Raw genomic sequence first — 66,386 nt, 5'->3', positions numbered from 1 at the left:
TGTGGTGGACACGTAGCCTGCGATACTACGTACTATCATCCCGACTTCACACTCCAGCTTGGTCATTTTATTCGCATCGCATGTTGCATTGCATCCTCAGCACATAATAATTGGCTTACCATCTCCGCATTGCATAGCTGATCTACATTGCTTCCTTAGTATATGATATTAGTTTATTATATTTTTGCATCGCATCACCTGGATAAGGCTGATAGTATTTATGGGCCTATCAGCATATTTTCTCATTATTATGATATTGTATGATCATGGGCTTGTCAGTATTTTTACTTGCTCTGATTACTCCGATATTGCTTACTTGGCACTTACCTTGTGCACACACTTCCACCACCCACTAAGCTTTCTATAAGCTTATGCATGATAGATGCGTGCAGGTGGCGTTAGGTTGCAACAGAGTTGAGTTTGGAGCATGTAGTGGACCTCTGGAGCTTTGATTTTCGATATATGTATTTCCCTTTCAGCATTGTACTCAAATAATTATATTAGTGGATATGTGATGATAATGTTGCCTTTATGTTTTGGGTATACTTGTGGTTATGCTTCTTATGAGACACATGTATGTTGGAAAATCCTCCTTATAGAATCCCAGGATCGGAACCTGGTGTATGGACGCTGGGAACCGAGAATGGGGTACTACGGAAGCTGTCGGCACCGGGTTCGGCGATCGGGATTCCTGTGAATCTGATTTTCGGGTTTGGGGCGTGACAATGCTCAATAGATTTAACACTATGACCCTATTTCAAAGAACATTCACACTTCTGTACAAGGCAAAAAAAAAAAAAGTATGTTAACTTGTCATTCTGCTTGATGGTGGAGACATTCCATACTGATTTGTCATTAGTTTCCTAACACACGAGCATGTAATAATGTTAGTAGCTACAAGTTTATCCTGCCATCTGCAACATGCTCATAAAATAACAGGATATTGAGATCTATGACTCATCACGCTTTCTTGGTTAGTTGTCATTTTGTCCACTCTCAAATTCTCAAGGACAATTAGATGAATTATTCTTCTTTAACCCAAATTCATGCATACAGGACCCATGGTTATTGTGATTTTCGAACAACATACCTACATAGGACTTATGATCATTGTGATCTTCGAATCGCTAAAATCACACCCACAAACAAGTTCTACATTGATTTTTCAGGGCACAAACTCCAACAACATGCGCACATGCACATTTGATACACGTGTCTCAATATTTTAATACTTGAAAATTGATGATAGCAAGTATACATGTGTTGAATGCTTATATTGATCACACGTGTGGAACATTGAAACATGTCATGCAAGCACATGAATAAATATGATCTCCGCATACATCAAAATTATAAAAGTAGCATTGACCAGGGGTGTTAACAAGCCAGGTTAGGGCTTAGTTAAGCTCTATACAAGCCTGACCCATATTTTGCAACTTAAGCCCAAACCTAGCCTGGGCAATGACGGGATGAAATAGTCCAGCATGAGCCTAGCCCATAATACATATACATGGCTTGACCTAAGCCTGAAATGGTGACTAGAAGCAAATAGAGGGGGTGGAGGGTGTTACTGGTAGCTACAATAGGACGAAGCAGCGACGCCATAGTCGAAATCAAATGGGAGATGAAGAAACACAGATGAGAGGGACGGAGGGACAGAGGGAGGGAGCAGCTTGGCTGCTGCGGCTGTCAGTGGCGGCGGCCATGGCTGTTGTTGCCTTGTCCGCTGGCACCATGGCTGCTAAGTAGAGCTTATCGATGGTGGAGAGAGAGAGAGAGAGAGAGAGAGAGAGCCTTAGGGCGTGTTTGGCCCGCAGAATTTAGGGGGATTAGGAGGGATAGTATTGTAAAATCCCTCCTAACCCTATCTCTAGGTCGTTTGGATGACGGTGGATATCAGTCTGCATTAGGCAGTCAACGATTTCAGAGGGAAATGGAAGGATTGCAAAATTCCTTATTGGATTCGTTGCCCAGTCACTGGCCATCATTAAGCCCATCTCGCCATCTTCCTCAATCCAGCGTACGGAATGCGGGATAGGAGGTTTCAGGCAGCTACGGTCAGATTGGATGGCGGGGAATGAATTCTTTGGCACGAAAGATGGGTTATTTACAGGAGAGCTAAGTCTCCTTCTAGCAGTGCGGGATGATCATCATCGCCAGTTAGGTGGAGAAGAGATCGTCATCACCAGTTACAAGAGAAGTGATCACCATCGCCAGTTACGAGATATCTATAAGAGAGGTAAGTCTTATTCCTCGCGTTCGAAACGAAACTCCGGCACGTTCTTGAGGTTTTTTTTTCCCCCTTAAAGTGGGGGGTTTCGTGGCTTCATTTTCTTAATTTGTGAAAGTTCTATCGGATCCTAAAATAGTTGTTAAAGAAAATGTAATTTGAGATTGTCAAATTAATGTTTAATGCCATTTGATTCTAAATAAATAAGGGTATGAGATTTTTCCCCTCCAAATACATGTCTCAGGAACCTCTGTTCGTTCAGCTAAGAGAGAGAGATATAGTGAGGATGCCCTAATCACCCACAACTTTGTTGCATGTTAAATCATCTCATATAGCATTGTCTCAGGGTTGGCTTCCTTTGGTGTGACCCACTTGATGAGCGGGTCATTCATCCAAAGAGATATCGATCTTTGAGTAAGATCGAAACCGTGTGTCACATACTAAGATCTAGTGGACCCCACCACAGAAAATAGTGGGGGAAGAGTGACACCCTTGAAAAAGGCCTTGGGCCACAAAAATTTTCGATTATAAACATATGTGTGTTTCATCTTTTGTAATGTCTTTGTTAACTTAATATAGATAATAGGTTGGATTCGAAAAAAAAACAATTTGGTGGGCCTTAGTTGAAAATGTTAGGAGGCGATCATTATACGGTATGAACTCGAAAATGAGGCAGAACCAAGGCTTCAGTGGGCCACAGAGTAGGGATTGAAGGCCCATCATTAAAAACTTCTTCGGAGCTGCAGAAGTTTCGGATGAAGCTGATATTTGTGTTTTCACTTCATCCAAGTCTATATGACCTTATGAATAGGTTGCATGGTAAAATAACATAACAGTGGCCCTTAGAGAGGTTTCAATGGTGGGTATTATTATCACCACCGCTTCTTTTGGGGTGGTCCACTGGATATCTGGACAAGCTTCATTTTTTGGATAACGCCATAAAATAATTTGTTAATAGGTATGGACGGCGTGGATACTACGTTTACATCACGATGACCCCCCACAGAGCTCTGCCCGGACGAATTACCATCCGGGATGGCTTAGGATGCAATCCGCTTCCCTTTGACTCATGCCTTAAAATGATAGGCCCAAATGGATGGACGCTGTGGGTACAACACATGCATTGGTGTCCACAGGACTTTGTTGTTGAGCCATCACTAGCGAGCATTGCTACTCGAAACAACCGTTTTCAGCACACCATCGAGGAGTAGACCGTTTTCTTAGAAAATCCAGCGTGCCCTCAGGTTGAATTTTTATGGCCTGAAGCAAGAGTCCCAAGACAAACTTCTGCCATTCTAAACACTCCCCTCTGTTACACCTGTCAAATTACTGAATCCCATGCCCCATCCAAACACATTTGAAATCTTATCCCGGGATATTGCAACCCATCCAAACAGACATCCAAAATCGTCTCGGGATATTGCAATACGGTGGAACTCCATACCATCCATCAACAAATACATCATTACCTTAAATCCAGTTCCATCCCTTCTAATCTCACCTAATGCAACTGGCCAAATTGGCCCTTAAAAAACGTAAAGGTTGGGCTAGGTGATGGGCATCTAGTCCAAGCCCGACTTGATTATAAAACGGACCTAAAAGCCCAACCCTTGGGCTTGATACTCCAGTCGAAGTGCTCAGGGCTTGGCTGCTGCGACTGTCAGTGGCGGCGGCCATGACTATTGTCGCCTCGGGCACTAGCATCATGGCTGCTAGGTAGAGCTTATAGATGGTGGCGAGAGAGAGAGAGAGAGGTTGGAGGTGAGAAATGGAGATAACTATAAAAACCGTAAAAGTTGGGCCAGGTTGATGGGCATCTAGTCCAAGCCCGACTCGATTATAAAACAGACTTAAAGTTTAAGCCTGAGCCCAACCCCTAGGCTTGATACTCCAGTCGAAGGGTGCAGGGCCTGATAACCCGGTTCGGGCTCAAGCCTAAAAAATTAAAAATTTAAATAGGATTGGCCCAACAGCCCACCTAAACAATTTAAAATCCGGCCCAAACCTATCCTAAGCCCAGACCTACAAATAGTTTTACTTCCCAATCATATACACCCAATCCATAGATAAGATGATGCAAAAGAGGCATTGGCATGGACATACATAATTGTCCACAATAGGGATGGAAATGGGTGGGTAACCCAGCCCATCCCGAGTGACCTAACCCTCTAGGAGCAAGTTAGGGTCTCCAAACTCGGCCCAATGGCTGGGCCTGAGTTTAAAATCTAGGCCGATTGCTTGAGTGGGCCTGATCCAATCATCAAGTAGCCCTTGCTCACAAAGAAAGATCAATTTAAAGAATGTTTTCAATGGTCCACATCATTTAGGGCGTGTTTGGACGCGCGGATTAGGTCGGAGTGGGTTGCATACATCAAACTCATCAAGCCATGTGTGCCATCGAACAATGTAAACAAGGCCGAGCACTTCGAAGGTGGTCCCAGCCCAGCCTCGGTCAATCCAGCTGGCCGTAACTGACGCTGAGCATATGGGCCCCACCAAGCGCTCATACGACGACAGAAGATAATAAAAAAGGTCCCGATGGGTGCACAATAGCTCTCGTGTCCACTGCCTAAAAAATGCCCATTCAGAAATTAGGTGGGCCACCGTTTACGAAGAAGTGGATGGCTGAGAAAATAGAAGAAGTTTTTCTTAGCTGTCCATTTGTTTCTAACAAGTGGCTCTTGGGACAAGACATTTATACGGTGGGACCCTTAACATGGACGGTCTGGATCACATACTCGTGTGAAACACATCCAGATCTCAAGGGTGCGTGCAACACGTGCATGAGTCAGTATCTGGGCCATCACAAGCCATTTCATTGGGAACGGATTGGCTACTCCCCCTGACACCAGCCATTGGCTGGTGGTCGGTGCTCTGTGGGGCTGACCATGATGTATGTATGTCATCCATGCCGTCCATCTATTTTTATATATCATTTCATGATATGGTAGAAAAAACTAAGTATATCTCAATCTCAACTGGACCACATTACAGGAAACAGTGTTGAATGAGTTTTGACCATTAAAAACGTTTTGAGGGCCATAAAAGCTTTGGATAAAGCTGATATTTATTTATTCCCTTCATCTGAGTATTTATGACCAAATCAACATATTGGATGTCAAATAAAAAGTACAGTGAGCCTTAGGAGGATTTTAATTGTGAATATCTATTTATTATTTTTGTCCTATGGTGTGGCCTATCTAAGAAATATATCCCCATAATTTTTTTTATCAAGTACTAAAATGATATTTAAAATTAGATGAAACACGTTCATCATGATGGGGCCCACAGAGCACCGACCACCATCCACGGGGCTGGTGTCAGGGGGAGAAGCCAATCCTTTCCCCATTTCATTACGTAGTCCACAGCACGGAACAGGCTCGCATCGGGGGTGTTTTTGTTATTAAAGAGAACTTCGAGGGTGATAGTTAACTAACCATTTTCGTAATTTCATTGAAAGCCAGGGCCATTTAAAAACAATCGCCGATGTACCCGATTGCCTCGCACACAACGAGGAATTCTCCCTTCCACCCCCTTCTCAAAACAAACACAACGAGAACGAATCCCATCCGTAAAAACTATCCACGTCATCGATCCGCAACACAAGACTGGACGGCCGAGATTCCCTTCCACGTCAGAGAACAAAAACCACCTCCTCTCTTCAATCTCTCACATAAGACTTGGACCCCGCCCCAAACCGCGAAAAATCCCGAACCGGCCTCAGCCCTCGAACCCAAACCGTTACCGGTTCAAACCCTCTTCCCTAAAATTCCCATCAGACCATCAAAGCTTTCGAAAGCCCAAACACCGACGGATTGCATCTTTTTCTTCGCACCGCGAAGAAATCAGATCTTCCCTCTCAAATAAAACCTAGGGTTTCCGTACATTCTAGGGTTAGGGTTCCGTTTTCCATTTTCTTCCTCCTCGATCTTGAAATCCGAGGATTAGGGCTTCCGTTTCCGATTGCCGCCATGGACGGAATCGATCTTCGAGTTACAGAGACTGGATAGCTCCTTGCACGGTAAAAAGCGATCGGTATTTGTTGGTTATTTTGGTTTTTTTAATCTAAATCTAGGGTTTTCGAGGGTGTTTATTTTTTGGTGAAAGGAAATGGACGAGGTCTGGGAGAGAGCTGTTGAAACGGCGTTAGACGGCCAGTCTGACTGCTCTTCTGCTCGAACCCTAACCCTAGATGGCGTTGTTAAATGTCTCCATGGCCGTTTGCCGCCGCCTGGCTTGCTCGAGAAATTCCAAGCCCTTGAGCACCTCTCAATCGCCAACATCGGGGTGTCGTCGCTCGAGAAGTTCCCACGCCTTCCCAATCTCCAGAAGCTCATCCTTTCAGACAACCGCATCGCAGGTGGTCTCGAATTCCTGGTCGAGGCGGGCCTTGGAGCTCTCCGCGATCTGGACCTTTCCAACAACCGTATCCAGTTCATTGAGGATCTGGCCCCGCTTGCACAGCTGAAGCTTGTCTCACTTGATCTATATGAGTGCCCAGTTACTCGTGTCAAAGACTACAGGTCGCAGGTCTTTGGCATGATCAGATCTTTGAAGTATTTGGATAAGATGGATGCAGACGAGAACGAGCGGCCAGAGTCGGATGAAGAGGATGAAGATGAGGAGGAGGAGGAGGATGACGATCCGGGTAGTGGGGAGGTCGATGGTGAGGATCGGACGGGGAAGTTGATTAACGGCAGGGCTGATGAAGGGATTGTGGATGCTGATGATGATGAAGAGAGTGATGCAGATGAGGAGGAGACGGCAACAAATGGCTCAGACAGAGCAACCCATCATATGACGAATGGGTTTCGGGTGGCGGCTTCTATGAATGGCGTGAATGTAGATGAGGATGAGGAAGATGTGGAGGATGAAGAGGATGAAGATTTGGGGGAGGAGATTGATGAGGAAGAGGGAGAGGACGAGGATGTTGTTGAAGTTCATGAGATTGAGGATAGCGAGGAGGATGAAGATGGGGTTGAAGAGGATGAGGACGAGGATGATGAAGATGAGGATGAAGAGGATGTGGAAGATGAAGAGGATGATGGAGAAGAGCCAGGGAGCACAGGAAGGTTGACAAGCACAGAAGGGGAGATTGATGGGCACGACCAGGGAGAGGAAGATGAGAATGGTGAGATTGGGGAAGAGGACGGGCAGGGAGTTGAAGAAGATGGAGAGTACGAAGAAGATGATGGTGAGGGTGAGGATGAGGTGAGATTCTTATCTTTTTTAAAAAAAAGGGACTATCCTTTGATTAATGTTTTGTTGCTTATATATTTTCCTCATCACTTCAGTGATTTCTTTTACTCTTTCTTGTGATTTCATGGTTCTGTTTTTTGGTTTTGCTCATTATATATGATTAATCTGTTTCTATGAGGGTTCATTCTCTAGATACCTTATTCTTGAATTCCTTGGTTGGATAATATAATGTTTTTGCCACTTGTTCTGATGATAGAGGGCCCAAATGGTGAGTTTCACTGAAGATTCTTTGCAGGCTTGGAACATCAGGAAAAGATATGAATGTCAGATTTTTTGTTTAATTTTTTTCCATTTTGTTATTGTTTGGCTATGTACTGGGAGTGTCTGTCATCTGTTAATTTTGGCATCCATCATGTATTTTGTGGTGTTTTATCATCTAGTAATTAATTAACTATAGACACTTATTTATGCAAAAACCATTTTAGGAGTTAACAAGTAGGGTAAATTGTAAGTTAATTATATGAAGTTTGCCAATAATAATGTAGAGAATGCTTCTTCCATGCTTGTCTTTAAAATTTTTAGAACTAGTAGTTACAGCAGTCACATCATTTTCCTATGCAAGCTTTTATTTTGAATTTTGGCCTTTTGAAGATTTTAAGATTGAAATGTATCCTCCCTTAGATCTGACTGTGGTCTATAGGAGAGTAGGTAAAGGTGGTCTTCAATGGATCTGACAGGTGTGATCTTGGACCCATGGGATTTGGGGTGTTTTTTCTTCCATGATTTGGGAGTGGTCTGGTTTTCATGGGCTCTCTTAGAGAAATGAATTCTACTATTGTTATCAATAAGGTGCTTCAGCGGAAAGTGGGCTGTATTAGCTGATGGGTGGATCATTAAAGGATGCTTCATCAATATTGTTCACTGGGCCAACAATGGGATTATATCTGTTCTATGACACTTGGCTCCTTTGTTGAATTCAGGACATGATCAATGGTTTAGCTAGGATGTTCATGTGCAGACTTCTGTATGGTGACCCAAACCACTCACCATGATTATTGAGTCACCAAATCAGGTTGTAAGTAATGATCAAAATCGTTGACAGGTTATAGATTGATGGGTTAGGTTAAAATTGCTGATTGGATATAGAGTTGATGTGATAGAAATTTTTTTTTTATTGGATACTGGATGTTGGGTATTTTTTGCAATTTGTTTCAGGGGCTGTGTTTGCTTGTGTTTCTTTTACTGGTGCCCTAACCCTTCTAATAAAATTCTTCAGCATTCATAAAACTAGTAACCTCACCAGAGGTGTGTGATTCCAAGTAAATTATGTGTCATATTCTATACATGTATCTAGAGATTGGCTGCTGGAGCCCACCAGAGGAGTCCAGAGTCTGGTTTTTGTACATTTTTAAAATATAGACTCACATAAAAATTTTAAAAAAAAATCTGCTTTCTTGTTATGTTTTATAGTCAAATGTGCTCTAGCACTTGATGAATCAGCAAGATTATTTTCTTAGATTGTGACATGTCTCAGGTTTTATTGATGATATGTGAAGGAGGCAATATTAATAGCAGTCATGGTTTTATCTCATCCTACGAATAAAGTGAAGAAAACACAACACTTTTACATACTGTTCTTTATCTACTGCCATGAGTTTTTTGTTTGCGTTTATTTATTTATCCGATGTCATCTGCGTACTGTAGATATGTATTCATCTATTCCGTCCTCTTGGATAGGCATGAGCCACACGTGGATATTTGAAATCTACATGTCATGAGTTCACAAGATGCATCTTTGGTTAACATTTGGTTGTGATTACTGAATCAGGAGTTTGTCAAAAGGAAAAAAAAAAAAGCGAATCAGGTTTTGAGTTTGATCCAAGCTTGTGTCAAGAAGTTTTGCGTCATTAGTTAGGATGACAATGAACTTGGTATTCAAATTAATTTTCTTTTTCTTTTTCTTTTTAATAAGAACATTATTCTATGCATTGCCTATCCAACCTTCTTTTTAGCTGCTACTGTTTTCCCTGCAAGTGCATGTGTGGACTTGAAGACTCTGTATATATATATATATATATATATATATATATATATATATATATATATATTCTTTTATATGCTTGATTGTCCCCTTCTTTTCCTACTCCCTGTGAGATTTAATAATATAGCCATCTATGCCCTGTATGTAAATATATTATGTGATAAAGCAAAATACTTCACTTTTCTGGCCTGATCCCCAATGGGATGTGGAATTGCCTTGATTTCATAGTTTAAAAATTATATTCTATTCCTGTTTCTCTTACTATTGGTTTTTTCCATAAACTGCCTTTACAATTGTTACCTGCTCTTGTTGTCTATTTATCAGAATTGTTGAATTTTTTCCTTTTGTTTTGCATTTTCCTTCCCCTTTGTTTTTTTGCTTTGCATTTTTCCTATCTGAGCATCTTTCTTTCCAAATTTTTGGAGTGCCATTTCTGAGGTTTCAGGAAGTGATTTGTTTTTCATGTTTAATGAAAATTCCCAGATATGTTCATTTACTGATGTTGTTCTGTTCGTCTCTTTGATGGTTTTCTGCCACTGACCCACTTGCATGGTTCTTGGGTAAATTGCTAGGAAGAGGATTTTGGGATGGAGTACTTGGTGCAGCCCATTGCTCCTCCTCCGGAGGAGGCTGTAGGCAGCGATCTGGATGCTGGCAATGAAGAAGATGGGGAAGAAGAGGAAGTGGAAGATGAAGATGATCACTGCAGCGCTCAGCCACAGCCACAGCCACAACCACAGCCACAGCCACAGCAGCCTTCTTCATCTCAGGTCAAGAGAAAAAGAGGCGGTGATGATGGTGGTGATGATGATGATGATGATGACAGTGTGGAGGATGCAAAGTTGTCAAGGAACCATTGAGGCTCCACGTGTGTATATGGAATCTTGGTAGAGAGAGAAATGGGGGGGCCTTAGTTAGATTGTGTAGGTACACTTGTTAGCTCAAAAGACGTTAGAAAGAGTGGCTACTTTTGTTAGGAGAAGTAGAACGAGGGTTTGTGAGTAGTAGTATTTAGTTCAATTTCAAAAAGTCGTTAGTCTCTTGTCCTCACGTGCTTCTCCCCATTTAGTGGCCGTTATACTTTTTTCAAATGGCAGTTACCTTGGTTTGAGGTTCCCCCGCGAAAGGAAAACATTAAAAAAAAGAAAAAAAGGAAAAAAGACAGACCCCGCGGGTTTTGAATTTTATTCTTCTTTACCTCTCTTTTTTTCTTCTTCTTTTCTGTCATGTAAGACATGGGTATATGTGTAGAGTACTTTCATCTGTTTTATCCTGAAATCAAAGGTCAGTAAGCTTTGCTATACTTAATGTGAATGATTGTCAGATTCATGTTTTGGTAGGTGCAGAATCAATATTGGCAGGTGGAAGTAATACAGCTATGTTGAAGTGACCACCGAGGGAAACGGTACGATGATTCCAGTCCCTTTTTCTCCGTTTTAAGGTAGGATGCTTTTCACACCCCCATCTTTTGATGCATGCACCCTAATATCGTGGACGTTGGTATAATAGTAATAGTATATACTGCTTTTAGATGTAGAAAAAAGTAGGGGGTCATGCTTGAAAGATGGTGTATGACCATAAATAGAGCATTTGCCCTCTCTCTTTTCATCTCTATATAAAGAGCATGCAGCAGTTTATTGCCTGTTTGGCACTGCTTCTACCAACTGCTGAATTGATTATTAGGAAACAATTTCTCAGTAGAATTGATTTTCCGGGATTGTTTCTTGAGAAATGATTATGAAAAAAAAAAAAAGAATTTCCTTGCAAAGGTTGTAATGGTGAGCGTTGAATTCTTAGATTTCCTGTGGCTTGGCCAAGAGTCATTTTTGGTGTCACCCTAAAGTGATATTGCCAAGCAGGTGGATGGAGTGGATGTTGCACAAGCAGTGTGGTGGGCCACAGCGCTACAGGGCGTTTGTAAGTTGCATCCGTTGGCTTCTCCAGAGATGAGATGGTTTTGATAAGCCACACAGGTGCAATATAGCTCCGGTACACATCTCATGTTTGCCATCATGGCACGCAGATTCGAGATCTAATCCATCCATTAGAAAGGCACTACTATATTGGTGCCTTAGCTCAAGAATTAGGTTGATTTATTTGGTCCGGTGGGCCATAGTTTGGAAACCAAATGTTATGGCTTTAAAAATACTTTGGCCGAAGTTTTCTAATACATTCATCTGTTTTCAATATTGGGGCCCACATTTTTGAGGAGAAATTGTGGTTGGACCAGTTGGTGGAAGGATTTGATCACAGACTTACATGTCATGATGGCCTACGTGTCAGGCCTCTTTTTAAACCTTTGAACAAGAGAAATTAAAGTCTCAAATTGAAATTTTGTTTTTTGTTTTTTTAATTTAATTAATAAAGTGGCTAATCAAACATAGTCAGCCTTTTAAAAAATGATTTTCAGAATAAATAAGGAAGGGGAGAAAAAAAAAAACGCTTCCTTTAGCAAAGCAAAACGGGCACCTGAATTGAAGAAAATTACATGGATGCCATCACACCAAACGTGCTTGCCTATTCTCCAGAGCAAGAGAGCTGTTGCGAGGCATATACTCTGCTCCATCGTCTTTTAACACCTGCCGTCTGATCAAAATTCGACGGCAAAGATGAGTAGTGCCTCACGTGCTTATTTCTCTGTTCTTTTCTTTTTCGGGGGGGTTCTGGTGTTGTCAGTGGAGCCCACGTACCGTTGTTAGCTAATCACAATGTAGAAACAGATACGATTTTCATGATTTGAAGGAAATTCTCTGTAACAAAAAGGAAACAAAGAGAAGAAGAATGAAAGAAAACGGCGGAATGAAAAGCCGTGAGCGGGTTGAACCGTCGTCCTCTCCCCTGCACGTTTTTGTTCTCAGGGGTAATTGATGTGAATACCCCATTCTTTCAATTTTTGGTAATACAACTGGTACAACTTTGTATTAATCTACCACCAAAAGATGGATGGATGTATGGAGATTGTAGTAGTGGCTCACTTTTACTGGCCGTCCTTTTAAAATTTTAAAAAAAAAGAAAAGAAAATGTTTATGAATTATGATTGCTCGTGGAGATTCCCCACCCAATAACAGCATACTTGTACTACAGGATAAGTACTGCATAGATGTCAATCTGCCTGTCCAAATGACGGGCCACTAACACAAAATCACATGAGAAAAAGATCCCAAATCAAAAACTCAAAAAGGTTCCAATATTCATATGGTTGGACGAATATAAACAACCAAAAAAAGCAATGCTCCATTGAAATGGAGGGGTGGGATTTTAAAAGAGTTGGAAAAGTAGGCCCTACAATTTGAATGATCGTGGGATATTAGGAGTGGCCCTGCCCTCCTCCCCTATCATAATAATCCTATGATTTACCTTGTGCACGTACTTCTCAAGGACATACATGATCCAACCTGGATCGTGGATGACTTGTGAGCCGTGAATCAGGTGGGGGGGCTCAGTTCATATATGATCTAGCTAAATCTGGACTGTTACTTTAACAACTCAGCAATTGTATGAACGGTGAGGATATCTGAACATAAAAAGATTTTCTTCCCATGTCTTGAGAAGCTTGGACGGCCTTGTTGACCACATGGCGAGGAAGAACGGACCCCACCTCTACATCTTGGTTTTTCTGCATTTTCCTTGGCTGCCGCATTGGACGCCTATGACACCATCCTTTCTTAAACACATGGATGGTCGTTTGTCATGACATGTCACTATATTTCAGCATGTTGCACCGTTGGAGTCATGACACGTGGACTCATTTCTTCGACCCCTGTGACGTCAGCTCGACTGGGATCCATTTTGTGGGCCCTACCCAGATGGTGGACTTCAAACGGATAAACAAGCATGGTAAATAATCGTCAGTTTTGAATAGTGGGCTATCCATGATCAGAAACATCATCCACAAATGGGTGGTCCTGATTCATCTGCCCTACCGTTTAATGGGAAAGGTTGGCCGTTGTAAGGAAGGTCCGGCTGAGATGAACCGAAAAAAGAAAAAAACATCAACTAGGTGTCCTCATTCAATAAGATCGTTCATCTGGTGATCCCTACCGTAGAAACTGTAGCCTCTCACAAGTTCATTGATCAGATGACCATCGACAAGGGATTTTGTATAGTTGATGTGTAAGGCCGTTCATTTCGTTCCGAAAACTTCACATTCGATGCATAGAAGTGCGTCCCTCGCAGTGTACCCATCCACAGAATACAGCAGTACAATATACATTGCTGTGGCCGAGAGTGTGTACCGTGCACGCTTGTCAGATTGTACAAACGGTCCCATGTGTTAGTGATCCGAGCCGTTGATGTATATGGGCCTAATGTGTGGATGAGGTCTTTGTATTAGAAATCCCCCAGGTTCAAAGATCTTAGCCACAGAAACATTTGGTCTTATCTTGGCTGAATGTGAACCGTTGCTTTCTTAAATGCCTGTCATTGGCCGTGCAACAATAATCTGTGGGGCCTACCATAATGTTTGTGTGACATCTATCTGTTGAGATCGTGTAAAGGACGTGAGCCCAAAAATCCGGCAGATCCAAAACAAATTGGGGACGAGGACGCTCACCATTGCAACCTGAATGGGGCCCACCAGAGCATTGGATCGAGTCGAATTGAGTGATGATTGGTGAACCCCACATGGCATTTTGTTACTGGGCTTCCTACTGGAGGTGGTCATTGAGTCTAGTCGGACCGAGTTAGGTCCAATTCGACTCGATCCGGTTTTGCAAACTCCGTACTTTGTCCGACTCGGACCGGGTCCAACGGGTCTGACTCGATCTCAACCGAAGCTTGGCTGGGTTAACCTGAACTGAGTCCGACTCGGTCAGAGAAACCAAGTCAGATCGGGCCACCAGCGAGGTCGAGCCAGGGTAGGCCACCATGCCCTAAAACGATCTCTCCAAATGGATGGATGGTATGGATACAACACATACATCATAGTGGGGCCCAAAGAATATGATGATGTCACTTGAGTAGCTAATCCGCGTTCGTCCAAAGCTAGGGCGAGCCACAACCAAGGTCCTGATCTCGGCCGGACCACCAGAGGCTTGCGCCCAAGCTCCCGAGCCAGGGCGGGCCATCAGCGGCCTGCACCCGAAATCCCAAGGTTGAAAAAACACATAAAAAAAACTTAAAAAATAAACATACCTAACGGATAGACAAGGATGACCGATAAAGAACGGGTGCTGGGCTGCTAGCTGGCCTGGATTCTAATCAGGTTCGATGCGGCGCTGGCGCAAGTAAGGTTAGGGTAGATGAAATGGTAAAGATTAAATTTTTTTTAAAAAAGTTTAATTTATACTACCTGTTTTTGGTCCGAGTCGGGTTTCAGATCGGATCGGATCCAACCGAATCGAATTTTGGATTGGGCCAGATCAGGTAACTACGTGACCTGAACTCAACTCGGCCGGGATTCGGATTAGGGTAGGTTTATTCGATCCGAACCTTACCCTGGCATTCGGTTCGGATTGAGTTGGATCCAACCAAGTCGGATCCGCCGAATCGAGTCGGGTCCTTCCCCAGCTCTACTTCCTACAAGGGACCCAAATTACTGTGGGCCCACATTTTTTCTTTTTTTGAGAAATCCAATCCGTTCATCAGTTTTTGCTCACAATAGGATGTTTTTCCAAAAATCAAGCAGACCCAGAACTCAGATGGGCCACACGGCAGGAAACAGTAAGTATGGAAACGCCCACTGTTGAAACCTTCCTCGAGCTGAACATGATGCTTATATCCAATCCAAACCGTTCATAAGGTTGTCACCACTAGACAAACAGTAAGCACAAACATTATCCTGATCCAAGACTTCTGTAGCCCCCACGAAATTTCCGTCATCTGGCCCACCAGAGTTTTGGATCTGCTTTATCCTCTTGTGATCTTGAAAAACTGATGGACGTATTCGATTCTCACAGAAATCTCTGTGGGCCCCACATACGGCTCAGGCAATTCGCCCAGTCCTACAGTATAAAGTCATCATGGTGAGCCCCACATTGCTTTTTACTGCATGGGGCTTCCTACAATAAGTATTGCAGGGAATTCATATCCTCTCTTTTTAGTCCACATGAAATAGATAAGATGGAAAGCTGCTTTCTATCAACAATAGCAATAAAAACAAGCCCCTCTGCTGCTACTCTCTCTACATCTGCCTCTAACCATGGCCACAGCCAAAACACTGCTGCTGTCACCCACAGCAGTTCTACCACTACGACGACCAGCAACGGTTCATAATACTGCTACACTGAAAAGAAGATCATGCTATGTAACGTTGAAGGTGTGTAACATGGCAAAGGAGAGTGATGACACTGTTGGCAATGGCATTGTAGAGATTGGAGCTGCAGTAGGAGGATTGGTATCAAACCCGGTGATCGGGTGGTCTCTATATACGCTCAAGACGACCGGATGTGGCCTGCCGCCTGGGCCCGGTGGCTCAATCGGGGCTCTTGAAGGTGTGAGCTACCTAGTAGTCATTGGCATCATTGCTTGGTCCTTGTACACTAAGGCGAAAACAGGCTCGGGCCTTCCAAATGGGCCGTTCGCACTTTTGGGTGCAGTCGAAGGCCTGTCCTACTTATCGCTGCTCGCCATCTTGGTTGTGTTTGGGTTGCAATTCTTGGAGCGGGGCTACCTGCCCGGGCCACTGCCCAGCGACCAGTGTTTTGGCTGAGCTTATTGGATAAGAAAATGGTGCTTGTTCTTGGTGGCGATCGATGAACAGAATGGATTTTACACACGTCCCGTGCTCACACGTGTCTTGAAGAGAATTCCTCTCTACCCCAATATCATCCCATCTCTCAAAATTTCAACTTATGGAATTATTCTCTTCTATTGTGACAGCTTTTAGGTTATCCTCTTCTTTGGGCCATGTTTCTGTATCATGTTGACTTTAAAATTCAAGGAAAAAAGAAAAGTCATTGTTTGTTGCAATGCAATGGATTGGATTTTGTAAGGTTTGTGAAATGTGTTTTTTTTTTTTTTCACCACTATACAAATAAATCATTCAACAGGTGGTGTTGATTCTAGTTCGTTTTTATGCGGTAGGTGTGGCTCGATAATTTTGCGGGGCCCAGCTGAATCAACATGAACATACAACCTTTTAATTCACATCAATAGGTGGTGTGCTCCCACCCTTCTTGAAAGAAAGAAAAAAAAAATAAAAAATCATTCCCCACCCATGTAGGCCTAGAAATGGGACATTTTTCTTACTGATACAATATATTTGTGTAGGTATATACCTACATACACAGAATAGAAATTATCAGATTAGTAACTATCTTAGATTACATTAGTTGGATATATACGAATTCTACGCACAATGCTCTTGTATCTAATTTATGATGCAGGACATGAAATGATGTCCCCATCAATTTAGGTATCTCAATGAAATATAAGAAAACACAAGTTTCCGCAATGTAATTCCTGAACTAATCGAATAAGAACCTTTGTGATTTTTCTTGCTTCCCAAGAGCATAAACTCCTAAAATGGCTCATGCAATTAGATAAAATATTTGATATTTCCCAATAAGATTCGCCAAAGACATTAAGTTCATTAATTAATTGGGGAGACCCATTCTAGTAACAAGTTCAAGAACATTTCATAAATGGAAATCTAAAGGGAGGAAACCCAAGTGCAGAAGCCCCCTTGATAATTCCTAGTAACTCTTAAAAGTACTGCCCATAGCCATGAGATAGAACTTGGCAAAGATATCCAATCTTGAATAACACACTGCAACTATGGTCTTTTGAACCTGATTTTGATTTCTCGTTCTTGTTCTGGTTTACTACGGTGCGGGGGTAAATATAATCTCTACCGGCCATACATAACGCTTTAGATGGTAGATGAGTGTATCGAGATTCTTCTATATATTAATAGCTGCATGCATTGCGCGATGGATGTAAAGAAATAGGCCATTGTCTTTGCAATAATTCTAGGAGATAGAGTTCACAATAAATTCCCCTGTTGAGCATTATTATGATTGGAACTCTTTCAATATCCTAGCAAATATGGTTGTGTTAGTCATATCTTTGTATGTGACTACATTAGCATTCAAGTAAGGTGTGTTTGGATTGGGGGTAAACTAGAGGAAGTAAAAATGTAAAATAGGCAACTATTAAACTAATGTTTAGCAGTGAGGAATGGAAACACTTTGCACTTGTTTGTTTTGTTATAGAAGAACTTTTGAAAAACGGTTTTCCTCTGAATTTTTTAGTGTTTGGTTTTAGAATGGATTCTTTTTTCATTTTTTCCCCTCCAATGCGAGTCTACCAATAGCCATGTTGATTTTTGATGAGTTTGGGTTGGGATCTACCAATTTCTTTTTTCTTTATGTTTCGAGTGAGGTTATATTTAGGATTTGATTTGCTGGTTTTTTTTTTTTGTTTAAATAATCTCTTGTTCATGTTTTGTACGTGCTCGATATGATAGCTTAGTTTTGCAATATTGGGCTTTTGATCATATGAGATTTGAGATCCTCTTCTTTTGAATGTTAGGGTGTGTTTGGATTTGTGGAATTATAAGATAAATTCAAAGACGAAAACCATGGTAAAAGAATCTTAATAAGTCATTTCTTCTAGTAAATGTGATTTTCATTGAAAGTCAAAAGTTCAATCCTCAAAAGGTGAGCACAGCCATTTGTCTCTCCAGAATAGGGACTCAAATTGCAAGCAAAGATATCAAAATCTCTCAAAACTTGACATGGCCTAGTGAAAAAACACTGTATTGTTGGAAATCCGCGGAAGCAAACTCCGAATTCGGATCACATGAGATTAAGCAACATAAATCAAGCAATCACAAAACACAAAATTTTACGTATAAAAATTCTTGCAAGAAAAAACTATGGCACAAAATAATAGCTAATCACTATGAAAACAAAAAGTACAAGAGATAGAATTACTTACAATAATCCGAAAATTCTCGTTTTCACATTCCCCGAGCCCCTCAAAACATTTAGCCCTCCTTAGAATAGCTTAGGATTACCCTAATCCCACAATTACACTCATATATAGTGTCACACTTGGAATAGGAAATAATTGCCACAATTTAGCAAAACCTCGCGCTTCTGTCGATGGAATCGATAACCATCGAAGGCTCTTCGATGCGATTGAAGCCACCTTCGATAAGATCGATTTGGACTAAAAAATAGTCTAACGAGCAGTTAGAATAAATTGAAATTTTCTCAATGGGATTGAGTTGCCTGTTGATGCCATCGATAGACCCAATTACAGACAAATTTAAGACATCCATGTACGTGGGAAGAGGTGGGACCTACAGTAAAAAGCAAAGATTCCTTCAAATGAAAGGACATTTTTGCCCTTTTATGGAAAGAGGATTATTAAGTGTCTGGGAGGAAAGGAAAGTGCATTTTAGAGAAAACGGGCCTCTTCTATTCAGTTGTGCAAGTTGGCTGCGTTTGGATGCACGAGATTGCAAACACTCGTTTCGATCACAATGGGTGATGACGTTTCCTAGCATTCATCACGAGGAAGTAGCCATCAAACTTGAGAGCAAGATCATTGCAAGTGAGTCCATTTTGCATACGGCCAACACAAAGAATACCATGGCTCCCCTGTGGAGCCCACATACTGAGATGACATCCGCGGTCCAACCACATTCTCAGTACTTTCATGAACTAGAAATGACCAATAATCACATATTGATGATGATAATCTACATTCATCTACACAGTGACGGTAAGAATAATCCGTTAACCAGTGGTTTCTTACAAATGACCAATCTATAGTATCCAGTGCATGGACAGTTTTGAAGATGGGTCCTTAGTTATTACAGGCAATGGATTTGAGAGCCAAGACATATATAATCATACTAATTGCAATTAAATTCAAATGAGGGAACCAAATAGTCTTAGGATCTGAGCAGAAGGCTGATTCGTTAGGACCGTAGGGTAGGGTACCGTGTGTTCTAGTACATTCAATTTTGCTTATATCAATGATCACTACACCATATTTAGGCCTTCTGCTTGCAATCTCTCGGATAGGAAAATCTTCGCCCTTCCATATGCTACCAGCAGATTTTGTTTAAGGGTGTGTTTGGTTGCACCAAATTATACAAATCACAAAATTTCATGATATTTGGTGAAACCAAACACACCCTACCCGAACGATCTGCATTCAACCCAAAAAAGAACAACAATTTCATTGCACATGATCTTCAAACTGGGCTATTTTGGTGCATGAGCCGTCTTCCACAGTGAGGCTGTTATATATATATATAAGGAACCCTGAGCTCTGGGAATCCAAGCATGCTGGAAAAATATCCTTCCAGCCATTCATAGGGCATGTTTGTTTGCCACTTAAAAATGAGTTCGTCTCATTTTAGCTAATATCAATTATGAATTAGAGATCATACTTTATAAAAGTTGGTGGTCTGATCCCTACCCAAAAATAACTAACTAAAGATCCCTAAACACATGACTAAATATAAATGAGAAAAAGTTGTTTTTAAGGCAACCAAACAGACCCTCCTTATATTTTACTTGGGACTGACAAGGTACATTCCATCTGCCACCAAAAGCAGCAACACCCGGAAGTACCTTGCACGAGTACTCAAACCCAAAAGCCAAAGAATGTCTTGGTCTGGTGAACAGCAGCAACTTGCTCTTCACATTTATTTTATTTTTTTTAAAGGAAAGGGATGAAGATAAATCCAAAAAACAGCACAAGCTTCATAGAGATGGTTACCAATTCCCTGGAATTTAATCTTGGGCTTTTCTATAAATAAACGAGATCACAAGTGACCTATCATTCAAAAAGTACTTCCACAAAACCGCTTGAGCTGATATAACTCAGTACTGTGCTACTGCTGTTCTCTATAGAGGGGCAGAAAAGGTATACAATAAAGGACATTTACAGACTATCAGATAAATGTATGTACCCTGCCTCCTAATCTTCGAGGTTCTGGATTTCACCCATCATAATGCGGTTACTGACAACGTTAAACCCTAAAACCGCTGGACTCACCTTCTTCCCCTTCTTTCCCTTCTTCTTCCCGCCTCCCTTGGCGGTTCCATCCAGGTTTGCCGCTGCATCAGGGTCAAAATCCCCGCCTCCTGTCCTGTCAATATTTACATCCTCAATGCCAAACCCTGTTAGCCGCCTGTCATTCCGAGCTTGGAAGGCTATGTCGATCACATCCGCCGACAACAACTCTTTGTAATTGAGGAACTTGTCGATGAACTCGTGGTTGGGATCGAACGAGCCGAGATTTTCTATCAGAAGTGTTTGGGCTTCCGAAGTTGATTGCTTCAAGCAGAATTCCAGGATACTTGTATCTACAAACACGAGGATTAAGAAAACACAGAAACAGGCGATCAGAGTACAAGAAACAGATCATTTTTTTTCCCCATAAAGTGCCTGGGTTATGATTTCCAAAATGCAAAACTACTAGAGAGCATCTAGGATCCTACTCTCCTGGAGGTGCAATTGTGATGACACTTGAAATATGTGCCATCCACTCTCCATGTATGTACCGAGGCCTGACAATAAGGTCTGTACTGTCATTAGGTGGGCCGTGTACCAAAAATAGGCATGTAAAAATAATTAACAAATGTTCCACATTCAATTAATGCATCTCGCTCACCAAAAGACCAGTACAGCCTGCTTTTCGAACCATGGACATAGTATGCATAATAATCTCTTGACAGCCATGGTAATACTCCATAATGAGAGTGAGCGTGAGAGACTAGTGTGTGTGCACACACGCGTCTATGTGTTGTAGTGGTTATCTAAAAGTTTACCCTTCATCCCTGTAAGCCTAACTGACTCGCTCTCGCACCAATCTCTGAAGTCCATGGCCTCTGCAAAAAAAAAGAAATGAATCCAAAAAGATAAATAGAAACCCTAAAGAGAAAAGCTGCAGCATATGGTGGTCTTACCTGTATGTTTAGTCATGGCATCTCTTTTCCCTTTAAAGGATGAAAGAAAGTGCTCAGGGAGCCTACCGCTAGAGGATTTCTGTCGACTCAATGACCCACTAGATGTTCCTTTTGCAGGGGTGCCTTTCGACCCCCAACTGCTAGGATTTGCAAGGGATGGGAAATCTGGCCTGCTTACAAAAAATAAAACTTAATCCAATCAACTTGGGAATGTTATATAAGCTACAACAAGATTCAGGGGATCTGAACAGAACAATGTCAAGGACCAAAGTCTTCTGCTGTTAATTTCTTATGGCAAAACCGTTTCCCTTAGAAACAACAGGTACAAGTGATTGCAGAAACAAACACATGATGGATGCTACATGTTCCAAGTTGGAAAGAAGTTATATAATCAAATGAATGTTGTAAAAACCACCGGTCAACGCGTAACTTGGTCTGGGCAACAACCCATCTCCGGAGTCTGAAATATCAGTATCGAACGGCATATCAGCCAGGCCCAAAAACGATATGATGCAGGGCGTGTCAGACAAAATGGTAACCATATCAGCTGAATTTATTTTATTTATTTTTTTGTACAGAACTTTGACAAATAATCAGGAAAATGGGGGAAAAAATGTAAAAAAAAAAAATTCTGTTTTTAATGCATGGTTAATGGAGCATCAGACCATTCTTTGATAAGAATATTTTCAGTTAGCATGACCTATGAATGTCAACTAATCACAACAACAAAAAGAGGACTAAATTTTTTTTATAAGGATTGTTTACCCCTTTTTTCCCGATTTCCCCCAAAATGGTCCATTCCACTCTGATTCATTGAATCCTACTCAAATCTTGCATGTTGATTTCCCAAAATAGGCCTACATCCCCAATCTAACACAAGTTTCTAAGCATTCTCTAGGATTGAGACAGAGACAATGTGAAAAGAAAAAAGAAGAGGCCTCTATGGCAGTATTGGTCCATATCAGGCGAATCGGCCCTGTATAGACCATATTTATTGACACGGCCCACCTCCTTTGCTGGTCAGCATACTCACATACTATCAAGTAATAGTGGGGACCGATATAGCTACAATATGGCCGATGCTGCCATAATGTAGCCATTTTTTAAAACCATGATCTGAAATCCATCCTTTCTTTCTTTCTTTTTATTCTTTTTGGTTGGAAGCGGATTTTGTTTCCCAGTGACCCAGCAGAGGCAAGCTAGGTATCAGAAACCAACGTAATGATCGTGTGAGCTTTTGAAGATTCAGCTAGAAAACAGTCGCCTTTCAATACTGAAAGGGGCAAGTCTTTTACATAATAATGTAGTCCTGTTGATCATATGCATGTGTGTGTGTGTGTGTGAAACACCATCAAAACATACAGACTTGAGGGCTGAGCCATTAAGCACAACCAGTTGGTACATCACGGGCAACAGTCTGCAACAAGGCCCAAATCTTAGCCTTTAAAAAAAGAGGAGGTTTTGCATGTAACTACCTAAATAATAGAGCATTTGCAAATACCACATAAAAAAATACGTTTGCAAATAACCACATCATTACTCCGTGTTTGTTGCAAATACCAACTTTCTGTTAGTTTTTCCTAACAGTTGTTAATCTTTTTGGCATATATTGAAAAAACAACAAAACTATGTCTATCCTAACCTCTCCCTACATCTCGGGAAAAGAAAACAAATGAAATTATTGTGGCATGTCCCATGTGGAGGAAAATTAAAGGATTTATGTTTCCACGGAGAAGAATTTTGTGGCATGTTCCATAATCATCATTTTCATTATTTTCTAACAGTTGCTCCCGGAAGTTATGAAAAAGCAATGGAATATGAGTATTTGCAATAATGGTGAATTAACAATGTGTTGGGTCCCTACTCATGGCTTAGTGGTAGACTCACAAGAGTTTCAACGCTAAGGTCATGGGTTTGAGTACCCATTGTGGTGTTTGAGGGTGTGTGCGTTTTTTTTTTTTTTTTAAAGTGCTTATTTACATTGTGGTGTTTCCACTGCCATGTGTAATGATTGCACTTTCAAATTTTCATACCATCTAATACACTCGAATCCCTTGCGCCAAACAGGCCCTAGATTATTTTGGTTCACTAGCCAAGCCACCTTGCATTCCTCTAAATCCTTGTTATGCTGGTCGCTAAGCAGTATGTTGAACTCTTTAAATCTGTAATTTGATTACAGTTTCATTCAAGTACAGAGTACCTAACCATGTATCCCAACAAGTAGAAATACAGCAAGACATGGCTTTCTCTTTCACAATGCGTGATTGTAACATCCCGTACTTTTTAGTACTCGGGTGTTACCGGGTAATTGAATTTAGAATGAGTACAAATCTAATTCATCTAAACGTTCACACGTTCTAGTCCAAATCTGACCATTAGGAGCGATATTCAACAACTATAGAACAAGTTATACATTCGTTGATTCTTTGAGACGGATCCCTACATCACCAAGACACTCTATTTTTAGGATTTCAATCACCTTGATATAACAATTGCTCTGATGGATAAATCAGACAGTCCAATATGAATCATAGAAGGCCCTAATCTTGGATCATCTTAAAGATTGGGACCCGAATCGTCAAACAATACCCATTTAGGCACATAAACTAAGCATTATGACATTAAATCCGCCCCATCTTCGGCCTGAAGACACAACAGTCGTGTCCAAGACGAGTGGATGGAGCAGATTCCATTAAACAATTTTGGGACCCAATTCATCAGGCTTACAGTTCAACAAGCCCACGACATTCGAATTCACAACTCACCACGTGATCATCATTATCCCAACTTCTGGTAGTTGAACTTACCATAGAAATTCACTTAAATAGGCCTAGAGACCTTTAGAAATCCGATGATTGAATGGAGAGATAGTTTGACCGTTAGATTGCTGATGATCAACACGTAAAGAATAATAATAATAATATGAACTAAAAACACTAAACTGTAAGTTCAAACCACCTAGCAACATCAATCTGACAAACCCTTCATGACAAAAATACCTGAACTAGCCCTGCTAGAGATCTGACGGTGCAGATCTCTTAGATCATCAGGTGGGCCACACTTTTTAATCACGCACATGCACAAAACCATGTACACTCGCTGTACATGGGATCGAGTTTTGGGTCACACAAGGTTTGACCCAATAGAAATCGAAAAGCAAAGAAAATTTTAAATCTCCCGCCTGACGTTCTCTCAAAACCGGACCCTGTTTGACGACGCAGATGGCATTCATCTAAAGATGGTTACTTGATCCAAACCGTCTATTTGATAGAGAGGGTCCCACCGACCCTAAACATGTTTAAATCTGTGATTGAAAATCGCCTACACAAGCTCAAGCAACGTTCAGTCAGGCATTGTGAGAGAAAAACGCTGGCGTGTGGAGGAAATCCACGTCTTCTACCTGGCTGGCGAATCCAGCCGTCCGGAGTCATCGGACTCCATCCACACGTGTGGAGAAAATCCGCATCAGCCCTAGGTTTCCTGAAATGGCTACCTGCGCAGAAAAAGGCAGAAGAATAACTTCCATTTCGGGCTGGCACGATCTTCACCCTTCTCCGGCTTCTGGAAGATTCGTCTGAGCCATCTAGGACGTCCAAGATAGGGTTACCAAATATCTCTCCTGGCAACTGAGATAATAACAAGAAATAGAAACGACGCAGTGGTTTTCGGTCGCAGCAGATCGACTTAATCAACAGCCCTCCTTTCACTGTGAGCTGGACCCCGCACTACTTTTAGACCATATCAGGACCGTCCAAACGGCCTTGATCTATGAATAAACCGCCCAGCTAGAAAACGCCATTCTCGTCTGCCATCTTCTCCAAACCGACTGTGGGACCCACTTTCTGTGATAGCAACCTTCTCCCTGAACCAGGCCGTCTATCGTGTGGCCCACCCATTTAAAGTCCATCAGGGACGAATGTATAAACCCATGCACACATCGAGTTGATAGAGAGACGGCTGATGATGGGTTTCTTAACACCTCTTTCACTAAAAAGTGCACTAACCCATCTGATTAGCCGTGGATGCATCTGGAAATAGGAAGGCTATAAGTAGCCTGATATTGGGGCGAATCCCAAGGAAAGTTAAAGGGAGAGAGAGAGAGAGAGAGAGGGTGAGGCGCCGCATTTCGAGCGACTCGATCAGGTCTCGACCAAACTTCTGGTAGAGAGTGAGTCGGGCCCTCTGCCTGGTGGTTCTAATGGAGAGGAAGCCCTGTTGAGGCAAACAGAGAATGAAGAAAAGGTCCTCCCACTCTGGACCTCCGCCGTGTGACAGCCCAGTCCGATCATGTTGATTGGGTTGACTCAACGAGTTTAATAAGCCAGTGAACTCGCTGACTCAACTTACTAATTGATGAAAAAGTCAGAAGGAGGTTAGGGAGAATCGAACCACCTGCTTCGGCTTCATCTCGTCTTTGCCCATCAACCTCTGTGGCAGACCGCCACACCAGCCGAATTCGAGAACGAGTCCCAGACCCGCCTCCTGAGAGCGACTCAGCCAAACGCCGAGTCATGAAGGTCCTAACTTGGCTCAGACCTGGTTTGAGACTAAATCCGACCTTCTCTGCATCGTTAGTTAAAGCCAACTCCAGTGCAGGTATCATAACCAGACCCCGTTCGTTTAAAATAGCCTTGCACTCAACTCGTTGCTGAGTCGACTCAGTGAAGTTCAGGGCCTAACCTCAACTGGTTTGGGGTCTTATTCAGTCCAGCCCAACATTACATCAGAAGAAGGGAGGTAGAGCAAGAAGAAAGAGCATGAGAGAGAGGAAGAAGATCGGTGGAGAGAACTTCTCCATGAATGTCGAGTTCTAGGGTTCAACTCACTGAGTCGGACGGTCTTGCAGGCTGGTTCATGACTAGTAGCTGTTTTTTTTTTTTTTTTTTTTAAATGGAAGAAAGAAAGAAGGAAAAACAGTGAGTGAGAGAGAGAGGAGCAAAGAAGGAATAGAGTGGAGATGGAGAAAGAAAGAAAAGGGGAGAGAGACAGATAGACTCGGTTGAGTCGCTAACTCATTCAGTCAGTGAGTTATCGACTCATTGAATTTGAATTGAGTCAGGGCCGTGTATAAGGCCCAAAGTGATAGAGAAAGAGAATGGGAGTGGGAAGGAAAGAATGGAAGAAGGAATGAGAGTCAAGAGTCAGAGTGAAGATCACATGACTCACTTGAGTCGAGTTGCCAAGTCACCAATCGAGTTTGGTACCGAGTTGTGCCGGGAACTAACTCACGTGAATCACCATGCTTAGGATACAATATAAGCAAATGAATTTGACTTGAAAGGTGAGGGATATCCCACATGGCTTCCTCATTTCATTGAATTCTAAGATAGTTAAGCCTAAAAGTATAAAGATATTTTAATTGTGTATATGTTAATTTTGCTTCCTTAAATCTTGAATTGACATTGACAATCATGTGGGATCGTGTTGAACCTTGTTGTTTTAATCCATCTTATAAGAATTGTATTACGCACATTATGGCACATTTGAAATTGCTTACGTACATTTATACCTCTACTATCTGCACTAAGAGGTAACGGATCTTGTTTCCATGATGAGGTTGCTCCATTAATTCCATATATATGCTAGATTAGTTTTAAATTGAAGTTAATGAAGTATTAGAATATTGTAAATAATAACTTGGTTCCTTAGTTTCTCATTTGGATGTGGTGAACATGAGTGATTTCATTAACTTCTATCACTCGAGTCCTATGACTAATAATTATGTGACTAGAATTTAGAATTGCGTTCTTTATGCTATCCTAGCAATTTTTCAATTTTGTACATAGTTTTACTAGTGGAGAAAAGAATCATGATACCTATATTCCTTCTATCTCATAAGATGTACAATGAATATATCTTTTCTTAAGATGTGAAGTAATCCCGTTACTATCCTAATATGTTTGAAATATCATATTTGGGCCCTCCTTTGGACCTTGGGAAAGTAAATGAATTTATATTGAGCTCATATTTGAATGCTAGATATCCTATTAAAGGACCACAAGTCTTGATCATGCTTATGAGAGTAATCTTGTTAATCCTACAGAATATGCATGAGCATCATGGTACATGACATTCACGCATAACATATGAGCTTTTCCGAGTGCTCAATGTAAGCCACACTCTGTTTGATTTACTGGAAGTTCCAACGCTTTAGTTTAACTCACAGAACCTGTGCATTTGGGTCACTTTGGGCGTTTTTCTTTACATGAGGCTTTTCTGGGATTAGACACTCCTCGGGCGTACCCTGTGTATTTTTCCAGGAGATATCCTTTGGCGCACTCACCTACATGGTCTTTTCCGAACGGCTAGTTCTCCTTGGGCGTACCTATGAGTATTTTTCCAGGTGACTAGTTCTCCTTGGGCGACCCTTTATTTTGACAGCTAGATGTGCATCCCCAGACTGTAACTTGAGCATATATTCATACCTCCATACATTACATATAAGTACATTTATTATCAGAATACGTTGGCTTAAACTGTTTTGGAATGATATGATATGCATGAATCCTTGCGGATAATTCCCACTGAGTTTTCACTCACCCAATCGTGCGGTTGCACCAAATAGACATAGGTATGATGAACAGGTAGAGACCCCTATGACGGGATTCTAGGGACAACTGAGTAGGAGTTTGGCGAGGAAGAACTTTATGTGAATGTAGTTGAGCCGTTGGAGCTCAACTGATACTTTAGGATTTACATATTTACATGTTTCAGACTTTGCATTATACGTGAATTGTAATAAAAATTTCCCTGCTAAGGGATTCCATGTTGCTTTCATATTACTAGTATTAAACTCCCCTGTTGTTACTCTTAATATTCTTAGTTTATACAGTGGCAGCTTTACTTTATGTTATGAAATCTACAGTTAATTAGATGTATGATGGTCCACTTCATAACGTAATACTCGGGTTCTCAATGAGGATCGGGTTTTAAGAACGAGGGTGTTACAGTGATCCTATATAGTGTGACTGAGAATATAAGTCTAGTTGTTGCAAATGAAACCACCAAAGTCATAATAGAAAATTATTCAAAATCATTGAATGAAGTATTACTCCATATACCCTAAAGAATGAAAATGCACGGGAATCAAATAAAAATTGAAATCAGACAGGAGAATCAAAGTGTTCAACAAATGGTAGATCTAAAATGCCTATCTAAAATAACGTTTGCCAAACTAATCATATTTATAACACTCAGTCAAATGTATCGAGAAAAGATATTCCTGCACATTGGAAGGATAAACACAGCAAGCTATGTAAACAACAGATAAAACTTTGAAAAAGTGCATAGGAACATACTGCTTGGCTTCTTGTTTTGATTGCTCAAGAGGACCCCAAAACAGATCATCTTCTGTCTTGGATTTTGAATGAGCAGAAGCATGTGAACTGATTTGGATTGGTGATGCGGCCTTGGATGGTGATGTCCCAGATTGCTGCCATGAAGAACCACTTCCACGGGCAGCACGATTTGGCTGGACTTTGGGGGGAGTTGGCAATGGGGTTTGGTGCTGGACAGACATCCTTTTCTCCTGTTCTTTCTGGATATCCCTTAATGATGCGGGTTTGGGATACTTCCCTGAATCTGTGGACCATGCCGGAGCAGGAACAGTATTCGTTTGGTCCCCCTTCCAAAGGACAAAATCACCTAAAGAAGGACCGGACGGTGGAACAGGCAATACTTCCTTCTCCACCTGCATCTGACGAGAACTCTTGCCCTTCTCGATTGGAACAGATGAAGATGACAGGTCAACCGAAGAAACTGGTGGTGAGGCCTTGACTCCTGCACCCTTACCTTTGGCTGCCTTCTTACGGTTCTTCTTAGTGTCTTTAGCCTCAACAAAATTATCATCATCGTCAGCTGGAACATCCACCTGAGTAGTTGTAACTGCTGATGGGGGAAGAGAAAAACCCTTGTCAGTGATTATAGGAACCTCTGTATCTCTTTCATTTGCCTTTGCTAGAACTTCTTCTGCCAATAGGTCATGTAACTCGCTCTTCTTGCTCCTCTGACTAGTATTTTCAGAGTTCCTCGTGATGAACTGTGCATTCCTTGCATCTTGATTAATATCTTTGGTGGTTTTAGGCTCCGAAGTGGCGACAACTCCCGCCCAAGGAGCTATTGATGAAGAACTCACAGAATTAGCCAATGGGGCAATTTCTGGAATTGCTGTTTCAGCCTGTGCCCTTCTCTGCTCCTCCTGTTGAATTTCTAAGAGTGACTTTGGTTTAAACCCAGGAGCAGGTTTCCAAGCCCGATGAATTGAAGGTGCCTGGGAGTTTTGCAGTGATCCAGAATCAACTTCTCTTGAATCAGCCTTGTCTTCACCAGCTTCAACTTCCATTAGAGAAGTAGCAGCTTCTGCAACAGTTATACCAGTTTTACTGTCTCTTGATTTCACAGAAGATGTCCGATAAAGCATTTCATCTGCTTCTACATTAGTCTCAGATTTTGTGCCCCCAGCATTTGTTCCCTCAGCTTCCAAATCTTGTTTCAACTGCTGGCAAGGAATTGCCTTAGACGCACCTTTACCCTGGTCTGAAGAGGACTGTGACTTTGAATTCTTTTGCTTTCTGGACTTCTTCTCTGAAGCTTTCTTTACCTCCGCATTTTTCACTTCTTTAACCATAGGCTCAGCATCATATTGTTCTCTTTGCACTTGTGATTCTTCAATGATACCTCCTGAAGGCACCTTCTTATCAGAAGCTTTTTCAGAAATCGTTATGTCATTCTTGCCAGTCACAGCAGAAGATGCAGAAACAGACTTTGCGGGACCTTCCCCTGGAGGTACAAAACAAGGCATGGCTTCAGCGTTGGTGTTGCAAAAGGCAGCAGTTTCACTAACATCTGCAGCATTTTGTGGCATACGTTCTTGAACTGTAGCTTCTTCTGGAATGTGGACATGTTTCTCTAGAACAGAAGGTTCACTCGAAGGCTTCTTCAATACCTCACATGAAGGTGATGTATCGGTCATTGCTGGAATGTGCAAATTATCAGTATCTTCCACTTGTTGTGGCAAAGCCCAACTCTTTGAATGCGCAGTATTTTCAAAAATGTGGTGTGGCAAGTGTATATCCAAGGATTCAGAAGTAACACTGTAGCCAACTTCCTGGGAAGCTTCTGAAGACAAATTTGCAAAGCTAGGCCTCGGGTCATCTTGTAAATTATGGACTGGGTCATGGACACGATTGTCATGTGACAAGGGAATATTCTGTGACATCTGAGAACTAATGTGAAATGGCTCTTGAGGTTGCCGAAGCCCAAGATGGTCAAGAGATGCACTCCCCGCTGTCACAGCAGCCTGTAGATGTCCGAATGATGGTTCGACAAAATGTTGACGAGGCTGATGTTCGGATAAAACCTGTGAAAGCAAATGTTGTTGCTGCTGCAGCAACATCTGCTGTTGCTCTTGTTTCTGTTGCCGCTGAAGCAATAAGAGTTTATCCAGAAGTGTGAGTTGGGTGGGAACGGATGCCTGAGGATGCAACTGGAGTTGGGATAGCAAATATTGCTGTTGCAAAATGTTTAACACTTCTGGATCTTGAGGAATCCCAGATGAAAGTAACTTCTCTGGCGATACAATACCGGAGGGATGATCAACAGATGGGTTAATAATATGAGGTATCGATGGTGGATGTTGAGGTTGCAACCTCTGCTGTTGAATTCCGTACCCACCTGGGGGAACGAAATGTTGATTGTGATGCGCATCCATCTTATCTTGAACAACATCCATGCCACCCTGAATGGTGTTACTCAGAGATCTAACATCGGGGAAATTCGACCAAGGGGCACCTCCATTATTGACAGCAGGGGAAGAAGACTTATCTGCTATGGCTTGCAGGATAGACCTCGACCTCATATCCACATGCTGAGGAGAATGAGAGAATTGATGGGCACTTTCTGCCATTGGCTGCAGAAGCCTCGAATGTGGCGTCGGAGAGTCTGGGACAATTTCCACCTTTGGTACCATAGGTGCTGTGTCTCTGCCAGGCCAATATGGAAGAGGATTTGGTAGAGATCTCTGCTGCTCTAACGACATCTTTTGGGCCAAGAGATAATTTAGGTCACTCCCACTTTCTAATCCCACCGAGGGCAATCCACGAGAACCATTCCTCACATACCCTTGCATACCTACAAAAAAAAATTGAATATATCAAATAAAACACAGCTATTTCATGTCAAATGGAACTGCCACAATCATTCAAAACATGTTATAACTGATGAATGATATGATATGAAAATGCTGCAATTAGGCATGAAAAAGCACCACAGTTTCAAACCAGAAACAGTTATTTTGTTTCTCTCTACTTTTTCTCAGGGTGAATTCTTTCATGAAGCAACAAACCTTCTGTGGACAAGAAAGTGTCTGATGGGGAAGTGCTCATATTTCCAGACATCAATGACTCCAGAAACCTATTCTCAGCTTCAGTTGTAGACTCATTTCTATTCCTCTCATTCTTTATAAGCTCGGCGCTGCTTAAGCCAGGGTGAAGCTTTCCAAGGCTGCTGAAATTTGCCCTACTTGATGCCTCCACAGGGTCACTTGGTTTCGGTGCGCCAAAGCCAGGTGGTGGTCTTGCTTTCATTCGCAAGTGTGGCATAACATCCCCAAGAGATGAGAAAGGAGCTTCGGAAGAAGCATTTGCAACACGAACTTGCAAGTCTATACCAAAATATCCAGCCTCGAACCATCCAATCAGATCACTGCCATAAAATGGACCTTGAATGTCACCTTGTGGATCTTTATAGTATAGGTACAGGTCCTCTGGAGAAGGCTGTGGAAAAACTTTTTTAGCATCTCCCCGACCTTGTATGGCACTGGCTTCCCTTTCCCTATCAAAGATGTCCGAAGACTGCCTCTTCATATCGGAAGCCCGGCTGAGGTCTGGGTGAAAACCTTCACCAATATGCCAGTTCGGTTCGTCTTTGTAGTAAGATGAGGAAATAGCCACATTCTTGTCCCCCGCAACCTGATCCTTCTTTGAATGTGGCCAACCATCAGAGGTTCTTGATCTCACTTCAGCGGAATTTTCTTGCCAATCAATTGAAGATCCACGCAAGCGTTCACCCATCGACGGAGATCTCCATGGAATACCTGGACGTGGAGAAGTTTCCTGCATGCGCACTTCTCTACTGGCCACTGCTTCATCAGCCTTCTTATAGGGAGTACCTTCTGTCCTGGAAGCTGCAAAGAGGGCATCCAGACTGTATCAGACAGGAGTATAGAAAAAAAAAAAAAATTAATAATAATAAAAAAAAAAAAACAAAAGAGCATGTATTGAGAAATGTTCAGCAGATAACCATTTGGCTGGGTGCATTGACGAGGTGCAAGAAAGTACATTACAAGGTCCAATTTATCTTCCTCTATTGTTCCAAGGAAGGCAAATAAAGCTGTTGATTCTTTTGCAAGAGATTAAGTGACAGGAGTCATGTCCTCTCTGCCTCTCTCTTAGACCTTTTTATCCCTTTCTCTTGACCAATTAGTCCCATATGTGTTCTTCTCTTTCTTTTCTTTTATTAAAACCAAATTTCAGAAAGGAGAATACATAAGAACTGTATAATACCAGATATAATGTGCATTTATGCCGAGAATGAACAAGGTTGTCGGTAGTTAGCTACCTTCAGTGTTAAGTTTGTTATCTTGGAATGACCGACTGTTCTGAACTGCTTCCCCCTTCAAATCGTGCCCATACGAATGCATGTCTTTTTCATGTGATGCAGTCTCAGAATAATTGAAGTAGTCACCTTTTAAATTGTCATTACTCTCATCTTTGTAATCATCCATTCCAGATGGTAAATCTTCTCTACCTGCTGCTAAAACATAAATAGGTTTGGCCAAAATTAACCCATGTAATCACAGTTAATGCGTATAAGCATGTGTACCCAGAAGAGGTGCAGTACCAAGTTTGGTTCGTCTCAGCTGGGTGGCATCTGTAGAGTTCCGTGCAACAGAACCATCTTTGGAAACCTGAGGCGCACCACTGCTAACAATGTCACCTTTGTCAATTCCCTTCAAAATATCCTGCTCAAGCAGTTATGTGTTAAGATCCAATGCACAAAAAGGACAGGTTCAGTAAAGAAATTGTAACTGCAATTACCAATTCCTCAGGCGTAGGTGTAGACAGTGCCAGAGGTTCTAATGGTTCTGCCTCTGTGAGAGAAGGAACTTCTATAAACCCATCTAACGGCCTTTGATGTGTTCTCACATCAGTCATCCTGTATATGTCAAGCAATTTATTCCTACTGTATCTTAAATTAGAGGGATCCCCATGGGCACCTTCAGATTTGTCTGAACTGCCACCTAAGGAAGGATGAGAAGAACTGTTATTCACAGCATTTCCACTAGAGCTGAACCTTCCACGACCAGCAGAAAAAGTTGAAGATGCATTTTCCCCTCGCCCTCTACCATAGCCAAACATGGGGACTTGTTTGTTCACCGGTGTTGGAGTTTGGTGATGAGGAGCTTCTCCCCTTCCACGACTTTGAGAAGGGTTAGACCGCCATGACTTGGAATAATGGTCCCCCTCCCTTTCCATGTCCTTGCCATGATTAATTAGAGGAGCCATCCCTTTATCACGAGGCCCCTCACCATCTCTGCCAGAATCCAACCACTTCTCACGCCATGTTTCTGGCTCCTTATCATCTGGTCCCCAACGTGTGTTCCACTTGCTCTCACGGCGTTGATCATAATTACTTTCCTTGTTACTTGACTCAGTCCAACGCTCAGATGGAACACGGCGTCCATCACCAGCATGTCTCGTAGAGTTGTCCATCCACCGTTCCATCTTGCGAGCATCACCATGCTCCTTATCTCCCTCCCTCCAGCGATCCCTTCGAATGGCAGAATTGGTATCTCTTTCTTCATCACGCCAACGATCACGGCGTCCGCCTTCTGCATCATGCAAGGACAAGGATGGCCTGAATATGTCCCTTTTCTTTTGAGTATCATGGACATCCTCACCATTTCCTGATGCTTTCACAGCATCTGCGCGACTGGCATAACCTGGATTAGAGCTGAAATGAGGTTCCTGAAAAGCATCCATGCAGCAGGTGAAGCAAACAGGGTGAGGCCAATTTTGATGGGATGACTAGAACACAAATCGGACACTTTGAACTGGTAAAAATCAGTCCAACCAAATAAAATAGACAAGGCCCAAGGATGGTCAAAGTGAAGTGATGGGATGATGCATATCAAGCCAGTCACTGGACTAGCCAGAGAAGTCAAACGAGCAATGAAGAATTACTCACCCCAGATACCATTCCATGCTTGTTTTCCCCAGGCTTCGACTGAAGCCACTGGGGCGAAAGAGGAATGGAATTATCAGATCCTTGCATGTCTGCATAATCAAACAGAAGAATTAATTAAAAAAACCCAGTAATAAAAGAGAAGAAAGCACAAAAGTCTGGCAAACAAACTGGCAAGTATAGCATATATAGTCATCCCCTTGGTGTCTTGGGACTGTCTGGATGGTGATATAATTGAAAATCAAGTTTAAGTTTATGCATAGCAAGAAGAAGAAGATGAAGGTGGATTTTTAAGAAAAATGAGAGGATTCTAAATATGTATTCTTTTCTGGTTTTGAACATGCTTATGATGGTGTAACGGGCCATTCTTTAGTAAAAATGTTGCCTCGGTTTACCTGATGATATTCTTAACCTGAGAGACTTAGACTGACCACTCAAATGAACCCAAAACAGAGCAAAATTCGAGCAATCCGTGGGATTTATTCCAGTAATGCATGTCCCTACACTACTTCACACCACTTCACTCGAGAAATTTAAGAAAAAAATTAAATTTAAATTTATATGAATAGTATTGGGCCAATTTGGGACCACCGGAATGCCCCCAAAATGGGTAGAAATTCATGCAACCCATGGGATTCATCCCACTAATGCATATCCACATTTGACATCATTACCTTCAAGAAATACAAGGAAAAAATTATAAATAAATTTTTTAAAAAAAAAGTCACCATTCATCCAAAAAATGACCTGAAATTACCAAAAACACAAAGAAAATAGAGAAGGAGATGAAAAATACCCCGATTTAGTGCATGAATGTTTAGATGTAAACTCCATACATGCATTTGAACAATTTACACTCCAAAATTTTACATAAAATATATTTTTTTGTGAAGATTGTTAAAAGTTATATAAAAACTAGCAAAAATACAAATATATATAAACATGGCCAAATTGAACACAAATCTAGCAAGATTTCGTCAATTGGGTAATATAATGTTGAATCAATACATTCGCAGTAAGGAAAAAAAAAATCAATTTTTTTACATACTTTTCAATCTTGGATCTTCGATTCTTCAAAAATGGCTTAAGTATTGTGTTTTAATCTTCAAAAATTGCACAAATCTAGTAAAAAATGAATGTGCAAAAATATCAAAAAAAAAAAAGGGAAAACAATGGTAGAATGAAAACCCCCCAAAAGGGAACTAATGTACGTGCAACTACCCTAAGCCGTTATGCATGGTGATAATGGATCATTACAGACACCTTTTCTAAAAAAGATGAGCATTAAGAACCCATTACAATCTGAAATAGGCTATTATGACCAAGTATCGCATAGTGTCATTACCATTACGACCATTACGAGACCGTTTTTGTATACCTTGTTATAAGTAGCAAGAAGAAATAGTTACCAAGTAACAAATTTCTACATGGCATGCAAAATTTGCAACATAGAATCCCTTATCTTAACGAGTACAATTAGAATAGCTTAAGCAAGAAAGATGGTGAAATTCACTTATGAAACATGTTATTTGATGTATATTAATTATTAACATATTGTATTAGTACAGCAGAGTATTCCAAATGGATTTAGTTCCCATTGTTCAAAAAAGACAGCAACAATTGGAAAAGTTCCTATTTAAACCTTCCTAAATATCAGGTGTAGGAGGAGAGGAAGCCATATACAACAAGCTAGCAAAATAGAACAAGGGACCGATACACAAAAATAGTAGTATAGGCTGTATAGCTCAAATCCACATGGTAATCAGTTCATCCACAAAAATAGTAGTATAGCTCAAATCCACATGGGAATCAGTTCATCGTATAAAAATGAACCAAGCTCTTAATTAGGCAGAATTTTTTTTCCTCGGTCGCACAGGAGAAACTGACAGGGTGAATAAAAGAAAAAATAGTGGAGTCCACATCATCAGATACAACTCAACAAATTCAGCTCATTGCACTATACCACCACCTTGCCCCATTCAAGGTAAGGAAGTTTGAGTTCAGGAAAAAGGTGGCAAGGCCATAAGCAACAATTGGGAAAATGCAGTGAGTACTCAGGAGACATTGAGTATCTTCTAAGAAATACAGGAAAATTTTTAATCAATTCTTTTTTTTAACTAATAATAGCAAATAATTCATTGATAGTTCACATATTATATGATGGTATTCCTTGAGTCATCGATGACCTCTACATAGAAAAGATATATCTCTGGAAAAAAATGATGAATAATTTGCCTTTTTTCCAAAAAGTTAGAGAATTTTGTAAATGCAAACATCATACTTTATTCAGTCAGTATAGCCTATTTTGGAATATTCATAATGTCTCTTTTATATGGGGTATGTTTATTCATCTTTTCAGATTTTAGACTCTCTTTTTTTTTTTTTTGGAAATGTCACTAAATATATTGAAAAGAAGGGAAGAAGAACAAGAGAACAAAAATGGGAGAAAATGGGAGTTGCCGAGCAGGCAAAACAAGCCATTACACCCCAAGAAAAAGAAAATCTACTAGGTTAAAACCTACAACATAGACCATCCATTCAATCAGGAGACGCTTGGCTTTACTGACTATAGCCACGGCGGGATTAGAGACATCCCTAAAACACCTATTGTCAGACCGAGCACCATATTAAAATAGGTTCTAAAAGGCCTTTCTTAGACCTACTAATAAATGCAATATACAATTGGTCATATAATCATGGTTACATAAATGTTTTTTTGGCAACATCCTCAACTAAGGGTGTAAGAGAATTAGCCAAACTAACTCATTTGTTTAATAGATTAGTAAATGACGAAATTACAAATGGTGTAGGAACTGCAAGTTTCTTTGTAGGAGAAGGTATCAAACATGGGCGGAAGAATCTCTTCTTATCTTTTCTTGTATTTATCTCAAGTTCTAAACTAAACTCATGGATTGGCCAATTCCTAATTGGAAAGCTGCAATTTCTTAACCGGTGTAGTTTCTATGGTTGATAACAGTTTAGCACATTCTTTGTTGCCACTATGGACCCTGAAGCACGAGGAGATTTTACTCGTTGGTGACAATTACGCAATCTGTGGACTTCTGTTGCTCTCGGTGTTTGAAGTATTAGTATCACTACAAGTTTCACTGGCCGGAGATACAGAAACAATATCTTTTTTTAAAAGGTAACACTACCATAGATTGAACCCTAGATCACTCACACACACTAAATTGTCTATACCGGCTCATCTAACGAGTGGGATACGGTATACGGAAACAAAATCAATGTCATCAATCACCGAAAATACGGGGAAACATGGGGAAATGGTGGATTTTCAGTGAAAGAGATGCTAAAATACACACATTTGCACACGATGTTGTTAAATCACATATGCACAATCGCATAAGCGACTGCATATTTATTTATTTTGAAATTTAAAAAATCAAAAAATACGAGAAAAAAAGTAAAAATATATAAGAAATTAGGGGGAACTTTCTTGAGCTAATAGATATTTAATTTACATATTTAAAATACATTTGAGAGATAAAATCAATTAAACAATGAATTGAGTATACATCAAGTCATTAACATTCAAGAATTAGGATTATCGTGTATGTAAGAGAGAGATGTATATTGTAAAATGAGAGTGCTTGAATCTTGAAAGTTGAATCTTCCTTGAGAGTGCTTGAAGCTTGAATCTTGATCTTCCAAGAGAAAGGTAAGTGGGTGTTTGTTTTCTTATTTATGGCTGGAAATAGAAGTAAATAAACAATTATTATTTCCCATAAGAAGTACATGGCAGCCGCCTATACACAGTGACCATTGATTTGACTTGACACTAATACCAAGGAAAAAGTTCAAAATTTTGCAAGGCCCATCATGATATGTGTCTGATCCAAGCCGTCCATTCATTTTAACAGCTCATTTTAGGACAAACTGAAAATTGAGGCAAATCCAAAGTGCAAGTGGACCACAACACAAGAAACACGGGGATTAAACACCCACCATTGAAAACTTCTTGTGGGCCATAGGAGTTTTGTATCAAACTGATATTTGTGTTTTCCCTTCATCCGTGTCTGTGTGATCATGTGAACAAGTTGGATTACATATACACATCAGTGCGGGACCCACGGATGGCTTCACATTTCAATGATGAACGTCAATATCCCCTTGTTTGTTGTGGTGTGGTCCACTTGAACTTATAATCTGCCTAATTTTTTGGCACGAGCCCTAAAATGATCTAATAAAATAGATAGACGGCGTGGATCGATCACATACATCCTGGTGGGACCCACAAATTTCACTCTGTCATTCCAACCCGTTTTTTCAAAAAGTAAATTCTGAAAATCGTGCATAATTACCCTTTGTATTTCCTCTCTTCCAAACAATGGGAATAGGTTATAATTACCTATTTACCACCATTTACAGTGGTAAATAGGAAAACAAAACAGGCCCTAAACTTCTCTTCTTAAATGAATAAATGATCTTCTTGCTTTAATCTTGTAAAGAAGTAGGAACTAGGAACTTGGATGTTGGAACTTGGTTGGAAGTAGAATAGGAACTATGTAAGAGACATTAATTGCACTTTAAGAATGTAGGAGAAAAAGAGAGTAAGAGAGTTTTGGAATGAGAATGTTGCAAGTGGAGGAGGTTTGGATGTACTTTTATAGGGAAAAGGTCTTCTCTTTTTTTTTTGCAAAAAAAAATAATAAAATAATTTGTGAATGCCAATATGCAATCACATACATCGCATATGCAATCACATATTCTCACATTTTTGGCATATGCGAAATGCTTGGGAGAATTCGCACATGCGATCGCATTTGCGAATATGGGGTCGCATTTAACAACAGTGTTTGCATATTTATGAATAAAAAAATTGTAAAAAGAATGCATACATAATCAGTTTCCATTTAATGGGGGCCTAAAAGCATGTGTTGTCATAAGAAACCAGTCCGACCATCCTATCCATCCCATCTATCCATCCAACCTTCCATCCAAATATCTATTGATATTGTGAAATATCGACAACAAGTGAAATTTCACTAAGAAATCATCAAAAACTGGAAAGGAAGCAAAAGATTGTGGTCTCGCTTCAAAAAAGATTGTGGTCTCAATATCACTCATGTTGTGATAACGAAAATATTGCGATATGATCAATATCATCATCAACAATTTGAACATCAACCATAACCATGCGCCCATAAAAAATGAAATGGAAAGTTTTTTTAATAAACAGCTTTTTTGTGGTTGATACATTGGCAATATTATCAGAATATCGCTAATATATTGGCAATGCAAGCGACAGCTGGAATTTACACAGTCGAAAATCTTGGCGATACATTGGTGATACTTAGCAATAAACTGTCGATACTTGGAATTTTTGAGACGACCAGTGTTATCGGTGTCACCGAGCTAGAGATAGGGACAATATCAAGGATACTCCGAACAATGGTCGCTCTCCATGGCGCTTTCATACTAATAAGTTTCATATTACGTCAATTTGAACCTGCTCAATCTGTTCAATGGTGACCTCACAATGCAATCACATTCCCTGCTCGAATTGTTGTTTTTGTTTCAGTATTCTTGATTTATCCACTAGGTCGGTATGGTTGGTTCTTTGCACCCGGTTTTGGTATAGCAGCTATATTTCGATTCATCATCCTCTTCCAAGGGTTTCATAATGGACGTTGAACCCATTGCATATGATGAGAGTTGCCAAAGAATCGGGCACTACTCCGCCATGCGCTATTCATGGTGCTACCATAGAAAATATTGTATTCAAAGATGGTGATGATGCAAATACATCACATGTTTTTAAGCCAACTCAAGCTAAAGAGACTTATTCGGTGGTCAATGCTAACTGCTTTCGGTCCCAAATATTTGGGGTTGCTTTTTCAGGTTTATTGCAGCCACCATCAAGCTCAACCCCAAAGTTGAATTGCCATGGTGACATGCATGTACATTGCCATTTATATCTGTTGATACTCTTCTCCATAGCTCACAAGTTCCGGGGCCTATTTGGAGCAAGTTTAGGCCATGTTCCAAAACTTTCCTTTGGGAAACACAGGCCCGAAAGAGAAAACACCCTCAATCCAGAACAGAGAGGGGATCTTCTACTAGATGAAAACCAACATCCGTGTTGCCAGCTACAGGTCCCGCATGTTTCGAAATGAAATAATTCCAGAACATGGACAGAATTGCCCCAAAGGCACTCTCAAGGAACTGCATTCCAAGGTTTTTCTGGACATTATGGACTCAACATAACAACAAGGTGTTTCAGAAAAGTGCACTCACCAGAAAAGAAAAGGCTTTCATTAAGACTACAAGGAAGGTGGTTGAATGATTTATCAGCCTAAATGTCTTTACCAGTTTCCCTTCAAGCCAATTCAAAGGATGCTGGGAAACCAAGTCCATATTTTTTTCAGGACTAGTTACTCATCATGTGAAGTTGCATTCATTTCAACCTTTGCTAAATTTCAAGTTATCTTTAAAAAGAAATAAGAATCCGACAGTAGAAAAAACATGCTCAACGAAATGACACATCAATGAGGATATGATGATGAAGCCACCAAAAAAAAAGAAAAAAAGAATGCCTGTGAAGTCAATTTCAGTTCTCCACAGAATAATCATGTGGCTGTTAGTGCGCCAAAATCACATTTCCACCAGAAACATTTTCAAGCCACCATGCATCGAAAATGCACCCTGTTTGGAAAAGCAGAGGGGAGCGGATTCCCTCTTCCATCAAAACAGCCAGGATCGTTGTTCAGCTCTTTTTATCAATGGTTGATACAAACACAATATCAGCACAGGAGTCGAAATCAATTCCCGCCAACCGCAATTCCCAGAAACCCAAACACGGCCTAAAGTAAGACAGTAAACTGAAACAAGCCACGAGATTGAATGCAACAAAAGCATCCGATACAGACATTAGAGAAAACATCACCATTTCAGGAACTACAAACTATCAGATTATCAGTAAGAACAAGAGGCGTGAGAAAGAACGAGAAAGAAACACAAAACCGTAGACAAGAAAATGGAGGAAGAGAAGCTGAGAATCAGATGAGGCTAGGGTTTTAGAGGGGAAGGAGATCGTAGGAGGGACACGTGTAGGGATGGGCTTGAAATGATTTACCTTTGGGGATCTGATTGGGCGGGCTTACGGAGAGGATGTGGCGAGATTCGGCATTGCTTCTTTCGGCCATGATCGATCGGGGGCGGTTGCAGACGCTGAAAACCAAAACCCTCTCTCTCTCTCTATTACGCTGATGGTGAAGGGAGCACGAGCCGGGAAAATATAGGTTAGGGGCAAGTCAGGATAAAAAGGTAGGGTAAGACGGTGCATGTCACCCTTCGGCTTACGTTAGTGTGGAGCCTGGACTCCCTCCATCGATTTAGTCCTGAGTAGTACAACAGAGCTTTCTTATACCCCCGCGCGTGTGCAATAAAGCTCGTGTACATGCCATACATGTGAAATAATGGAATGATGTATGAGATCCAGTCCATTCATCATATGGGAAACACTACAATGATTCCTTATAAGAATAATTAAGTAGATCCAATGGTCATTCAGACTACAATTTGAAAAATAAATGTACGGTTCTGAAAAACTAGGCCAAAGTTTTCTAACTTACCACCCGTTTCTAGTATTGGGGTCCACAAACTGATTGGACCAGATTTATTTTTGGAAAATCTTGTACAAGATCGGACCAAACTGATGCTGGCACACGTGTGTGCACGATATTGCACACGCGTGTGCGCTCGGCAAAGCTCAGTAGTACCATCCATCATAGGAAGAGGGAGTTATTTGATGCCTGGATGTATGTAATAGTTAATACGATGCACTCAAATTTTGTACGTGTGGCACGTGTTTAAATGAAAGTAAGCCTTACAAATCGTGGGGCCCACTGAAAGAGGTCATGTATGTTTACTTTAGATTGGTTGGATAGTTGTTTATGTAGATTGATGTGCATGTTTTGGGAGAATTCAAACCGTTGATTCTTTTCATCTTAACTATCCATCAGATGTCCCACCATTCGATTATTTAAGACATCTTTCCGGCGTAAATGTATGTGGTTATAACCTGATAAGAGGTGGGTCTGACGATTGAGACGGTTTAGTTGAGTGGCAGGTGCGACAAGTCTAGCAGTGTTTTAGTGCAAGCGTATGAACATCGCGTTCTTCCCGTGTACTGTAGATTTTCTCGTACCGGGAATTATATGATCGTCCTCCCGAGAACGTGAAGGAAATACTCATCTTTTTATTTTGCACAAGTGGAGCCTATTCTCATTGATCTAGGCCGTTGATATACTAGATCTTGACGTGAATGGGTGGATTCCTGAAAGTATTCTCACTAAAATCTTTGCCTCTCATTTATAATATGAAAAAACATGGCCATGAAGGGGAATATAGCAACGGTCCACGTTCAACTTAGAAAGAGGCCAAAAATCTGTGGCTAGATATTTTCTGACGTTTAACATTTCCAGCAGGTAAACCATGTGTAGTGGACTCCACCAATCGATCGGCCCGGATCACGGATTTATGAGCCCCACTTTGTACGAACTGTGCCTATCGTCGGATCGAGGATCGTATAACGCATTACCACTGCTTGGCTGCTTTGCGTTTGACTGAAACAACACTTCAGGTGAATAACGTTGCTGTTTACGTTTTAGCTTGAAAAATTGAGCACCGTAGGCGAGTCCCTATCATGCCCTTCTTTTTAATCTGTCACTCGAAAACTATTTTATTGAAGTGAAGTTTTAAGGCATGGATGTTAATTTTTAAAAAACAACACCCATACTTATTAAGATAAAATAGCTGAAAAAAGTACAAGTATTTCGATCTTTTTAAATTTGCCAATACGGATGATAACTTAAAATAAAATAGCTGAAAAAAGTACAAGTATTTCTATCTTTTCGAATTTGTCAATATGAAAGTTGAATGAAAAAAGATAAGTAATACGTGGGGACATACCAAAAAAAGTACCCTTTTAGCTTTGCTAGCCTACACATGTGATTATGCGTGCCAACGTCCTCTGGATGATATCCGGTCCATTAATCTGGTGGGGCCCGCTGTGTGGATGAACTGAAAAAATAGTCTGGGAGGTGGGTGACACGTGTCTGAAAAAAGACAACAAATTTGATGCTCTGGCAGAGTATGATTCATGATACATGGTTAAACTGTTCAAACTGAAGATCCCAGATTAGATGCGCAATGAACTAAAATTACACTTACTTGGTTAGCTTACTATCACGTTGCTGGACATTTATTGGATAGTTAGAAGGGAAAGTATCCAACGGCCCTATCTCAACTAACAAATGTGGCCAAGTCAAAGGTTAGGATTGTTTGATCAATCTGATTTTGGGTCCATGACTTAGCTATAGTGATTCCCACATTTTTACCTGTTTGGTTTGAGCCATCGGATACATGGTGTATTATTTCTAAGTGTTGAGCTATAATGCTGGCCTAAGTATCAAATAACACCCCACAGAAAAATGGACGGCTTAAAAAGACTGGCCAGTGGTCCAAATTGAAATGCCATGATTAGAGCAACCTGATTTTGTCATGCACGTCCCACCTGATGAACGGACCATATGTTCCAACAAGCGCACGGCTGGCATGCTTCCAATTTCATCTGAAAAAGTTGCGTGTGGCATGCGGACCGTCCAAAATCCGTACATGTTTCGTATGGACGTAAGATCAATATCGTTTGTTATGTGGGTCCCACGTTAGATAGTTCATAACTCAAAAAAGTAAAGATCGAACAATCCGAATCGTCAGGGTAATTGACTTTTGCCCGGAGGCGGATTACGTATGGCAGGACCCTCCGGGGAGAGTGGTAGCTACTGTACGGTTCTTTGTGGGCCCACAATGATATATTGTTTTATCCACGCCGTTCATACATTTTGGATCATTATTTTAGTATATGATACCAAAAACGAGGAAAATCCAAATATAAGTTGGACCACACCACGTAAAAACAGTGGTGATTGAACGTCCATCGTTAAAAACTTCCTAGGGCCCACTGTAATGTTTACTTGCCATCCAACCCGTTGATTATGTCAAAAAGAATGGATTAAGAAAAACCAAAAATATCAGCTTTGATCCAAAACTTTCTGTGGGCCCTGATAAGTGTTAAATGGCAAGCGTTCCCGTGGTGGGGTCCACCTGAGATTTTGATCTGCGTCATTTTTGGTCTTGTGCCATTAAATAAGCTAGAAAATTTTGATGAACAGCATGGATAAAACACATACATCATGGCGGAGCCCACGTATCACCTTCCAGTAGCAATTCATTACTCAACGTCACTTACTTTGGATTTTAGTGACGCTTCTTTCAGGTGGCTTTGATAACCGTCCGTATCCATGGTGGGACCCAGCTCATGGACAACACTGGTCGGTATGTTCAAACGTGGAGTACGTGTGCCCAAAAGGGCGAGTTTGGCCCGTCCAATTCCCTGGGATTTGAAGGGATGGAATTGCTGAAAATCATTACGAGATGTCATTAGATGTCACGGGATTGTTAAGATCATGGATTGGTAGCTGGCTTGCTTGGATAAGTGGAAGTTATTAGATAGAAAATGTGATTTTCATGCCATTTCATGTTTGGATTACTCATGGGATTTCATGAATCCTATCAGCTCAGGGGCATTTGGCGCATGATATTAGATGGGATAAGGTGGGATGGAATTGCATTTGGTACCCTGCTAATTCCATTCAATGTTTGGGAAGAATGGAAAAGCATGAAATTAGATTAGTTGGAATTGCATCGATCCGTGCCAATTCGTGTAGGTTCCATCATGATGTGTGAGCTAAATCCACACCATCCACCCATTTTTTGAGATCATTATAGAGCATGGGCTAGAAAATCAGGTAGATCCAAAGCTCAAGTGAACCCCACCATAGAAAGTGTAATGATTATGTTTTTTTGAATCTCATCCCACCTAATCCTTCCCAATGCACCCCCTCAAGGTCTATACACGTTTGACATGGATATGGGTTTCAGTCGAATCCCATGAATATAGAATATGAGTGTTTGGAAGGGTTGATAATCTAAGATGTTAAAAAGGTCTCTCCACACGTAGTGCAGACAATAAAAATTCAAGGAACCTTTTATGATCTGCATCTTCGTTTCCAAATGAATTAAAATCTATCATCCTTTCACGGAGGATCGGGTTTATTAAATTATCTCATAATATACTTATAATCCATAGATCTATGAACTAGTTCTCATACTCTAAAAATAGCTCTTCATTACACTCTGTATTTTGCTCTAGTCTGACGTATACGTTAGGATGATAGTCTTTGATCGTAGGCCCCTCATCCAAGTAGTTGCACATGTTGTGATGGGTCAGGCAGATGTAAACTTCACTAGCAATTTGCACGGTGCTTCAATTTGGTGCGGCCTCACCCGTATCGATTGTAATATCATTGGTCGGCTCATACATACATTTTGTGATGAGCCTCATGCGACTCATACAACAAAACAACAAATTACAATAGATGAAATTTGTAGAAGGTAAGAATCCACCTAAACTTTTCCACGCCAAAGTACACACAACAGAAACACCCTGCCTGTTGCTCGCGAGACTGAATTCTATCTTGTAATGAAGGGTCGGTCACTGTTATATAAAGAGTGCTCTGCAAGATGATAGTCGACATACCACAAAGAAGATGGAAGGCCGAGTCGACCCGACGTATATCCGTCGACAGTACGGGTGAATCCCTTGAGCGGAGATGGAAGGATTTGGAAATATCTTCAAATCTCTCTCTCAAAGTAGCGGGATGGGCAAGGGATGGATACAAATTTAGGATTGAAATGAGGGTTATGGCGGTGCCTCGATGGTCCATCGAACCAAAGACAGCCGATGGATCGAATGGGGGATCTCACAATCCCATCCCACTTAATACCGGATAAACCGATTCACCAAACATGTCCTAGCTGAATTTATCTCGAGGCGAATTACTGAAAGCACGACATTTTAAAATGAGAAGACCGAATTACCCTCAACACGTATTTCAGTTGACCGTGATAGCACCCAACATGAAGCAATTCGGGCTAAGAGATATTTAGACGGTAATTTTCAATGTCTGCTGACTAGTTACACGTGTGGTTGATCCTATCCATCGATGGGGTGGTAGATACTAAGTAAGTACATCCTATCAGAAAATCATGGAGGATCACGCATTATGTGGTCGTACGTGTTAAATGTGGACCATTAGTCAGATATCTTCTAGCTGTCTGATTTTTCCTGAGGGTGTCTCACTCGATGAGTGGATCATCGAGTTTTTTTTATGTGCCATGGTATTTTAACAATGGACAAGAAGAATGGGAGTCCACATCATAAACTAAGGTCCATGTTGTTACGTTTGGAACAATCCCCACATAAAACATGTGAGTACTTTTCATTTTACATTAGTTTCTATCGCAACATATTACCCATTTACTTCCGTTGGAAGGCAAACATAAAAGCATGTGGTGGCTGCTCACCCTCCTTCTCATCCTTCTTTAGGTGCTTCACTCTGTTTTTTACAACAAATGTGTGTTTATAGCTAGGATTGTATAACATACTATGAAATTTTGTAGAGCGAGTTATTTCAAATGAGTAACTAGAATTGCCTTCATCGCTGCACACAGATAAGTGTAGAAAAAAATATATATAAATATAAATTCTCGACCACAAGAGAATTGAACACCTTGCACATGAGAATTTTTTAGCCAGGGATGAGTGTGATGAGGTTTAGTACCGTCTTCCTCAAGGGATAGTTACTCTGAATCCACAGAACTTCTCTGAACTCCTCACAGAGATTCCTCGAGTCAACAAGGAGAGATAAAAAATATATGTATAATAATTGAAAATAAATTGATTAAGCATTTTTTTAAAATGAGTTTACAATCCCTTAAATAATAATATAAACCTTATAAATAAGTTTATGAATAATAACTCATACTCTCTAAAATCGTGCCTTACTATACTATAATTAGTAAATTTATTATTTATAAACAGTTAGATTTTCACTAAAGCTCATGTTTTTTTGTCAAAAATAGTAAGTGTCCTATTTGACTTAATAATGTTATTCTCCCAAATATTCTAAGCAATTTTCATATTGGACAAAACCCCTAAAACTCAATTAATCAAAAGTTATAATCGAACTAAAACTTACTATAAATAGTAAAAACGAAATAAAAAAGGACATTCAATTGTCGATCTAATGAAATCTCGCAAATTCAGCACAGGCAACCCGGCATAGCGGGGTTGGTTAGCTAAAGTAGCTTCTCCTACCCCAGATCATATACGGTACGTCGAATAACTCATTTCGGTTTGCGAGATATGCATGTTTTAAGGGTTTGATGGTCCGGATCAATTCCACTTCCGATCAGGCCTTCTCTAGTCCATTTCAGCCATGAAATTATTCGTAACCTGCTCTATATCAATTTTTTATATGCCGAACTATGGTTTATAATAGAGAAGTAACTTCTCTCGTGTCAAAGTTGGAGTGATAACATAAATATGTCTTAAATCAAAACCCATGTATATTCAAACTTTCATCTAAAATAAATAAAAATATAGACTACCTTAGCATATTTCAAGTTATGGAGTTAATGAGTTGTATTGAATTATTTATGCTCGTTGTAAATAGAAAATTTCAAATTATGCATTCTAATCGAGCATATTTAGAATAAGATTTTTTAAACCCGTCTTTACTAGGAGATAGCGTTGCATGAAATTCATAAGTAGATTAAAATGATTCATCGTGATTGCAAACAACTCGTCTTAACCCATTAGTTTGATCACACTCACATAAGTACTTTTTATTCTATTTGTGCATGTTTATAATTTTCAATACTTTGATCATGACACGTATTTATTTACTTATAAAATTGAATATGTTTTGTCTTAATAGACTGTATCTATCGAGGCTCGTTGAAAATATCAATATAATATATAATAATTGTAAAATTGTTTGCAATCTAATCATTCATTTGAACTTGCAGCCTTAGAAAGTACACCGTCACCACCCTATGATCATTTACAATTTTCCTTTAACCTATCTTCTAGTTAAATCATAATTTAACGTATTCTTTAATGTACTTCTAACACAGTTGAATCTATGCACATGGCCTTGGGAATGTACGCTAAAGCAGCATCATCTCGTTGTGACATTGCCACATAGCCTAAAGTAATAAAGACGCAAAAGTTACCTACGGACTATAAAACTCACACTACAACTGGAATCAATTGATACTTATAGGTAGTTAGTCAGGCAATAATGTGGTTCAATTCACGCCTCATGATTCGTGAATGATTAGGCATTCATCATCCATATGATTATTATATGGGATCTATTCGATCAGTATAGACATCCTACCCCAGCGATGCACTTTTGTCTTAAACCGTATGAGGTGACCTATGAGCTTGAAAAAACATTAAGAATGTAGCCTAGCCAATCCATAATCCTTAAAAGCTACAATAAAATCCAATAAGCCCAACCAGCCCGATAAGTTTAATGTGCAATTTGGAGTACAAATCATGATGGAGGTGACCAATGTCATCCCTAGGCCCTCTCAACGGAGACAACAGCCCGCCAAGGATAGTCAAGCCCCTCATTAAGTCCATTCCAACAAGCCTACACAAAGGAGGGGAGCCAAAGGTCCGTTATGATCAAATGTGTAAAGGACAAGAATGGGCGACTATGGGATGGTTGGTTGAATCATTGTAAATCTACGCAAGTCCGGAATATCTCTCCCGAATAACGGTTTAGGAAAATCAACAATTAGCTAAGCGCCCATACAATCTCCACCCTTAGGTAAAACGGTCATTTCAGTCCTCTTAGGAGTTGAAATAATATGTTATACCGCTTATCTAAGTGAATTTATGGTGCCGCTCATCCTCAAACCATTCAGATTGTACAATGTAGTGATGTTTGTCTCCTAAATTACTATAATTTATCAAAATGCCAAGCTAATTCTCTATAAAAAGAGATTTACCCTCTCATTTTAATAAGAAACTTAGTGCTAGAAAGATAAAAAGAAAATAAAGAGTATTAGTAAGTAGGTGTTGAAAAAAAAGATAAAGAAAGAAAAAGAGAAAAAGTTTAGTGCTTAAAACGATGAACAATTTTTCAACCTAATGAGAGAGTGAGAGTAAATGTAGCAAAAGTGTAAGGAGATAGAATTATAATAGTCCATTTGAGCCATCAATCCCAACCAACCAATTAGCCTTTCAACTCAAGTATTCAAGATTAGTAGAGTATGGTTAAGATACGAGATCCACGACTATCTCCTTTAGCAAGAGCGTCTTAGCTCTCATTTCCTATTCTCACGTCTCCAAGAGCATCGACAATAACCCGGCCATCTATCTCACATTTTTTATCTAAATTTTATACATTACTCCTCTTTCACTCCTTACAGTTAAGTGAATCTTGGTCATGTACGTTGAACTCTGTTGATATGTTTGGATCTTACTATATTGGAAGCCAAATTTGCTTGAAATATTTTTCTTTTTTTACCATTTATATATTATAGCTATCCATCTTACTACGTAGCTACAGACTCCTTAAATTTACCCTAGGTAGAGACATCACGATCTCCTTAGCTGGTAACTTGAGTGGAGTGTAAGTATATAATTAGTTATATCCATCAATATGTTCTCATACATTGCATTTACGTTATTGCTTATTTCTTTATTGGTGTTATATCTCCCATCACTCCAATTCGATTAACTCGTGGTCCTACGGGGAAAGGAAACCTCTTTGATCATGATGCCACGTGTCTTCCCAAGTCAGGTCCTATCTTCAATCCCTCACTCACATTTAAGTAGAAAATCCTCCCTCGCAGGACACCTCAATCAACTCTAACCAATATTTGGTTCTTTGAGGGGGAAGCCCACCCGTGCAATATGATTCTCTTGCTTTATCCCCCGACGACATCCGCAATCAACCAATGATTTATTCTTTTCGTAGTACATGGAGCTGAAAATCTGATTAGGTACATCATTTGTACATGTATTATTATTATTGTGCATGCCTACACGACAATCTATACCGTTCGAAAAGTACATCGGGCTTCTAATCAACAAATATTAGTCATACCTCATCACGAAGGCAAAAATGAATGTCCACGTACATACTTCGTCATGAAATGATTACATCAATATATAAACTCAAATATAAAAAATAATATTAGTATAATCCAATGTATTAAATATGCACACATCTTGATAACAACCTGATGGGCCACATGCAATCTGGTATTACACTGGTCTTTTTTTTCTCTTTAACTGTTTAATTTTTCTCATAGCTTTTTACATTTAGGGGATATGTTTGAAGTGAGACCCACACATAGAATGACATACATATCTCATTTATGTGTTGTGTTGTTATGCACGGTCATATGAGTTACATGTGGATTAAATTAGTATCCCATGTAATTTGCAATGGGTGACAACCCATTAACTTATTGGAGTTGTGACTTGAAAAATCAATGCGAGCCTTAGTCCATTAGTCATGTGGATGTGATAAGAAGAATTTTAACGGTAGATCATCATGATAATGTGTCCCCGGTGGATAAAGTAATATTCTTTAGCTAATGTATTGCACTGCCCTAAACATGCACGAATACAAGTCAAGCGAATAGTGACTTCTTTACGTGTTCTTGTTCAGGATCAAATATTGCATATTATCCTCCATGTATATATTGGTTTTATGAATATGATAATGCTTAATGTTATATTCTACTCATGTTTGTGTTGCAATGTGAATTTAAGAGCTTGGATTGAAAATGGTGGTAAAAGCATGAATTTGATGTTCAATAATCACTAAGGCAAGGAATGAATCTTAGGAAACCAAGATTGAAAAATGCACGTGCCAAAAATTTAAAAAAATCAAGGAATAGAGAGAATTAAAGATTTGAAGTGAAGAAAAGGAATTCTGAAATTGTCTAGAAAAAACATATTTTGAAACTCTTGGTCATTTTGTGAAATTGCATGAAGTGAAGTCTATTTTCAAAAATTGCGCAGATCGAAGTCTATTTTGAAAAATTACGTAAAGTGAAGTCTATTTTAGCAAATTACATAGATTTGAGACAGTTTATAGAGTTTTTGATGCAGACACAAGCGCATTCAAGGTGTACCAACGAAGAAAGCGCCAACCATAAGTGTCGTCCTTGTGGATAAGTGACTATTGATGAGCTGAAGACCTTTCACATGTGATTGGACATATAGAAGACCTCACTCAGGGAAGACACATGTGAAGGAAGATTAGAGAAAGAAGATCGAGCGCCCAAACTTTCCTATACTTATGTTATTTGCGCGTTTTCGACTTAGTTAGGGGTCTTTTAGTAATTTTATGTCTTTATTTGCTTATTCTAGGGGTATTTTAGTAATTTTACGTCTTTATTTGCTCATTTAAGTGGGCTAAAGCCTTAAACTCGAATTTTAACTATTGATTGATGAAAAGCAAACCCTTTGGTTGCCTCATTCCTCTCTTCTCCCTAACGGTGTTTCTTCTCTTCCCTTGATCTTCTTCTTCTAATTTCTTCTTGTGCCCATCCAACTTCTTCAAGGTAATAATTTTCTTCCTTCTATTTTTCAGTTTTGGTTAATCCTTCTTCGATCAAAATCTTGAGAACCGATATAAACCCTAAACCCCCAAATTCTCAAATCCCTAATCCAAGAAACTTCTTGGTTCTTCGGACTAGTGATCTTCGTTAATCGATTGGGTGTGACCATGTAAGATCGGGAGGTCTCATCCCTCGTCGGAACCAACCTAAGTAGTAATTGAATTCCATAATCCATGGTTGTGGTGATGGCCCGCTCCATTGCATGTTTCCTTTATGATTTTCTCAGTATATGATGATTACTGTTAGAATTTTAGATCATTGATTCCTTTTATTTTTGCTGTTTAATTATGTCCATGAGCATGCATCATCATTAGGGATGTCCTGCGTCAAATTTGGTATCAGAACAGGTTTGCATGGTTTTTGTCTAGATCGAGTTATCAAATTAGGGTTTTCATTTTTAGGTTTAACTTAGGAAAGTTCCAGGTTTAGAAAGTTTTCAATTTTAGAAAGTTCCTAATCTGAAAATTTTTCAGATTTGAGTTGTTTCCTGTTTCAACTTAATTGTGTTAGTTCATAGTAGTTTTGCATTCATCGCATTCATCTTGAAAGTCATAACACCTAGTAGTCTAGTTAGGTAGAGTTTGGTTCAAGTCTTCATTGTATGCCCACGAGAAGAGGTAGAGGTTTCGGACTTCAACCTACCATGAATAACGAGCAGTTATCTAAGCAACCTGCTCAATTGATATAAAAGATAACCGCCCTAAAAGCGGGTCAAAGGCGTGAGTTTGCCCACCTTGAGAACCAAATTACCACTACCATAACTAAGGTGGAGCAACTAGAGGCGTCCCAAAAGGAAAACCTCGTTGTAGGAGAAGATACGCACTTCCAAGTGGAAGGAATCATTGAAGAACGCGCTGCCACATGTGGTGGTAGTGAGGATATAGATCGTGATAACGGTCGTGGTGTGGTGCGAGAGGCACGAGCCACATGTGGTCATTAAGACCGCTATGATCTAGATGAACGTGCGATGAAGAATGTGAGAGTTGAGGCCCCAAGTTTTGATGGGCACTTGGATCCCAAGGTGTTCCTTGACTGGGTTGCTGACATGGACCACTACTTTGAATGGTATGGCATGTCGAAAAACTGTCAAATACGGTTTACTAAGATGAAGCTTGTGGGTCAAGCCAAGCTCTTCTGGACCAACACCGAGCATAGGATAGAGAGAGTTGGTAGAGCCCCTATTACACATTGGTATGAGATGAAAGAGAAGTTGAAGGAGAAGTACATTCCTCTCTCATGCCGTCAGAAGCTCCTTGACCAATGGCAATCCTTACGCCAAGGGTCAATGCCTGCCGCTAACTACATCGCTAAATTTGAAGAGTATGTGATGCGATGTGATATCCGAGAAGACCCTCAGTAACGCTCCAGCGTTTCAAGACGGGCCTTTTTGCGGATCTTCAGCGCGAGCTTATTACTTGGCCCTTAACGGACTTAGATGAAGCATATCAAGTCGTGCAGGAGTTAGAGCAATATCTGAGGGCTCCTGTCGTTCGTCATTTTGAGTCCCGAGACTCTAGTACTAGATATAGTTTTCAAGGAACTAGATCTAATATTGGTAGTCAACTTAGGGCACAGGCGATCATTCCGCCTACGCCTAGAGAGAACAAGGGCAAAGGGGTTTTTTATGCCGGTCCTAGTAACATGAGCCAAGTGAGGTGCTATGAGTGTGGCAACCTTAGCCACATGTCTAATCAGTGTCCTACGAAGAGCCGTGGGAGAGCCTTACTTATAGGCGAGTCCCACGAGGGTGGAGATGACCAGAGTGATTATGAAGTTGAAGAATATCACCCCGAAGGAGGACTTACTAATGAAGAAGAAGTGGATGGAGAAGCAACGCTTGCAGTAGTCAGGCGTGTGTTAGCTCAGTCTAGAAGTAGTGCTGACTGGCGTCGAAGTACTATCTTCTACACTATTGCCAAGTGTGGTGAAAAGAATTGTAAGGTGATAGTGGACAGTGGAAGTTGTCAGAATGTGATTTCCACTAGCACCGTAGATCGCTTAAAACTGAAATCCACACCTCATCCAAACCCATATAAAGTTTCTTGGGTTAACAAGACATTCCTACTTGTCACCCAGCAATGTCTAGTCCCCATCGAGTTTGGGTCATACAAAGAGTCCCTGTGGTGTGATGTTTTACCTATGGATGTGGGACATGTTATCCTAGGTAGACCGTGGCTATTCGATAATAATGTCACGATCTTTGGCCGTTCGAATGCGTGTACTTTTATATATAATGGTAAAAAGATCAAACTTAATCCCATGCCACCTGAGAATAGACAAGGGAAGAAGAAGGACGAGAAGACAAGTAAGCCTAGAGAAATGGAGAAATCCAAACCTAAGTCTTTATATATAATCAGCGCAAGAGAGTTTGAAAAAAATGATAAGGAGGATTATATGGTGTATGCCCTTGTGGCTAGAGAAATTACATATGAGGTTCCATCAGAGTTGCCCCGTGAGGTGACCTCGGTCCTGAAGGAATACAGTGATGTATTTCCTGAAGACTTACCAAATGAGTTGCCACCTATGGGGGACATACAACATGCCATTGATCTTGTCCCAGGGTCTACTCTACCGAACCTTCCTCACTACAGGATGAACCCTGCAGTGCATGCAGAGTTGAAGAAGCAAGTTTCTGCAAAAGGGTTTCATCGAAGAGAGTATGAGCCTATGTGTCATGCCTGCATTGTTGACGCCAAAGAGAGACAGCACGTGGCGCATGTATGTGGACAGCCGTGCTATAAACAAATTACTGTCAAGTATAGGTTTCCTATACCTAGACTTGATGATATGCTTGACATGATGGTCAAGTCTACTATATTCTCTAAGATAGACCTTAAGAGTGGATATCACCAAATCCGTATACGCCCAGGAGATGAGTGGAAGACGGCGTTTAAGACGAAAGATGGGTTGTACGAGTGGTTGGTCATGCCTTTCGGCTTGACTAATGCACCCAGTACTTTCATGCGGGTGATGACACAAGCTTTGAGGCCGTTCATGGAAAAATTCCTAGTGGTGTACTTTGACGATATTCTTATTTATAGTACCACTAAGGAATCACACCTTGAACATTTAAAGAAGGTCTGTAGTGTTCTTAGGAAGGAAAAGTTGTACGCTAATCTTAAGAAATGTGCATTCATGTCTAGCCAAGTTGTGTTCTTAGGATTTATAGTGTCATCTGAAGGGATACGTGCTGACCCTGAAAAAGTCAGGGCCATAGTTGAGTTGCCATAACCAAGGAACATTCATGAGGTGTGAAGTTTTCATGGCCTAACAACTTTTTATCGTCGGTTCATTAGGGGTTTTAGCACAATCATGGCTCCCATTACCGAGTGCATGAAAAAGGGAGAGTTCGTGTGGTCTAAAGCCGCCGTCAAGACTTTTAAAGAAATTAAGGGCAAGATGATGGAAGCTTCTGTCATGCGTCTACTTGACTTTTCTAAAGTCTTTGTAGTAGCGTGTGATGCGTCTGGTGTCGGTAGAAGTAGAGTCTTGAGTCAAGAAGGACACCCAGTGGCCTATTTCAGTGAGAAACTGAATAAGGCAGAATAAAAATACTCCACTTACGACAAAGAATTTTATGCGGTAGTGCAATCCCTGAAACATTGGTGACACTACATTCTACCACAAGAATTCGTTTTATTTTCTGACCATGAGGCTTTGAGATATTTGCATTCTCAGAAGAAACTCAACCCAAGGCATGCCAAGTGGGGTAGCGTTTCTTCAGGAATATTTGTTTATTTTGAAACACAAGGCTGGGGTTGAAAACAAACCAGCGGATGCCCTTAGTAGGAGAGTGGCGTTGCTCAACTCCTTGAGTGTAGAGGTAGTTGGATTTGAGCAACCGAAAGATGAATACTCCACATGTCCTGATTTTGGAGGTACTTACGTGTTGCTCTCTAGTGACCAGCATATTATGGGTGAATATGTTCTTAAAGATGACTTTCTTTTCAAGGGAGACAGACTTTGTATTCCCCGTATGTCCCTTCGTGAATTCTTCATCTGGGAGTTTCATTCAGGAGGGATAGCTGGCCATTTTGGTCGTGATAAGACCATTGCCCTCGTGGAAGATCGTTTTTATTGGCCAAGCCTCAAGCGAGACGTAGCCAAAGTTTTAGGGCAGTATCGAACATGTCAGCTGGCAAAGCAAAGAAAGCAAAATACCGGGTTGTACACGCCATTGTCAGTGCCACATGCTCCATGGCAGGACATTAGTATAGACTTCGTACTCGGGCTTCCCAAGACTATAAAAAAACACGATTCCATTTTTGTCGTTGTGGACCGTTTTTTTTAAATGGCGCATTTTCTCTCATGTTCGAAGACGTCAGATGCGTCTCATGTTGCTCGTCTCTTTTTTTATGGTGTGGTGCGTCTTCATGAGTTACCTAAAACCATAGTGTCTGATTGTGATGTTCGATTTACTAACTATTTTTGAAAAACACTGTGGCACATTATGGGAACTCATTTGCAATTTTCTATTGCTTACCACCCACAAACAGATGGTCAAACTGAAGTGGTAAACCGTAGCCTTGAAAATCTTCTACGTTGTCTAGTGGGTGAACATGTTAAGACTTAGGACCTAATTTTACCAACTGCTGAACTTGCTTATAATGGGTCAGTTCAGTTAATAGATCTAAAGGGTTGAGTCCTTTTAAAATTGTAAGTGCTTATAAACCTATAATGCCCATAGATCTCTTACCTATGTCTATTACCCAAAGGTCTTCTGAATTAGCCGATGCATTCGCACGCCATATTCATGATTTGCATACAAATATTAGACAGCGGTTAAATAAGAGCAATGATGATTATAAAGTTTCAGTTAATTCTCATCGTAGAGTGCAAGAATTTCAAGAAGGAGACTATGTAATGGTGCGAATAAGGCCAGAGCGATTCTCTCAAGGATCTGCAAAGAAATTACAAGCGCGTAGTGCTGGACCATTCAAGATATTACAAAAGGTTAGGTCCAACGCGTATCAGGTTGACCTTCCACCTGAAATGAACATTAATTCAACTTTTAATGTGGAAGATCTAGTCCGTGCCCATACTCCCATTGTTGATACATTGTCCATTTCATGGCCTTTTTCTGAGTTTGCTACCCAATCCCTTCCACCCCCTCCTCTACCCATTACCCATAAAGAAGCAATTGAAGAAATCTTGGATGATGAGATAGTATCCACGAGAGACGGGGGTTTCCAAAGGTATCTTGTCAAGTGGAAGAACAAACCATCATCTGAATCTACGTAGCTGTTGGGTGACACATTTCAGTGTATTGATCCAGATCTACTCGAGCGCTACAAAAGTTTCAACTCATCGGAGTTGAGTTTTTCTCACCCGAGGGGAATTAATGCGGACATAAACGCATTCAAGGTGTACCAACGAAGAAAGCGCCAACCACAAGTGCCGTCTTTGTGGATAGGCGACTATTGAGGAGTCAAAGACCTTTCACATGTGATTGGACATATAGAAGACCCCACTCAGGGAAGACACATGTGAAGGAAGATTGGAGAAAGAAGACCGAGCGCCCAAACTTTTCCGTACTTATATTATTTGCGCGTTTTTGACTTAGTTAGGGGTCTTTTAGTAATTCTATGTCTTTATTTACTTATTCTAGGGGTATTTTAGTAATTTTACGTCTTTATTTGCTTATTTGAGTGGGCTAAAGCCCTAAACTCGAATTTTAACTATTGATTAATGAAAAGTAAACCCTTTGGTTGTCTCCTTCCTCTCCTATCTCTAATGGTGCTTCTTCTCTTCCCTTGATCTTCTTCTTCTAATTTCTTCTTGTGCCCCTCCAACTTCTTCAAGGTAATAATTTTCTTCATTCTATTTTTCAGTTTTGACTAATCCTTCTTCGATCAAAATCTTGAGAACCGATTTAAACCCTGAACTCCCAAATTCTCAGATCCCTAATCCGAGAAACTTCTTGGTTCTTCGGACTGGTGATCTTCGTTAATCGATTGGGTGTGACCATACAAGTTCGGGAGGTCTCATCCCTCGCCGGATCCAACCTAAGTAGTAATTGAATTCCATAATCTATAGTTGTGGTGATGGCCCGCTCCATTGCATGTTTCCTTTATGATTTTCTCAGTATATGATGATTACTGTTAGAATTTTAGATCATTTATTTCTTTTATTTTCGCTGTTTAATTATGTCCACGAGCATGCATCATAATTAGGGATGTCCTACGTCAGTTTTCTAACTAGGTGCGAAAGTTGGAGTTCCACAACTATAAATAGAATGTTTATAGTTGTGGGAGTGGAGCAAGAGGGTGGAGAAGCCGTCGCCAAGCGTTTTTCTTTTCTTCATTAGTTGTTTTCATGTTTTTCTTAAGAACTTTGGTTCAATTATGTCTATGGTTGGCCAAACCTCTTAGTTAGGACTAAGAGGTGAAGCTTGTAGCGTGATGAGATGTTTCTCTTGCTTTAATTCATGTTTATATTGAACCTTCTTTGATTCTAATTTGATTTTAAAGGAATATTCTCAGTTTTTAATGATTTATTGTGACTTAAATTACAGTAGATTTGCAATAGCTTTGAGTATCTTATTTTCTTTACTTTAAGATTGTGGTATTGGTAAATCTTGTTGTCGACCATCATCACATGGGCATGGTTTGATAATGAAATCCCTTACAAGTATCACAATTTTCCTCTTTTGAGAATTAGATCAGTGAAAGCTCATATCTAATTTTATTGATATATCTTCCAATTAGATATGATGGGACTCTAATTCCAATTGTGTTATTTGAATCAAGTAAGAGGCCTTTCTAATCACTACAAGTGGATCCTTGGCGCCCTAGTTCCCACCTTTAAATTTTTAGTTTTAATTATTCTATTCACAATTACTCTCTCAAATACTTCAGATTTAGTTTCATATCTTCTTATAATTCTACTTCTAGTTAATTTCAGAAATGTACAAGTTTTAGTATCTGAGGATTTGACATCGGTCTTATCGAAATCATTACTACATTGTGACCCTGCACTTGAGGTCGTGAACAGTTCCCAAAAACTCGAGATTAGACACGATGGTTGTTGATAGGAGAGAGTTACAATCCATAAATCTCGAAACCTTATTGTGCCATAACCATCATAGGTCTCGAGACAGACCTGTGGTCGTTATTTGATGAGATGAACGATCTCTTATATGAATGGGTTAACCTAGGTCGGGCTGTATAGTCTCCCCCATCAGGGGTTGACAATATCGCATGGTTTTAACCTCATATCACATGGAAGTATGGGCCAACTATAAAAGCATCATACAAATAAAAGTTCAGGGCCTTACACCAATGCAATCACACTCAAACCTTTCAACTCCACACTACCAATCTCTTTTCTCCTACATGGACATTGTTTTTATTTTAGTTTCCTCCACAACTGTCTAACACCATGTTACAACAACCTTGGAGCCTCTAGGTTAGCTTCTTAGCTTAGTCTCCACTACTATCCAACATATTGCTGTAATATGCTGTAAGGTCAGTATAAGCATCCACAACCATATCATTGAATCTCCACAATACCGAGCTCTTACTCGGTAACTCTTTGATTACGTTAGGCCGACCTTGCACCATGACCGTCTGGTATTTCATACGATCTTCTAATGGCCGTCTAAGCTTGGAGTATCGTTAAGACCATGACTATTTCACCAGCACATATTACTACTAGTAATATATTTTACTTATTTACTTTACTTTACTTTTTTTTTTTTGCCAATTGTAGTACATGAATACCTTAAGTAATAAAATCATAAATGAAGCCTTTATTTTTAATTTATTTATCTCTTTTTCTTCTTTAAAAAAAAAAAACACGATATAAGCTATCATCGTTGAAAAAATATCATTATTGTTAAGCAGGAATGTTAATAGGCCAAGCTCGGGCCTGGAAATTTAGAATTTTGAATAGGGCCAACCCGATAGCCCGGCCTGAAATAGTCCAAAATCCAGGTCGAGACCTACCTCAGGCTCTTTCCGCTAACAACTCAATCTTTAAGGCAAAAAAAAACTCGTTTAGAATGACTAATTGTCCCATTCATAAATTGTTTAATAGCTGTAATGATCGGTGGCTGAATAGTTAGGCTAATATTCAAATATCTGATCATAATATAACTAATTTGGTGCCCAGGGTCACAAGCGTTCAAATTGATTTAAGTTGAACATGACTCTGTTGTGTTTTTTAAAATAAAAATAAAATTTAAAAATAAAAGTTATTTTTAGAAATTAAACAAATATATTAATTATTTAAACTTTCTATAAATAGTGTGCATAGCCAGTCGGTAAGAGGAGTTTTTGGTTATGCAACCAGGTTTTAAATCTCCTCGAGGATGGTACGAAGCACTGTCTGCGCGCGGCATGAGTTGTAAGGCTGCTTGGGTGTTTTTTGGTGCTTTATTAGGCACACTTAGCACTTCATCGTCACAAGGAGCAAAAAAAGCCTTGGTCTTTTTTGTACTCAGTTTAAATTTTTTTGGCCACAGTATCCTAATGTTTTTACCTTTTTTTTTTTGTTGATTGAGAGTAATTGTGACATGATTGTACATGTGACACCTATGCCATGTGTTGCTTATGTGGATACAGTTTTTCCTGTTAGATAATTGCTTTCGTCTAAATGAGTACAGAAATAACTGCCATAGGACAAAGAGTCATGTCCTTTCATAGAAGGCAATTTTTTGTTGTGAATGAATATGGATTTCTTGAAGATGCACTTTAGCACATCTTCAAGAAGAAATCCATAACCTTTCAATTAATATAAATCCTGGATACTATAATCTTAAGGATAAACTCTTATCCTTAAGATTATATCATCTCCTGTGCAAATACTTTCGATTTAATCGCTTGCTGAGTTTTTTCTGAACGTCTTAAGACATATCAGTGTCAAAACTAGAGATCTATTCAATACTTAAATGTGCAAATTTTCGTGTTGAAATTCGAATTGAGAGTTCATTGTATCCTGAAGACAATTCGTAGACTTCCTTTATTTACACTTGCTGGAACTTTCGAAAAAAAGGGCAGGAAGTCTGTATTGAGAAATTGACTATTCAAGTCGAGCCTTGAACCTAATAGATCTGATCGTTTCGTTATTATTTTCTTCTATCCTCTGTTCTGTTTTACTTTTCTAACAGACTCTGGCACTCCTGATGCATAATCTATCTGCACACGTTTATCCAAATTGAGTCGTTTGTATACGTGTGGCCACATGTATAGATTGAGCAATAACAATAAGAACAGAGATATCCTCAAATAACTAATTTTTAAAGCAATAAAGAATCTAAGAAAGCCACTAACTTAAATTTATAAGCCTTGATTTTATTTTTTTTCACACTGAAAAATAAATATATAATTCTAATTAAGAAAATCACATGAGAGAAAAATAAACCAACCAATAATACCCATTCACATTGTTCTAAACGATAAATTATAAGAAATTGAATAAAAAAAACTTATGACATAAACGATTACCATGTTAGAACTTGCAACTAGAGGACTTTTTTCCCGATTCTCGCTCATAATAAGTATCCATAATCATTTCAATAACTCCGGTAACAATGAGCACTACAATATCAGCACAAGGAAAACAGATGACAGTATGATGACTTAAGTGGTTCAAAATATTTTTTGAAAAAAGAATCATATTTGATTATTTTAACTTCCAAATGAGGTAGTGAATAAATGTTCATTTAAGGATTATAGGATCCCAATCCTCGTTTGATGTACATTTTGTTCATCCCAAGTTTGTACAATTGTCGATTCAATGCACCCACCATCAATGGACCCTACGTGCATAAATTTTCCAATGAATCGTAAATTAAACACATAAAAAATTTGCATATACAAGAAACAACTTAAGATCATTTTTTAACATCCTTATCTATAGTGGGTACCCTACATCCAATGTCCCGTTAACCAAACCATAGGCCTTAGATGTATGGAATTAGCAGCTTCGGCAAACTATACCTTTGTTAATGCTTGAGATACTATCTGATCAAGACTCCGATCTTAAATATACCCAAGTAAATTTGTGCCCCTAAGAACAAAAAATGGAAAAAAAAAAGGTTTTAATGGGAATACCAAATACATAAATTGGATTTAATGACTAATATATTAGCAATAAAGAATCATGCTTAAATCGAGATGAAGCAAGGCATTTTTTCTGGGTTATTTGTATGAGTAATCAGTAAACCAAGACAATGGGGTCATCAAATTGCAATTTCGTGCACATGCATTGTACTTGATGATTGGAACAACCTAACTTTCAGGGACATCGTGCATATGTGTGGCCCACCTAATAAACGATAACAATCTCACACGAATTGGAGCATTGGAGTAGGCTCAAAGATCCTACTACCACAAGTAACATCGAAAGAACGAAAAAAAAAAAACGAAAACTATTTGAATACCAATTCATCAAAGAGGTCTTTTCAGCATTGCAAAAATCAATTAAAAAAGAATTATTATTTAGCCATTCCACTCTATCAAAATTCAGACCTTTAGTTGAAAAATGCAATAGTGCATGGCATTGGCAATGGAGTTAAATCATTACTACAAAAAATTAAAAAAAGCATGATAGTAGAATTTCTTCTTAGAGCTTGTAGGTTTTTGGAGGAGTGGACTGGAATGATCATAAAGTCCATCATCACTGTTACCGAACCATAGCCAACACCAATGAGTAAAAATCTTAATGCACTGGGCCAATAAGCAAGCTGGGTACAAATGCAACTTCGGGGACGCGAATTAGATACTGACAATGTCAGTAGCCAAATCGCTGCTGAAGTGAGGTCATCGGGCTTTGTGGACTCCACCACGATGCATGTGTTGTATCCATATATACCATCCAATCATTTGCAGAGATCGTATTATGGCATTAGAAAAAGAATGAGATAGATCTAAAGTTCAATTGGATGCACCATGGGAGTAGTCACACTCACCGTTGAAACATTTATAGGGCCCACCATGATGTATTTTTGAGATTTGACTTATTCATAAGTTAACATATAGATAGATGAGGTGAAAACAAAAATATTAGCTTGATCGAAAACTATCGTGGCCCCTAAGAAGTTTTGAATGGTGGATGTCACTATCCCCACTATTTTCTATGGTAGGGTCCACTTCAACTTTAGATCTATCTCATTATTTTTCTCATGCCATAAAACGATCTCTCCAAATGGATGGACGGTCTAGATACAACACATGCATCATGGGGGAGTCCACAAAGCTTGGTGATGTCACTTCTTTAGTGATTTGACTACAGTATTTATTTATTTATTTATTTATTTTTTTATAGCTTGTTGGTGCACCCACTGTCAATCCACACTTTACTGTTAGCCGCCCCCGTTGAGAAATGGATACCAAGACCTCAATGTTGAAATGAGGTTATCTTTCATTCAGTCTACCACTTGAGCTGTGGATTTGGGTCTGACCTTGTCACCATCTAATCCCACGTTTGGACTTCCATGGATCACTAACTGTGGGGTGCACATTCATATATATGTCTTGTATCCATTCCGTCCATTTCCTTTACCAGTTCATTCCAATGCATGAGCCCTTGAAAAAAAATCCAAATCACAGGTAGCCTACATCATAGGAAATAGTAGTGATTAAGCATTTACCATTAAAAACATTCAGGGGCCACAAAAATTTTGGACAAGTTGATATTTGAGTGGTCCTTTCATCCATCTAAGGTTTTGTGACCTTATCAACAGGTTGGATGACAAATAAACATTATGACAGCCCCCATGAAGTTTTTAATGGTGGGGATTCAATCACCACTGATTCCTGTGGTGTGGGTCATGAGTTGGATCTTCTCATTTTAACTTTTTTACATTATGCTATAAAATGATATTTAAAAACGGATTGACAGTATGGATTTCAGGAACATACATCACAGGGGCCGCACAGTCAGGAATCCACCGACCTTGGTGGATCCCCAGATCCCGAATATGTCGTGCTCTATTTTCATATGGTTTTACCCGTCTACAAAAGCTCGAACTTTACTTGAGAGAGAGAGAGAGAGTTTGCGAGACAGAGAGAGGGAGAGAGAGAAAGAGTTTGCGAGACAGAGAGAGAGAGAGAGAGTTTCAGATCTCTCACTTCGCCATGGCTCAACCTCTCATAAAGAAAGACGACGATAGAGATGAGGAAGGTCCGTTTCCAATCCCTCAAAATCCCCTTTTCTCCATCACTTATTCCAATCTTCGTTGCTTCCATTCATCGACCGATCTCTCAACCTTGCTCGATCTTCGCGTTTACGCTCGGATTTTCATTTTTTTTTCCACTCTTGGGCTCGAAAAATATAGATCCGGAATCTAGGTTTCAGATCTACGCTCTGATCTCTTTTTTCAGATCTACAATCCAAGAAATGTTTCTGTTTTTGAAGGGAATTTTGTCTGGATTCGTATTCTTTGTTGAATATGGTTTCAGATCTATGCTTTGATCTTGGGAAATTCTACTCATTTTTGTATGATTTCAATATCTCGTTGTGTTGTAGAGGTAATCTGATTGCTTATTTATGTTCTTTTGAGACTTCACAGCAGAATACTCTCCGTTCTTGGGGATTGAGAAGGGAGCGGTCCTTCAAGAAGCCAGGGTCTTCAATGATCCTCAGCTTGATGCGAGGAGATGTTCTCAGGTTTCAATTCTACTACTCAAATCTTCAAGCCTTTTCGCTTTTATTTGTTTTCTCTTTATCACGTTTGTCCAGTTTCTCTCTCAGGGCATTGATTTTTATTGATGATTTTCCGATTCTCAGGTCATCACAAAACTGTTGTATTTACTCAATCAGGGGGAAACATTTACAAAGGTCAGATTTCAGCACTCCAGATTCTGTTCCATCTGATCCCTTTTCTGATAGATGTTTTGGTGTATTTTGAACGAGGTGTTATACAATGCATGGCAAGAATTAAATGTTTCTTTGCACGGGACATCATTTTATACCTGTGGATCCCAGCTTTCAATGGTTGAGATTATTTTTTGTGTGAGCCCCACTGTATATGAGCAATGGTAGAACCTCCACCAAACAGTCCCTGCTTTCCAACTTGTGGAGCTTACCGGTACACACCCAATTGGACTGTACTTTTCTTTCTAACATCCATTTGCTGGCTGATTGTCGGTTGGCTAGATTGTTGGTGCAATCCGGTTATTGAATCAACGAGACATCGACTGAATTACAAAGAAGTAGACAAGAATTACACTCACAAGAATATTTGAGTGGAGGAAGAAAGAACTTTATTAATATCAAACTTCTCTTTACAATGCTCAAGAAAAGAACCCACACTTAGAAAATTTTGGAATGACCCCCCCTTCCCCACTTTTAAAGACTCTATGTGAATCCCTAATGAGTCCCTCGAACTAAGAGATTTTTTTCAAATCAATCTAATCTACCTAATATGTTAAAATCCTAACAAGAATAAAAGCAAATATATAAATTCCTAATTATATCTCTAAATCAACCCCATGTCTTCAATCGCATCAATCACATCTCCCTCATGTCTTTCAATCACCTTCAACTCTACCCTATATTTCCTAACAGTAGTAAATTGCAATCCTTGATTTAGCATCTATAAATAAACAGTAAAAAAAGTAGCACATGTTGGACCCTACAGTGGGTTATGGGCCTGCATCATTGCCATGCCCTACAGTGGGCTTAGATGGACCTTAGTGGGCTGTAGGCTTGCATCATTCTTCCTGAGTTGGAAAAAAACTCGACTTTGATGAGTTGGATGCGTCATATAAATAGGAGAGTTTTCTGATCCAACATTTTTAATTCATTGCCCGTGATCTATGTGCATTTAGGATAGGGCCTGTTCTTCCATTTCACCAAGTATTGCCTGTATTGGCCCATTCGAGTATTAGCAGTTTTCATTTACAACACTTGTTCAATTTCTTTCTTCTTCTCCTTGGGAGCTGTTTATCCATATCGATAATGGCTTCATCTTGCATGTTAGATGCCTTGCCATGGTACTCAAATAAATCCACTAGAATGAAAGTCAATGAGATATCTAAGCCATTTGGCAACTTGATTTCATAGGCATTGTTACCCAATTTTATCTTGACTCAGCATGGACCGGTCTTCTTAGATTTGAGCTTATTGTAAGTTATTCTCAAAAAAGAGACAAACCATAAATTTCTTTTATATATCTTCTCACGATGATGTTTGTTCGTAGCTTCTCGGTACTTGGTGTTGCTGTCTTCAATCTTCTTCTTTATTTGAGCTTGCAAGTCTTGGACTTGCTTGGCAA

At 40.0% G+C, this 66,386-nt stretch overlaps 4 protein-coding genes across 9 annotated transcripts in view; 3 read left to right on the top strand and 1 right to left on the bottom strand.

Annotated features, from left to right (window-relative positions):
* Window positions 1-5,927: 5,927 nt before the first annotated feature.
* LOC131218505 (acidic leucine-rich nuclear phosphoprotein 32-related protein) lies at window positions 5,928-10,773 on the top strand. The gene is made up of 3 exons (XM_058213070.1): window positions 5,928-6,251; window positions 6,338-7,441; window positions 10,043-10,773. Exons 2-3 carry the CDS (start codon window positions 6,341-6,343, stop codon window positions 10,328-10,330), a joined length of 1,389 nt encoding a protein of 462 aa, XP_058069053.1. The 5' UTR covers window positions 5,928-6,251; window positions 6,338-6,340; the 3' UTR covers window positions 10,331-10,773.
* Window positions 10,774-15,508: 4,735 nt separating this feature from the next.
* On the top strand, window positions 15,509-16,399 carry LOC131218504 (uncharacterized). The gene has a single exon (XM_058213069.1). The coding sequence runs from the start codon at window positions 15,610-15,612 to the stop codon at window positions 16,117-16,119; it is 510 nt and encodes a 169-aa protein (XP_058069052.1). The 5' UTR covers window positions 15,509-15,609; the 3' UTR covers window positions 16,120-16,399.
* A 3,744-nt stretch (window positions 16,400-20,143) lies between these two features.
* Window positions 20,144-41,852, bottom strand: LOC131218503 (protein ESSENTIAL FOR POTEXVIRUS ACCUMULATION 1). 3 transcript variants are annotated; one of them, XM_058213066.1, is made up of 10 exons: window positions 41,682-41,852; window positions 34,589-34,677; window positions 33,439-34,368; window positions 33,242-33,362; window positions 32,960-33,154; window positions 31,686-32,525; window positions 28,642-31,471; window positions 21,344-21,516; window positions 21,206-21,265; window positions 20,144-20,740 (listed from the first exon to the last, which is right to left on the bottom strand). In XM_058213066.1, the coding sequence occupies exons 1-10, from the start codon at window positions 41,749-41,751 to the stop codon at window positions 20,352-20,354; spliced, it is 5,697 nt and encodes a 1,898-aa protein (XP_058069049.1). In that variant the 5' UTR covers window positions 41,752-41,852; the 3' UTR covers window positions 20,144-20,351. The 3 variants fall into 3 exon arrangements, with proteins under 3 accessions (XP_058069049.1, XP_058069051.1, XP_058069050.1); XM_058213068.1 differs by having other exon boundaries at window positions 32,960-33,151; XM_058213067.1 differs by having other exon boundaries at window positions 21,344-21,513; window positions 41,682-41,851.
* A 22,277-nt stretch (window positions 41,853-64,129) lies between these two features.
* The window catches only part of LOC131218502 (coatomer subunit gamma-2), a 22,096-nt gene continuing 19,839 nt past the window's right edge, over window positions 64,130-66,386 (top strand). Inside the window, exons 1-4 of one of the 4 annotated variants that reach the window (XM_058213063.1) lie at window positions 64,158-64,174; window positions 64,225-64,291; window positions 64,680-64,777; window positions 64,898-64,948. In XM_058213063.1, the coding sequence (XP_058069046.1) occupies window positions 64,246-64,291; window positions 64,680-64,777; window positions 64,898-64,948 (195 nt within the window). In that variant the 5' untranslated portion in view covers window positions 64,158-64,174; window positions 64,225-64,245. Of the gene's footprint in view, window positions 64,292-64,679; window positions 64,778-64,897; window positions 64,949-66,386 lie in introns of all 4 variants that reach the window. The other 3 variants (XM_058213065.1, XM_058213062.1, XM_058213064.1) reach the window with 3 other exon arrangements.

The sequence above is a fragment of the Magnolia sinica genome, chromosome 11, assembly GCF_029962835.1.
Source record: "Magnolia sinica isolate HGM2019 chromosome 11, MsV1, whole genome shotgun sequence".
NCBI classification, from domain to species: domain Eukaryota; kingdom Viridiplantae; phylum Streptophyta; class Magnoliopsida; order Magnoliales; family Magnoliaceae; genus Magnolia; species Magnolia sinica.
This window is presented reverse-complemented; position numbering and strand designations above follow the sequence as displayed.

Excerpts from the sequence above, each read along its gene's own strand:
- LOC131218505 (XM_058213070.1), top strand. The coding sequence starts at position 6,341 with ATGGACGAGGTCTGGGAGAGAGCTGTTGAAACGGCGTTAGACGGCCAG. Across the intron at positions 7,442-10,042 it reads ATGGTGAGGGTGAGGATGAG|GAAGAGGATTTTGGGATGGA; the intron begins GTGAGATTCTTA and ends GTAAATTGCTAG.
- LOC131218504 (XM_058213069.1), top strand. The coding sequence starts at position 15,610 with ATGGCCACAGCCAAAACACTGCTGCTGTCACCCACAGCAGTTCTACCA.
- LOC131218503 (XM_058213066.1), bottom strand. The coding sequence starts at position 41,751 with ATGGCCGAAAGAAGCAATGCCGAATCTCGCCACATCCTCTCCGTAAGC. Across the intron at positions 33,155-33,241 it reads GCTGAGACGAACCAAACTTG|CAGCAGGTAGAGAAGATTTA; the intron begins GTACTGCACCTC and ends TTTATGTTTTAG. Across the intron at positions 32,526-32,959 it reads TAACAAACTTAACACTGAAG|CTTCCAGGACAGAAGGTACT; the intron begins GTAGCTAACTAC and ends CCCTCTTTGCAG.